The sequence below is a fragment of the Cyrtonyx montezumae genome, unplaced genomic scaffold, assembly GCF_038088225.1.
Source record: "Cyrtonyx montezumae isolate F1298 unplaced genomic scaffold, pur_monq_1.0 scaffold_5, whole genome shotgun sequence".
Classification (NCBI taxonomy): domain Eukaryota; kingdom Metazoa; phylum Chordata; class Aves; order Galliformes; family Odontophoridae; genus Cyrtonyx; species Cyrtonyx montezumae.
The window spans coordinates 13,112,948-13,184,141 of record NW_027072056.1 but is presented as its reverse complement, the minus strand read 5'-3'; the positions used below and the strand labels follow the sequence as shown (position 1 = coordinate 13,184,141).

Sequence of the window (71,194 nt, the reverse complement as noted above, 5' to 3'; positions counted from 1 at the left end):
AAGACCTAGAGATGGCAGACCCAGTGCCTTGAAAATGTTACAAACAATATGGGCCTCCCCACTTAGGATCCAAATTACGGGCACCGATAATGAAGTGAAACCTCAGATTGGCAATGAGAACAACCTTCTGCTCCCTGCCCCTGAGGACCTAGAACCAGGTACCAATAGAATAAAATGGCCCTGGAAGGTGCAGGTAGGACCACGATGGTGCGGCCTACTTGCACCTTGGGGGAGATTATTGGAGGTGGGGGGTTCGGTAGCTCCTCCGGTTATAGGTACATGGCCTACTGAAATAATGGTTAACACTCCAGTCTTCATTGCTAAGGGGACCCCTATCATGTCTCTGTGGCAGATCAGGACACCCCCTTTGGTGCCTGATATAGTCGTACAGCCACAGACATCGGGTCAAAGGGTTTGGTACAGGCGACCAGGGCGTGCCCCTGTACAAGCTGAAGTGTTAACCCAAGACAGGAATACGGCCTGTATCTTGCCCTGGAAAGCGGATCTTCCCCTCTTGGTACCTCTAAAACACTTGTATTACTCCCCATAAGTCTATGAATCACCAGAAGGAATCAAAACAATACTGCAGTGTTCCAGAGTTGTTATAAGACCATGTGAAGCATCTGGTGATGGTCTAACCGGGACTGATGACACGTAAGATGGACCTGCACTGTATGATTACATGCTTCCAGTAGATACCACCGAGCACTGGCCCAAAGAAGAGTTCGACGGATGCGCCGATCATCACTCATATCAGATTACATCAGCATGCGTTGCGACGGGCAATTATGTAAGCGTCGCGATGTATTGGGTCTCTGTATCAAGGGGAACTCACCTTATGGTTACTTGATCAGTGGTTCATGTCGTGAAGGGGTGGAGTGTATGGGAACTGCTGAATCACGGCCTGAACCACTGATTGGTCACCTGAGGTGAGCACCAAGTCAGCCATGGGGGCACAGGTGAAGGTGATATACCTGTGTGGGTGGAAGGGGTGGAGCCTAGTTCCTCCTCTCTCAAACCCCATTTAAGGGCTGACCACCACCAGGGAAGGATCTCTTCTTGGAGATCCCTCCCATGTGGAGTCCTCTGCGAGCCTTGTCATCTTAAAGGTGAGCCATCTTCTCTTTTGTATTACCTGTATAACTGTTTATATAGAACTACTCAAAATATACCATCTTCTATACTATTCCCTGGTGGAGTATCGTCATTAGGAGTTATTTACTCTACAAATGGACACCTGACTAATAGGTACTGCAACAACTGAAATATTGGGCACATATAAAAGGGCTTAGGCAGGAACTGTTGCTCTAATTTACCAGGGCAAGCAGCCTTTATAAGAGCACCTTCGCAACAGGTGCCTTGTGTATACCTACAACTGTGGTACTCACTCTGCTCTTACCATGAAAAATAAGAAGAATGTACAAGAACTGGGGAAGGTGCTTTTCTCTCCCCTTGCAGTGAGAGTCATTTAGAAAACTTCATTTGTATGCTAAAAAGAAAAAAGTCTCCAGATAACAGGATTTGGGCTCAGCCTAGAAGTTGGTTGGTTTTATTTCATGTAGAATCATAGAATCATTGAAGTTGGAGAAGAGCACTAAGATTCTTGAGTCCAACTCCAACCCATCCCACCATGCCCACTATCCATGTCCCTTACTTCCACATCCCCATGGTTCTTGAACTGCTCCAGGGACAGTGACTCCACCACCTCCCTGGATTGCCTGTCACAACCCATTGCCTCTGTTTTTGAGAAGAATTTTTTCCTAATATCCAACTTGAAACTCCTGTTTTCAGAAAGTAGGAGACTTCAAAACTCAGAATTACATTCTAAGATCTACTGCAGTTCAGGAATGACTGGCAGTTTGGCTTCTCTTAATCCTAGTTTGGACATCAGTACTTGAGATAACTCCGAGTTCTGTCACCAGTTTTGCACTTCTGTGTAAAGAAGTGGCACTTCTGCACTACTTTCAGCTCAACCAGAAAAGCATGAGAGACCCTTCTTCCATCTCACAAGCTCTCCTGATAGCTCTCCTTCCCCATAGTATGTCAGAAATCAGTTCAGAGGTCTGGATAACTCTTGAGACTTGGTAATGTAAAAGTAGAAGTAGGGTTAAAGTTGATGAAACTATAGTTTGAATAAAGAGGAAGATGGAGTATACAAGAAATGAAAACAAAGTAATCACCAACAGAAATTTTCCCTTCAAGGTTTCTGATGTGAAATTGAGGCTGATTATGGCTACTTGAATCCCAAAGCCTGCTGCTATGCCTTTGTGCTCAAACAGGACCTCTTACTTTTAATCAGTTGAAATTGTAATTGTATTAGAAGTGGTATTTGTGTTTTAATTCTTTTTTTTTTTTCCCTAATTTCTCACTCTCTCTGGTTTTCTTTTTTTCTTTTTTTCTTCCTTTTTTTTTTCTTTTTGTTGTTACTCTGTTGCCAGGAGAGAAGAAATTACAGTTAAAAAATTAAATGCCTTTTGTATTTTAATCCCTGTAATTTACTTAGCTGCTGGAAGTAAAAAGACAAAAGGAGAATAAATTGCTTGAAAGCAGATAGAGGCTTCATTTTCCCCTTCTTTTGAGTTACTGATATCACATTGGACACCACATGGGAGGTTTTGGCTGGGAAATTAGCATGAGAATATCTGGCACATCCTGAAACACATTTTCAAGTCAATTTTCCAGGCAGAACCACTTAGCAATGAAGGCTGAAATACATTATGGCTGTAGGTCATTAGCAGCTGGCACATGCTCTTTGTTACTGAGAAAGTGCTCCGTGAGGGGCTCTGCCCTACAGCAGGGGCTATGAGTGCACCATGGGCTCCGTGAGCTGTGCCCTCCAATGAGGATAACTGCTACCCTTTCAGCCTCAGTCTTCCTCAGCTCTTCCACATTCCCACTGGTTATTGCCATGGCCATGCCTTGCATCTTCAGTTTTGCCAGGTGTCATTTATGGGCTTATTTATGGTTGCTGGGAGGTCTTAACCTATCCCCAATCCTCGTGAGCAGGGCTTTCAGATCCTCCTTTCTCGCAGGCAGAGCCAGCTCAGGACAAGCTGCAGCCAAATAGCTGCAAATCCAGAAACAAGGAGGATTTGTATCAGTGTTTATGGGTTCAAGAAATGCAGCTACAGCAAGCTGCTCTCCAACTTTCCCTTTGTTGCAGGTAAAAATTCAGATGTTCTGCTTGGAACATGGTGAGCTGATGTGTGGGGTGAGATGCTGGGATGCTTCTGATCCCCCGGCAGGATTAAGCAGCATGGGCATGACTGGAGTGGGGATGCTTTACCTTCTGTCTAGCCATAGACATGCTTCCTTCATAATCCATTCCTTGTAACTCATCCCTTGATTTCCTCACTGACTCCTGGTGCTGCACTCTGAATGTCTGGCTGGACAAGCAGCATCTTCTTAGCAAGGAGAAAGAAGAAATGCCCAGGAAAGCCAGATGTGGAATTGCTGCTGCATTACATCACCCTCAGTCCCTCCTGCATGCTACAGATATTGGTTGGACTCAGTCCTATGAGAGATGAAAAAAATGTTTAGCTTATGTATCTTTTGGGATGCTTGGGTACAGTGTCCAGAGACTTGGAGGCAGTGTTGAGTCCACAACGCAGGAGTCTTGAGGCTCTAGACTACACATGAAGCATCACCTCTTGCATATCCAAAACACTTTCTAGAGGAACATGTTCTTCTTGGATCACCTGGAGAAAACCTGAGGGTCAGCTCCTGTTATGGAAGATGTTGCACCAAGGACCAAACTCTGCACTGGCCACAGCCAAGGAGAACGAAGTGGGCCCCAAATGGAGCACAACCATCTGTGAATTTACTATTCCTTCTCAAATGCTAATTAGTTATTTACATAAAACTTTGGAACATTTTAATGAGTTGCGTTAATTTAGAATTCACAGAAAGAGAGCTATAAAAGTCTATTATATGGCATGCTTATTCAAATGAAGCTTGAAATGGCTCATGGTGATGTATTCACAAATCTCCTGCCAAAATAGATCTGGAGCAAGGCAGCCCAAGATGGGTATTTCTGCCAGGCTGGGTACAGCTGAGGAACTAGCCTTGCTCTGGGTGATGACTCCTTCCCACTTGAGATTTGAACCCAACAGCCCCATGAGCACTCATTTTGTCCCAGCATCACTGTGTGTGACATGTCCTAGGTGGCCTATACAAGTGGGCAAAATGGCCTTGAGCTAATTCCTAATGGGTGAATACCTGTCAAGCACACAGACCCACTAATAGGAGAGCTGAGTTTATTTCGTGGTTGAATTCCCCCATGTCTACTAAGATAGATCTTTCCCTGCAGTAGGGCCACACATAACTCTTTGTCTCTCCCTTGATGTCTAAGAAGGGCCAAGCTCACCTTGCAGACATCATGGAAACATTAATGCTTCTGTCTTGTCAGAAAGCATTCACTTGTAGAAAGTCACTGTTATGTTTCAGAGGATTTGAGAAGACTCAAATCACACTAAAAACAGCCAGCAGTTTCTGGAGCCATGGGAATAGGACTGATAGGCGGGGAAGCAGTGTGGATGGGCACCATAGGCAGCAAGCCTCTCACCTGCCCTGTGCTCCCCTACACCCTCAGTGTGCCTATGCACCACTCCTCTGCTGTCCTGCACTGGCAGTAAGGAAAAATACTCTGCTCCTGTCTTAGCTGGACTTTTGTTGTTGTTGTTGTTGTTGTTGTTTTTTTTCTCAAGGCAGGAGGAGAAAGATTTCTTTTCATCAAGTTCTTCCTTTCCCCAGCATTAAATTCAATTAAAGCAAAGCTGCCTGTATGTGGCTAGACTGATAACTCTGTAAATCCATCTGCCTCAAGTTCTTGCAGAATCTAAATTACACCATCACCATTAATCCCAAGATAGAGTAATGCACAAACAGCTATATAAAATAAGGGTCACTCTGCCCTAAGACTTCATCTGACAGGGAAAATTGTTTTCTACATAAAATACAACTCATGTTATCTCTGGAAGTTAAAGACTCAATTCAGTAAACTTAAGAGTCACCCCAAGTGTGTTTTTGCTTGGAGACTATCTTCCCTGGAGGACAGTAAGTTCCAGCATCATGTCAGCATGTGATAGGGCCGCAGTCTGCATGAAGAGCTTAAGGACTGCAAAGAGCAGGGGCAACACGGTGGTCCATTTAAAACACTACACACAGAACTAACTGGTGGTAAAATTAAAGTGAGAGAGAGTGGCAACCTCTGCTCAGTGACATAACAGCTGCTCTCTTAGAGGTCACAGGAAGTGTAGGAATATTTTTGTGTCATTTAGGAAAAATAAATAGAACTGCCAACAGTAGGACTGTTGCACTGAATTAATTCCATTCCACTAAAATCAATGGGTCAGGTGGGCTAAGTACCCTTGTTTGGCATCCCATGCTCTGGCCTTTTGCAGACTGTTAGGCAAATAATGCCAGAAAGACCATGCTTTCAAACCAGAAGGGAGGTTTTGGCTGCATATAAACCAAGGACATCTGTCACTCTGCAGAGGTGTTGGAAAATGTAAGTCACTGCCCCTGGTGGACAAAGATCAAAAGATTGCTGTGAGAGGCGAGGAATGACCCCCAGGAGCAAGTAACCTTTTCATTAACATATGATTTTTTCTTGTGGGATAAGAAGGAATAAGCCCTGCTATAAAACCTGTTAGGAGAGGGAGAGGAGAAGATATTCATGTCTGTGTTGTGAGGGCAGGCAGATAGAAAAGTTGACATAAAGATGGAGAAATTCACCTGGATATGGGCAGGCCAAAATGGGCATGCCTGCTCCCATTTCCAGTGTTTGTGGCTCCAGGACAATGGCTTATGGCATAACCCATGACTGAGCAGTCCCATGGGAACAGATGTGTTGATTTGGTGATGTCAGATGAGATTGTTGTTTCATTCCAAAGATAATCTTTTGAGAATCATTGCCATTCTCAAGGCAAAATGTTTTGTGGCCAAGAATTTGCTTGATAGAAACAAGAGAAAGCAACAAAGCTAGAAGGCGGTGGCAGCCAACTGGCAGGTAGTTCACTGGTGTCAGATTCTTTAATCCAACCTTCTAAAGCTCATCAAAAGATTTTACAGCCAGTGTATAAATGCCCTGTGAAATACAAGGCTGCTGGAAATGATTGAGGACAAGAAGGAAGCACAGTTCTGAAAGGAGTTGGACATATTCATGGAAAAGGAGAATTTGCAGAACAATTGCGTATTTTTTGGCAAGGCTATTTTGGTGCATAAACTTGATTCACATTAACAGAGATGAAGAAGAGATGTAACTTGGATTCTCTCCCCTCACTTTCCTCTGGCCATTGTGAGAACTGGGATGCCAGAACTGTGCTCGCAGAGCAATCTCTATTTCCAGTGTTAGGATCCTGCTGTTTATTCAGAGCTCGTCCATTGACCCATATTCCTGTCACAAACTGATGAAGCACACATGTCAGAAGGATTGCCTGAGATGTAAAGCAGTCAGTGAAAAGGAAAAGGCAACCGGAGGGTATAAAACAAGTAGTTTTTTACTAGCAACTTCACGGTGATGGAGCTGGGAGTTACGGCAGGGCAGTGGCACATGTCAGGATTGTCTGAAGGCAATAAATGATTGGAAAGCTCAGCCCAGGGAAAGCATCTGCAGTCCTGCTCTGGCTGGAGCACTGATCCCTTGCTCTGAGTGTGTTGAGAAAGGAGGTTCCCAGGAAAGGTAGGCACTGTGTAGGAAGGGAGAGCAGATCTAATTCCTTCAGAAAGCAGTTCAGCAAAGCCCATGTATTCAGATGCTGAAGAATTGTTCTTGGCAGATAGCAAATGCACATCACATCCTGTAAATCTTTCCTAAAAGGGCATCATGTATTAATCTCTCTGCTGGAGTTCGTTGGGTTTTTTTTTTCTTTTTTTTTTTTTTTCTGAGCATCATTTATCAATTAAATTTAGCATTGCTTCAGTTGCTAAGGAGCCATGATTGGAAACCTGCACCAAACAGGTTTGAACACTAATGCCTGGTCAGAAAATGGGGAAATATTCAAATAATCAAGCTGAAATCTATTCTCTCCAGCCACACTGTGCACAGAGATGTGGAAATGCTCCCTGTTATATATAATAACAGTATTTATTAGTCAAGGGTTGGACAGAATAGCAGAATCACAAGAGGATCAATAAAAGTGACATGCAAATTAATCTCATTAGGCTTGAAATTGAACTGCTTTCCACGCTCATGGCAGAGATAACTCAAGGATACCATAATTACCTGTGTCTCTGGATTGCATTTCGTATCACGTTGCTTCTGCTGCACACCATGATGCATCATGCCATTGATGAGGAGGGAGAAGTTTACGTGGTGGTAAGTGAAATGATGACTGAAACTTCAGGAAGTTTTTTGGGGAAGGGACAGTGAGTGGAGATCTTTATTAGGATATTGGGTCATCACCAACTCCAGAAAACAAGAAATTTTGAGTATCTTTCGAAGAATGTGCACAATAGAGGCTGCAGTGCTGTACCAAAGCCCCATGTGGGGTCACCCATAGAGACCTGAGCTGTCACTGGATGGAGCAAAGCAGAGACACAGTAATTTTTCCAGATGAGTATTTTTCAAAGAAAGAGAATAGAGGGATGTTTTTAATAAGCAGCTGCAACATAAATAATAAATAAGCAATATAGTATCTATACACAGATATGCACACGTGCACACATGCATTATGAAGAGCTCTTCTTTATTCATTAATTCTGCTCGGAGTTAGAAAATCACAGCTGAAAACAATCACTCTGTGGAAATACCAAATTTTCTGATTTGTTTTATTAAGAGGATACTTTCTGGGGATGCCTCACAGAAAATAGACAAAATGCCCCAAATTGGATTTGCAGTGGGCTTAGACCAGTACTTCCACAGGTTTGATTCATCTCCAAAGCCACACATTTTCCAGTTCTTCTGGGTGCAGCTGTGTGTCTGACAGCTGGGCAGGTGGGCACAAGCCATCAATCTGCCCACCCCATGGTGATCACAGCCAGTCCTGTGTCTGCCCCACCACTTCCACTCGTCTTTTACATCTTCAAACCATATCCCATGAACCTTTAAGCCATAAGCTTTGATCTGATATCACATAATCTGTTGGGCATATAGAAATCAGGAAGACCAGACTAATTTCTCTCTTCTACCAGCAGAACAAGTTCAATGTTACTATATAAGTAAAAAAAATCAGATGTTTCTCCTTGGGACAGGAAAGTGAGGTGCTCCTTAACACTGGAAGTGACTTTCAGCCTATGTTTCCAGCAGTTTTCCTGACCTTTCGCAGCATCCCTCAACTTCATTTCTGATCTTAAACACTGAAGACAGAATCAATCATTAAATCCTCTTGGAAATTTAATCAATCATCTGGTGTTTCTGGAATAAGGCAGTTTGAAGCACTTGCATTTACTAAATGTCATTAGGTCATGATGAAGTAATAGTGTTTGTATCTTCAATCCTCAGCTTCTTGCAGGGAGCACAAGATAGAGCTGTCTCTGCCTCATAGCACTTCACCAAGTTCAGCCATGGACATTGAACGCAGTACAGCGATGGGAGAAGGAAAGCATGGACCTTCCACATTTCCCTAGGCTAGTCTTAAAGGTTAATGGAAAGGGGACAACAGATTTCTTGTGAGTTAGTGCCTTGCATATTAAACCCTGTGTTGAATGCAGGGCTGGAGTGCTGCTTGTTTTGTTAGAGAAACTCGCAGCAGCTGATTTTATCCATAGTGCCACCAAAATTTATCTACCTCACGCCTGGAGAGTTGTTTCAGGAAGAGATGACAGATGCTGCTAGCAATAACAAAAGCACATGCCCTTTGGAAATACAACCGAGACGCAAAGAACTCGATGAGCTGCTTCCAGGAGTGCCAGCACACCTGGCTGCAGGGAGGGAAGCATTGAGAGCTGCTCCCTGGGGATCCATAGTGCTCTGTTCCCTGCGGGTGAGGATCCTGGTGGGACTCCCCAGCTATGTCACACGGGGTGCACGTAGCGATGCTTTGGGCTCACTGCTAGCAATGCACCTGGTTTGTTGCAATGCTTGTTCCAGAGACCCTGTGGCACTGAGCTGCAGAGCTCTGCAGGGCTAAACATGGGCTCACCAGGAGCTCAGCTAACCACAGCATTTGTTGTAAATGCTTTCAGGAGGGACTGAACTTCACCCTGTACAGTGGTCAAGTTGTTGACTGTGCCTTCCTGCTCATAAATGCATGCTGAATATTTTGAGCAAATCATCCTTAAACGATAGATTCTTCCCTTCAGGTCATTCCCTAATGACAGTTTGTGCTTTACATTGAAAGAAACTGCTTCCTCATCCAAAAAATGAAATGCCTTCCAGAATGGCCTAATAAAACCAAGCTCTCTCCCCATCTGCCACCAGGCAGGAGCCATTTCAGCAGCCTGCAGGGGCCATACCACTGTTTTTCCACCAGTGCATCCTACTACACATTCTTCCCCTGCACATTTCATTTGCTGGGGCATGTAATTAAATATGTGTTACTCTTGCTGTATAAAAAACTGTACTTGTGCTTGCCCTTAACTTGAAAAATAATGTCTAAGGTTAAGATCATGTTTAAACAACAAGCATTTTTCTTTTAATTAAGATTTATTCAGGCTCCCATCTGTAGACTATGCTATGAAGTCCTAATGAACAGAGAGCCTAATTATGGTCATTCTGTAATTGAAATAATGGTGTGCCTCAGAACAAGACTATTATGTTGCCAGATAATGGACTAATGAGCTCCAAAGGAGAACTAACGATGGCCTGTAAAAGACTTGAAGTTCTTTTGAGGTCGTGCCAGCTTGCAAACACCTCATTGTAGTATTCAGACATGTATAACATGATATATAGCGTGACATGTCCAAAGATTTATATCTAGGTGTTGGTAATGGCTGCAGCCCAAGTGCATACCGAAAAGCAAGGGGAATCAATTATTAATAAGAGACAGAAGAAAATAAGCCAGAGGAGGCTGCATGAAGTGATGTAGGAGACAGATTAAGAGGGGAAGTCAGTGGGAGTCAACACCAGGAGAAACGATCAACATCTGCTACAATATTGGTCCCATCAGCTGAAACCAGCTCTTTCCACACTTTGATTGATGAAATATGCTTGACTCCGATATTTTTTCTTGCCTAAATGACCAGCTCTAATCATGAGCTCCACACATTGCCGCTCTCTTCATCGTTCAGCTGGCCAGGAAAGAAAAGATAATTACAGAATGTTTGTTTAGCAATTGTCCAATTCTATTTTGGAATTTGCTTCTGGTGCTAATGAATGTGACTACATTATATCATTTATCATGTGAACAGTCAGGTTGAGGAATATTTCAAATTAGGACCTATTTTGGTTTGCATGAGATATAACCCCACAGAACGACTGACAGCATGTGTGAGCAGAAAAACTTCATGCCTGCAAATGATAGGTGATGTGATTTCACAGGATAAAAACCTTAAGGAGGTCTCTTCTTTCCACCAGCAGAGAAGAGTGCTCACGGGGAAGGCAGAAGTTGCAGCCCCAGATCTATCCTCACGAGGAAATTCAGATTACAGTTTGTTAAATTGGCTTGCTGGGAGACTTTTCCATAGAAAACTGTCACCCACTGCAAGGTAGAAAATTTATTTAGAGCTTGAACTTGCTAAATAGATTCTAAACCTACATTAAATACAAAGGAAAGATGTTGTAATTATACCTCAGATGGAGCATGACCAAGAAGCGAGCTCAGAGGAGCCTCAGCCAGACAGTGGGTACAGATAGATCTGGGAAGGGACGTGGAGTCACAGCTCTTGTCCAAACATCTCCCTCCTCATAAAGCCTTGCTCACTTCAGGTGCATAAAATTATGAGTTATAACGTAGCACCAGGCAGATAGCAATTTCCTAATTTAATATGACCTGGCATCCTGCTCTCATTGGTTAGAGTGGGATCTCATATATATCCATTGCACTATGGATAGGAGTCTTGCTGGGTGAACCCAAACATGGTGGCTTGGGCTCATCAGGAAAAAGGCAGCTGAGAGCACACAGATGTGTGAGAACAATCTGAACATTTCCTCTAAGGGTATTTTGATCTCAAAATAATTTCTTAACTAATTGTACAACCATGGCTCGAGAAACCTACCTCAAGGGACTGGTCGAAACAAAATTACCCATTTTAAAAGGGTGTATTTCCAGTAATAGTGCAACAGAAGTTTGACAATACTTTGGATAATATCTTGAAGGCTGTAGGTGACTAATAATAGCAGTCTATTTTTTTCCCCTAAAAATATGAAAGTTAAAAAAATAAAAAGATGGTTTAGAGGGACCAAAACTATTTATAAGCTGAAGAAGAATTCAGTGAAGAGTTTTGACTAAAAAGGGGTGGAGGGGAGAATTTTAATGTTCTGGAAATAGAAGAAAAATCTTAAAGAAAGAAAAACAAATTTAAAGCATTTTTAATGTTTTTTAAGAGTTTAGTAGCTCATACAAAATAACACCTTTTGTTTCAGATGGGATGAAAATTTTATGTTTATTGGGATTGACAGTGTTGCTTTGAAACATCCTCTAACTTCAGCCTTCTGAGGGTGGCTCCTTCTGTACTCAACTCTGGTGAGGCCACACCTCGAGTACTGTGTTCAGTTTTGGGTCCCTCTTAAGAAAGACACTGAGACTCTGGAGCGTGTCCAGAAAAGGGCAGTGGAGCTGTGAAGGGTCTGGAGCACAAGTCTTAAGGGGAGCCACTGAGGAAACGGATTGTTTAGTCTGGAGAAGGGGAGGCTGAGGGAAGATGTTACTACTCTTCACAGTTCTCTGAGAGGAGGCTGTGATGAGGTGGAGTTTGGCCTCTTCTCCCAGGTTAACAGTGATTGCATGAGAGGAAATGGCCTCAAGTCACACCAGGGCAGGTTCAAGTTGGATATTAGGAAAAATGTATTCTCAGAAAGGATAGTGAGGCATTGGCACAGGCTGCCCAGGGAGGGGGTGGACTCTGTTCCTGAAGTGTTCAGGGACCATGGAAATATGGCATTAGTGGACATGGTGTGATGGGTTGATGGCCAGACTAGATGATACTAGCGGTCTTCTCCAACCTTAATGATTCTATGGTTCAATTATTCTATGATGAGAAGGTCCTTCAGCTCACTCAGAACTTGTCATCCATGCCCTTCTCAAAGAAATAATAATACAGGGCAGTTTAAGTGAGAAAATAATAGAGCACTGAGTACAATCTCAGGCTTTATTTTCTCTCAATTTCAGCCAGTTACCCTCTTCCAAAGTTTATCTGGCATGTTGCAAGGACTAAGTACTTTACCCATGAGATACCCATCACTAGTTAATAACTTGGGGCCCCAGAGTCAGAGCTGCCTTGTGACTCTGCATCTCCCAGCTGATGGCTTTGTGCCACCAGGCAAGCAGCTCGAGGTTCCAGGATGCCTTGTGCCCCTGTGAAATTCAAGTTCATTCTTTTTCAGCTCCTTTCGCTTCCTCTCTGCAAATTTATGACTTGCTAACAAATGCATTGCTCTTGATTCCCTCCTCTTCAGTGATCTTTAAGATCTCTCATTTTATACGGAAGAGGCAGGTGGGTGATCAGCTTCCAAAAAAGAAGAGTTCCCGTAAGCGTGGCTTGTGTCTTCAGGCTGCCTATATTTCTATCCAATTTCCCTTGATTTAATTCAGTCTTCTTTTTTTTTTTTTTTTTTGTCAAATTACATAGCAGTAATTAACTGCCCTAACCAAAGCATCTTCCTCAAAGATGCCCACATTCCTGTGAGAGCTGTAGGTTGCCGTACCCACACACACAGGCAGCATCCTTTCATCATTCTGCACACAAACTGAATACTTCCTCTGCTGATCTTTACAGCTGTGCTCTGAATGCCATCCACAATTAATGAAATATTCCTGTGGCTCACCCAATCTTACAAAAATGTTGTCCAACCTTTTTATGTCCTAGGAGGTTAATAATATTTATTACACCTTGATAAACTTTGGCTCAGTCCTTCTTCCTGCTGCAGGAAAGAAAGTAGTCTTAAACACTGCTGATTTTCCCTTGAAGACAGAAGTGGAACCTCCAAACTGGAAGTCACCCTGTGCATCCCCACGTCCTGTTCTCTGCTATTACAGAGATTGTGATGACATTTATAATTCCACTGATTTCCATTTACAAATTGATTGCTTTGATAGGCTGTTTTATGGCACCTACCTGGAGTTTGCTCCAGAATCCTTCCTCTCTGATGCTTCAGGAGGAAGGAATAATGGGATGGGTTCAGCAGGAGCCGCCCCCACCCTTTCCTGAGATGCATCAGCACATCCCCCTGCTCCTGCACTGATGCTGGCCCAAAGCAGCTGCATTGAGCTGCTCCAGCACATGGGAAATCAATAGCAGTTGGGGTGGGAGGAATTAAAGCACAATCCTGGTAATTGTGCAAATGCAAATTTATTACTCCAGAGTCTTCTCTGATGTAAATCCAGAGAGGTCAATGGAGTTAAAGCAAAACTGGCCATTCTGCTTTTTCTGTTCTGCTCGTTTTTATAATGATGGATCACAGCCATTGAGAGAAAGGAAATTTCAAGTGCCTGGAAATACACTAACGGGGGAAATGAGCTGTAAGGATGTCAGGAATCATTCTTTGTGCAGACAGGTATTCTACCTATCCACAGAGCTGGATATTGCCAGAACTTCCACCAGCATGAGATGCTGCAGCTCCATTAGCACAGGAGCATAGTTCTGCCCCTTGGTTACAACGTGCTAGCCTGCGATGGAGGAATTCCCAGTTTTGGGAAGCAGAGGCATCTCTGCACATTGTAGCCTTGCTAACCTGCAGATGCCCCATCCAAATACTGTGTAGGGTTTTCTGCAGTTTGTGAGTTTGCTCCTAAGATCTGCTGTTGCTTGTGTAAGCTTTCTCGGAGTTACACGGAAGGGTTGTTTTCCTTAAGAAATCCTTTATTTATGCACAGATAAACTGAAAGTCTAAAGGTTAATGTTGCTTCATCACTGTTAAAGTGAAATCAAAGATTTAAAAGGCCATTCTGCAGAATGATGTTGCGTTTTTAGGGGAAAAAATAAACTGTTATTGATTATAATAATATGCTTTTGGAATGTGCTGATGAATTTTTTTTTCATTCCCCACATGACATTCTCTTTTTTTTTCTATAAGTATTTTGGTTCACTACGGGAAAGATGCTCAGAAAAGTTGTGGTTTTTTTTGAGAAAAAAAGATTATTGGAAGAACTAATAGAGCGTCAAAACACCTATGTAAGCGTATATGAAAACAGGAGGAGCTTTTACAACTAAAGCATGATGTCTGAAAGCTTTTCCTAGTTTTATAAGTTCTTTTAAGTTGACTCAGGGAAAACATTGTATTACTTCAGTGCCTTTTCTCTTTGTGTTGGTCAAGAGCAGCACTGCCAGTGAGCCATCAGACAGAGGGTGTGGTGTCTGAAAACAGCTCCGGAGACCACTCTGTGCAGAAATACCCAGTGGTAGAGAATTGTCCAGACAGCCAGGGATACACTCAGACTGTCTGGCTTTACTAATGTGCTGACTGCCTGACGCTTCCTGCTGGTACCTGTGAGCAAGCAAGGTGAGCTGCAGCTGATCAATGCCAGGGCCGGATGCTTTCTTCAAAGTCTGGTTGAGACAGTTGCTGCTCTTGCTCAGTGAAACACCCACCAACCCACTGAAGGGTCCCTCTGAATGCCGTGTCATACAACTGTTACAAATTGGAGATGTTTGAATGTGCTGTGTGGACGGATGTTCATGCATCCTAAATCCAAACTGTGCCCTGGGTGTGTATGTGTGGGTCAGATACCTGCCAGACGTTGAAACCTTTGGCAGAACGAGAAGATAATCTCCATTGCTGATTTGTAGTGTTTTAGTTTGTATGAAACAGACTCACAGGAGTGGAAAATCTCTCTGGCCTTAGGCAGTATCAAAACATTTGTGACAGAAATTTGAATGGACTTAGGTGCAAGTCATGTAAGGTCAAGTTTCCTTTTGTGAACTGTTTGCGTTAGCAGTGCTCCCACCGTGGTAGCACGGAAGAAGAGATGCTAATGACATTTAGCACATGAGCATGGACAACAGCTATTTGCTACATCCTCAGGAATAAATGGAGATGAACTCACAGTGAAGCCGTGCTTCCAACCCCTCCTCGCTCTACAGAGCTGTCGCAGAGACTCATGCAATGTGCTTCACTGAGGAGCAAGGCAGTTTGAGATCTGGTTTGGACATGGTCAACGTGGCAAATAACCCATGAGACGTGTTAGTGAAGGCAAACTGACTCTGAAACAGTTGCAGCTCGTTGTGCATTTCAGTAAAGGAGCAGCACTTGCCTGTCTGAAAGCCACGTGTACCTATACACCAGCACAGGCTCCTCACTGGAAAATGTTCCCAGCAGAAAATATACGTCCCTTACACGCGTGTGCGGGTAACCTCCGCTCCCTTGACAGAAGCAGATGGGAGGCCCATGTGCTGCTATGCTAGCAGTGTCTGTCATTCTCTGGTTCTTCTATGTCCTGTAACTGAGGTTATCAGGCGTGCTCTTCTCAACGCCATTTAAAATGTAGGTGTAAAACACAGAAGGCACGTTCATTTATAACTACACAGACTATAATTATATGTAGTCTAGGGCTTGTTTCCTGAACTGGGAAGGAGGAAAAATGGGTTAGGTGGGTGTGAGTAAAATAACAAGCATGAACATGTCTTTTAGAGGTTATGAAACTGCCTTGGTCTCCCAGTATCAGAAATGCTGGTTAAGAACAAATGAATCAGAAAGCTGTACACGGGCTGGGAGTTGGGGCAAACACAGGAGAAATTGGGAACTGACAGGAGAATAGTAACAAGTTTCTGATCTTGCCAGGGAACTTACTGCTGGAAGCACAAATGGAGGAGAAATAAGAGGCCTCTACCACCGTTTAGTTACGAAAAGATGACTGCAATCTTAGAATCAACAGGTGACAAATTTCAGTGAGAAATGGGGACTTCAATGTCATTGCATCAGTGAGACCTCCTCCCTCTTAATGCTGTAACTGCTTTGGGTCATCCATATGCACTTCAAGATTAATTTAAACCAGAGCAGATTCAGAAAAGAGGTCCAAGGTGAATGGAAAGTCATTTAGGAAAGAAGATTGAAAAACCAGTCCTGAGGAGCTCGGGGGAAAAGGAGCCAAGAATGGTATCTATAAAAATCCTGAAGTGAAGAGCTGTGAGCGGAACAGCTTCTGAAATGGGAGCCAGTGCTGGTGCCAGAACATGAAGGAGCAAACTGGCAATAGAAATGATGAGAAGGCTTCTGACCAACAGGGACATGGACAGAAGGAGCAACAGTCAGAAAACACAACCTGTTTTTAAGTTGGAGCATGGTCCTTTTCACTAAGGGGCTGCATGCTATTGTACCCGATGTGACAGAGAAATGGCTGCATGATCCAGGCTCCTCATGTGCTTCTAGCTTTAAATTGACTAACAGGAATAGCAGAATAGCAGCAAACCATGGGCAATTTTGGCCACTTGTCACTGAAGTTCGGCAGAATATTTTCCCTGCAGTTGCAGTGCCAGCAGTTTCAATGTCCTGGCTCAAAACAGCACATTCCTCTGCTATTTAAGTCCCCTGCTGTGGCTTCACCTAGTAATGTTACTCTTTGCTCCCTGATCCAAAATTGTAGCACAACGCTGCTTTACTTTTGTGCTCAAAAATGTTTTCTATTTACTGAATTGCTCTTCAAACTGTAGTATAATTCACTCCGGGGTGTAACTGTGTTGCATTTTAACCTGCACAGAAATAGCATGCGCAAACACAGAGAAAGGCTGAGAGAATAACAGCAATACAAAAATAATCCTTATGACAGCGCTGAGCCCAAGTGAGCAATATTACCCTCATTCCACAGTAGGAAATTGCTTTTTTTTTTTTTTTTTAAATCTATATGCAAAAAGAGTGAACCATTTCTTTTGAAAACACGGTAAGCAGGTGTGATTTGGGGCTTTGCTATCAAGTGTAGCCTTAGAATAATATATGGGAATTTGGATTTGAACTCATGATCTGTTCAAGGATATCTAATGTTGAATTCTAGCTTCCCGTCAACATCCAAGGAAATTGATGACATTGAGGTGAAAACCCTATTTTCACTGATGGAGCTATGCTAGGATTTTGGAGTGGTGTGAATTTCTTAGGGTGTATGCGTGAGTGACTGCTAACCTGCATTACTAGTATTGCAACAGTGTCTGGATCTTCTTAAATGAGAATAACAACACGTCCTATCCCAGATCTCTATCTGTGGATGGAATATATTGCACAGAAGAAGGTAGCATTATTATTATTATTATTTAATTCTTCAAGCAATCATTGGAGCAGCTGAGTTACTCCCACGGCTGCATTAAAAATCACGACTAAAATATGCAATCCTTTTGTGATTTCATCTTCTGTGAGAAAAGTGGACTGTCTTGTTTCAACAAAAGATCTTAGGCGCATATTTCTCTGGAAGTATGCTGGAAAAGGCAGCTCACAAAATGTGCCTGGCTATTCCAGTTTTTGCTAAATTCAGTAACGCAGCTGAGTGTATGGATACCTAAAGTAGCTGCAGAGAGGATAGCTTGGATCCTGGAGCTGTGCAGGTAGCATGGAGAAAAACAAGGACTGATCCACTAAAAGTGGGGTACATCAGTCTACATAGAGCACTGCTTTGTAATCTTGGGTTGGTTTTGGTTGAGAGATGGCTTAAGTAGAGCTGACTCTAAGCACATGCCAAGTAGGCAGTTTCTCATGTTCACCACTGGACAAGCAAGCCGCTTAGACAAGAAACATTCTGCCTAATCTTGCTGTGCCAGGGCCCTGAAAAGCAGAGGGTAGTAAGGTGGAGGAGGAAGAACTTCTCTTGCCTCACATTGCAGCTCGTTTACATACAGCCATTGATCCTCAAGGTGCGGAAAATTAGGGTGATGAGTGAGGTGGGCTGAGAACCAGTCCTTCTTTTCAGTCAGTGTGCCTGCAGTGATCCCCCTTTGGCCTCAAGGGGAACACAGTGACGTCCATGCCAGGCTGCAAAAAGTGGCCAAATCCTGCTCCCCAGCATGGGCTGCTGCAGGGAAGCTTCTGCAGATGGAATGAAATGTCTTCTGGATATTCTGGAGCCATGTCCTGGGGATAATGACGGAAGTCCTGAACTCTGTCCAACCTGAAAACAACGCTGTAGTCAACACTGCTGAAAAGTGCTGCAGCATTGTGAAGGGAAAGAAGTTTCCCCAGCACCAAAGGCTTCGTGTCCAGACATCCTGCTCTGCTGTCAGGCTGCCAAAAGGTGACAGAAGCATGAACACAGCCAGGTCACCCCCTGGCAGGATGGGAGAGTGTCCTGGCCAGACAGAGAGGAAGGAGAGCTCACCTCCCTGCCCAGTAAGGGCACTTCTGCACTACCACTGAAAGACATAACAATGAGCACACTCTGAAATACCTTCTGGAACAGAAAGCTGATGCTGCTTTAGTGGTTAACAATATATATTATCTATCCTGAAGACATCTTGTGAGAAATACTTGGATCCATGTTTTCCAGGCCAAGCACCTGACCCAGCATTGCCAGCTGCTCTGCTCTGCCTGGATGCAGTTTTGGGTACCACAGTGTAAGAAGGACACAAAACTATTAGTGTCCAAAGGAAGGCTATGAGTTTGGGGAAGGGGTCTGGAGGGAAAGATGTGTGAGGAGTGGTTGAGTTCCTGTGGTTTGTCACGGCACAGAGGAGTGCAGACTGAGGGGAGACCTCATGGCAGCCTGTAGCTGCTCACAGGGAGCCCTGCAGTTGTGTGACAGTGCCAACAACAGGGCTGGAGGGAATGGCATGGAGCTGAGTGAGGGGAGGGTTGTGGGGTGTTAGGGAAATGTGGACATGGAAGGGGCAGCACAGGGCAATGGACACAGCCCTGAACTGCCAAAGTTCAAACATTTGAACTCTCTTCTGCCCTGGTGAGGCCTCATCTGGTGTACTGTGTCCAGTTCTGGGCTCTCCATTACAAAAAAGACAGGAATCTCCTTGAAAGAGTCCAGTAGATGGCTGCAAAGATGATAAAGGGCCTGGAGCACCTCTTTTATGAAGAAAGGCTGAGGGACCTGGGTCTGTTCAGCCTGGAAAAAAAGAAGACTCAGAGGATCTGATCCACATCTGTAAATACCTAAGGTGCAGGAGGCAAAGGGACGAGGCTGGACTCTTCTTCGAGCAGCTCGGGCCAGGAGAGGGAGCCATGCCCCACGCGCGGCCGTGTCCCCCGCCTCCTCCCCCGGCAGCGGGACCCCGCGAGCGGCGAGAGGGACGGGGCGGGGCGGGGCCGTGCGGCCGTGGGCCGCCGAGGAGAAGGAGAACGAGCGGTGCGGGGGACGCGGCTGTGCGAGCCCTCCGCGTGGCCAGGTGAGGCGCGGAGCTCGCGTGGGGGGAACGCGCAGGAGGAGCAGCGGGAAGGGAAGGGTGGCCCGGTTCGGCCCGGTCGTGAACTTGCCCCATTCGCAGGGAAAGTTTGAGGAGGAGGCTGCGTTGGGCGTGAGGTCGCGGTCCGCCATCCGCGGCCAACCCTGCAGGGAAATACCGAAATATGAAAATAAGAAGGAAAAAAAAAAAAAAAGAGAAAAAAAGAAAATGGAAATATTTCAGCTTCGGTGGGGAAGATGCTGGGGAGCCCGAGGTGCCGCTTCGCTCGGAGCCGTCCCCGCGCGGGGAGAGCTGCGGGGTCCCGATGCCTCCCCGGGACACCGCGCTTCCCACGGGTGAGCGCGGCCGGAGTGGATGCTGCGGGAGCGCGGCGGTGCCCCTGTGGATGCTGCTGCTGCTGCGGCCGCTGCCCGGAGCGCGGAGCGGTGCTGAAGTGGTCGCCTTTGGACCGGGGACTTTTGGGCATTCCGAGCGCTGCAGGCGCTGATGGATTCAACTTTATTTTTCGTCTGCGTTTCGAATGGGTGAGCTTGATGCTAGAACGCGAGGGGGGAGAGGAAAGGGGACAGATTGAAGCCGTAGCGGGGGAAATAAAGTGGAAGAGACGCGTCCAGGAGAGCGGTGTGAGTGCCGGCAGCACGTGTGCTTGCGGTCAGCTGTGCCCTGAGCGAGGCCGTGGAAACGGCTCAGAGAGGATCCATCAGTGCTCCAGCCCTGTGCTGTGTGAGTGCTGCGTCCCTCGGTACACTGCTGGGCTTATTGCTTGGGCTGTGTGCAGCGCTCAGCACCACGGGATCCTGAGCACAGGGCTTTGCACCGAAAACCAGATAATAAATGCATGCTCACAGGCATCGTTCTGTCTCGTTCTCTGCTTTGTGAATAGCTGGTTATAATGCACAGACCAAAGAAAAAGCCCTGCTTTCTTTTGTGGATCTTCTTTTCTTATTAAGTGCATTTAGTTTTGTTGTCATAGGAAAGGCTTTTTATTTCTGGATTTGAGAGATTGCAGCAAGCTCCTTTTTATTATTATTATTCTATTTTTTAATATTCGCTCTATCATTTGAAAGTACTGTTTTCCTGACAGTCCATCTTTTAGCTGTGTCCTCTCTTGGATAAGCAGAACTGTCACTGAACTTACAATTCCATACACAGAGATCAGAGTATTATTTATTAACCATGCTGTGGAGAGTCCATATCTCACAACGTAGAAGGCCATTTATAATAGGTTGCTTTTGGCAGCTCCAGAAGATTTACATGCTGAATTGTGTTCCATGCAGGAGATGCTTCTCCTGTTTGCTTGGGGAGGGCATCACTGCAGCCCAAAGACTTTGGTGCTGGGACTTGCTCTGATTTCTGCTCCCACTGTCTGGTGAGGAGGGAGGGGGAGCTCAGGGGTGAGCCTTGGAACCCAGATGTTCCACACATCTGAAAGCAAATGTGGAGTTGTTCCTGTTGCTCACATCTCCTTCTCTATAAGAGCCTTCACTCTGTTTCTGAAAGGTTAAAGGTGCAGGATAATGTCACGTTTGGAGAATGGGGTTGTGAGTACTTGGGGTGGTGGAAACGTGATGTGTGAAGGTGGAAGCTGCTGTGTGGAGATGGAGCACGTTGAGCTGCTGACGCAGTGCCACTGTGCAAGCAGAGAGCAGGTGTTCATGCATGCAGCCCTGTGAATTTCTTTGCATGTTGCTGGATGTAGCTCAGATTCCAAGTGTCTGTATCTCGTGTGGGAAGTGCTTACTCAGGTCTGTCCATGCCTAATCCCTCCAAGAGTCTGTGCAGGAAAGCTTGTGTCTGAATGCCTCTGGGCTCCCTTCTTGCAGATTTCAGTGCAGGTGCTCTGCATGTGAGTGTGCAGCGAGGATGAGCCCTAAGTAGGGCTGGGCTGGAGCAGTGCCCTGGGTGAAGTCACCCTGCCCTGGAGTGCCTGAAGGAATATGGAGTTAAGTAAGGCTTAGGAATTGGATGGAGCCTGGCAGCATGGAGGTATAGAGAATGCCTTTGTGGTGCTGTAGTATTATGCTCTGAAATCTTTTGTATAGGAAGGAGGAGGCAGAGGGAGCATGTCCCTGCTCTGTGCCTTCTAGGCCAGATGTCAGCAACAGGGATGAAGCATTTTGCTCCTTCAGAACAAGAGACAAGGATTATTTTTCTTTATTCTTTCCTCTTGCTTATTATGTTTGGATTTTGTGTTGGCTATTTTGGCAGGCACTCACCTCATATGTCTTTTCCCATCTGTTTTGGGTTCCCCACTGTTGTTGAATGTCCTCCCTGTGCAGCAGGACTCTGACTTGATAAAACTTGAGACAGAGATGGCTGCTGCAGCTGGCAGCATGGCCGAGGGGTGCCCAGCTTGGTTCTCTTGCATCAGCAAGGTAGGCAGAAGATTTTAGCCAGCATGTGAGTGTATTCAGACTGCTCACAGCATTCTTGCTGTTTGTCCGATCTTTCTTTTCATCATACAGCAACAGGGAATGCTTTGGGAATAAAAATAGAGGTATAGAAAAGCCAGTGTAAGCTGAAATCTGTGAGCAGTGCTGTGATATCTGGGAGCTGAAACACTTTTTGCAGCAGAGCTCGCAGTTCAGACATTGCTCCCTTCCTCACACCACAGCCCATGGATGGTCTGTGTGCCCAGGAGCAGCACTCTGTACCCAGTGGGTGAGTTCTGGTGCTCCTCCAGCTGCAGGGCAGGAGGGAAGCAGAGCTTAGAGCTGTTTTCTACGCTCGAGCTGATCTTGCTCAACCCCTGTGTGCTGGGGTTTTCCCTCTTTCTGCAGTTTGTGATACTGTGCTGTGCCGTCAGCAGAATGGTGGCTGAGATTGGGTCACCACAAAGCTTGAACAGAACAGCTTCTTGCTTGGGGAGGTATTTCAGGATTTCTCCTCCTCTCCCCTCCTCTTCCAATGCATCTGCAAAGCAGAAGTACTCATCTCATGTTTCTCAGTCATCTTTTTGGGACGTGAATGTACAAGTATACATATTTCATAGAAATACATACACAGAAACAGAATATCCCAAGTTGGAAGGGACCCGTAAGGATTACTGAGGAGTCCAACTTGTTATAGGATTCCTTAAAAATAGTTGCTGGTAAAACAAGATATCTACTATGACCAGAGAATCACATCTGTCAGACCTTTGTTAATTCAGCAGCTCTCGATTTCATCAAATAGGGGCTATCTCTCCAGGAATTCCTCTTGACAAAGGGTTTCCCTGGAGCCTGCAAGATTATCCAATTACAGTTTTAAGAAAATTGCAGCATGGATAGCTGGCTAAAGATAGAAGTCTGAGAGAGTGTGAGAGAAAGAGAGGGATGTGTGAGAGAGCCCGAGCTTCACTTTCTTCTCATATCAGAAAAGTGGGAAAAATTATGCCTGTCCTTAACGTCTGATGTGGAAATGTGTATGAAGCAAAGGTGTGCGATAGAATTCCTCCATGGGGAAAAAATGGTACCCATCTGTATTCATCAGCACTTGCTGAACGCTTATGGAGACCAACCAGTGGGTGACAGCACGGTGAGTGTTGGACTCCACGGGCAACATTTTCCTAGCAACGACGCTGACATAGCAGCTGGGAAACAGTGGGTCACCTCCACTGGTGCACATTTTTACTTTTGTGCCAGGCTGGCTCTTGTTCACAGCGGGCTAAAATGCACAGCTCATGGTGGGAGCTGTGTTTTGTAGCTGAGAGGGGTGCTCTGTGAAACAGTGTTACTGCGTTCTTTAGTAGTTTCCGTTGAAATAAATGGGTGCATTACTTTCGGAGCAGCGTTTGCACTTCTCAGCCTCCATGCTTATATGAAAAACAGTGCGACCGTGCACTTGCACAAGAACTTCAGAAGTCTGTTCAGCTTGAGTAAGCAGAGGTGTTCCCAGAATTAGAAGAGGACTTACGGAGTTGCAATACGGGTGTATGACTAGGAAAGCTGCTGTGTGGTTTGGATGGTTTTCCTTTGTTTTTCTTTCCTCCCAGTTTTGCTTAATCCCTTGCGTGACTGGCACACAAGTGTCATGGAACATCTCACCTCTCTTAGGCCTGATCCTGTCTGCTCCTGTGGTATATTCAGGTATTCAGGGAATGATTCTCATCTGTTCAGACAACTTTTGAGTAGAGCTTGCAAAGCTATGACCTAAATGTTTATCCTTAGTGCTGACAGGATGCAGTGGAGCTGTTTAGCTATGTATTTGTAGCAGTTAAGTTGCTTGCTGAGAAAGACATGATGCTTTTTGCTTGGAAGGAGTCTTTACTTTTTTTCTTTTCTTCTTTTTTCCCCCCTTATTCTGTCTGTTATTTGTGGTTGCAATTGCCTTTCTTTCTCATTTTACCTTTTGTCCTACTTGTAAATAATGAGCTATTTACAGTTAATCTGAGTGCAAGGGGATGAGACTTCTGCAGAGTGAAAAAGCTCCCATCTGTTTGATCTGCAGTAGCATTTTGGGGTTTGCCTTCCATTCGGAAAGAAGCCAGAACTTATCTCACTCAATTAAAAAAAAAAATCCTTGCAATATTTAAACTGGATTTTTTAATCATTTAAAAACAAACAGAAATGGAAATAGCTTTTCGAATGACGTTTTGCCATGTTCTTGTCACAGTGTTTGATAAACCTGAACAGCTCTGTTGTGTTCCTATGAAATGAGGAACCAAATTCTGTGGGAAAAGGTGGGGCTTTATTCTGTAAAGGCAACTGTTTTCCATGGTGGAATATTGCATTTCTGTGTTTCCTGCTGTGGGGCTCCCACCTGAAGATGAGTACTTCAAAGGTAACTGCTGCTTAACTACTTATTATTTAAGACAGACACAAGCTCAAGTTTTATGTGGTGGGTGTGTGGTACATCTATCCCCATCAGCTCCAGTGGCTTCTGAGCTTGGGGAGTTAATCTGTTCTTTGCTCTGAAGTCATCTTTCATCTCAGCATCTCTAAGCTTTTTAGGGACATTAAGATGCACAGCTGTGGCACAGGCTGAGGAGAGACTGTTATAAATGTGGCTGGGGAAACGGAGGCACGGATTTCAGGAGCCTCTGCTGGTGTGTTTGGTTCAGGGGACAGCCATTTGTATGCTGCCATGCCTGATTATCGGGGAGGCTCTGCAATTTTTCACACACTTCAGCTGGTGATGGATGCCTCTGTAGGTTTCGTGTAGATTAACCAGAAACTCTTACTGGTGTGCTAAACTAATAGACTGCTTAAAACACTTCAGCCGTGAAGACAAAGAGGAGCACAGCAAATGGCAGTGGCAGGAGCACCAAATTCTGGTTACATATATTTTTTTCCCTGCAGCAAGCTCTGTTACAAAAAGCAAACCTCACCAGATACCAGAAGAAAAATAACCATACCTCCATCTCAGCACAGTAACATCCAGGGCCCCTCTTACACAAACCTATCAGTAACTTGTCGATTCAAACTCTGGAAATCTGTAGAAAATATTTATTTTGAAAGAGAGAGCTGTAAAATCCTCTCTAATGCAAATAATTTTGTCAGTTGTGTTGAGAAATATCTGTTCCTTCTTCTCCTCTGAGCACAACCACCTCCCAGCCCTTATTTACAAGGAGGATCTGGATAACGGGAGGGTGAGCCTCCCTGGCACTTAGGACCCATTGAATGGCACAGGTTGTAGCTACATTTGGAGTTGTTTTCCCTTTTATAAAAAGGAAAAAGCTTTTCTTTCCTTGCCTACCAGGTGCACAGGAAGGTGGTGGAGTCACCATCCCTGGAGATGTTCAGGAGCTGTGGAGATGTGGCACTGAGGGACGTGGTTAGTGGGCATGGTGTGATGGGTTGGACTCGTTGATCTTAGTGGTCTTTTCCTCAGTGATTCTATAGCTATGATTTTATGACTGTCTTGTCAACAAGTATCAAAGAGTGAGAGGGAAACCCAGCTTTCTGCAGGCACTCAGTGATCACCTCGCAGAGATGAACCAGTCCAGGGCTGGGGTCAGTGAACACACTGGAAACTTCTCAGGTACTTGGTCCTTCGCAGCTGAGTACTACCGTGTAGCGGTACTTCCTCTTGTCGCTGCTCCTTGTAGCCTTTACAAATGTCAGCAGTGCATATATTGCCTTTTGTTTGTCACGCAGCTGGAGAGTGAATTCACTGCCCACTCTCCACAAATAATTAATACTGATGACAGTGGCAGCTTCCTGCTGCCTGCAGGTCCCTTGCAGCCCTCTGTGGGTGCTGCAGGTCACAGAGCACACCTCAGAGAAGGCTCCTGGATGTGAAAATGCAGGATGCTGTTGTTTGAAGGTTAAACAGAGAACTGTGTCCAAAGTATCAGTTCAGACAGAGCCCGAGCAAGACCCCTGCAGAGGAGCAAGCTCATGGTTGTAGAAAGTGGAGTTAGAGGCCTAGGTGGCGAATGTGACACATGGGAGATGGGGGGGGAGGGTGGTTATCCAGTTCTGTTTCTCTTCTGCTCCTTTGTTTCTGTCTGCATGAGGTTTGTCTCATCCCTTCGCAGAACATAGCAATGCAAGAATGCAGAAGCAAGCTGTGCTGCTCATTGCCAGGAGGACAAGTGGGTGGTGGGAAGGAGGCCTGAGGGGGGCTGGAAGGGCTGCATGTGGGGTGCTGCCATGTTTCCAGTTCCTTTGCTGTTCATTTTTCTGTTGCTTTAAGGTCTGCTGCAGAGTGATGTGTCAAGCACACTCTAAAACAGCCTGTATGATCTGGAGAGGGAATTAAGCATCTTCATCTATTCTTGTTTGTGTTATTTTTTTTCATTTTTTTTTCCCCTCGTAAGGCCAAATGTGATTAAATTAACCTGATTAATAGAAATGCCAGGTGTGGAAACACTGTGTGGCCTCAATTTGTAGAAGAAAAGCTCAGCTGGCTTGCTTTTACCCTTGAACATCTCTCTCATGCCAAGATAACTGGGGTCACCTGAGGAAAGGCTTTCTCAATGGTGTAGGTAGAGATCAGATCTTCATTTTCTGGCAGCAGCATGGGTAAGCCTGTCTGCAGCAGTGGAGGCGTTGCAAACTGCAAGGAGGTTTTACAGTGATTACCCAAAAAAAAAAAAGGAGCACTTGGGAAAGGAAGCCAGGTGTTGTGATCCTGTGCTGTAGGGCACTTGGGGTCTTTGGTTGCTGTGTGGCAATGAGATGCAAAGGATGCTGGAGCAGAGCAGCCATCCCAGAGTAAGGAGTGATATAGAGGAATGAGACAAAGTGGAAGCTGATAATGTGTTTGGCAGTAAGTCCTTGAACTTAGGGAGTGAGCGTTTTTTGATACTGAGTGTTTGATGCAGTAAGTGCTCAGCAGAGGCTGTTGTGGTGGAAGGGCTGCATGGAGGTGCTTGCTGTTCTTAGAATGCAGCCCTCCTGGGAGAGCTGCTTTGAGTCTAGGAGTGCTAGGCTGCTCCTGTGGGCGGCAGTCAGCCCAGATGCTGAACCCTCCCAGGTCTGAGTTGTGCTCTGGGTTTTGGGCTGGATGAACTTGGGATCATTGTTGTGATGTGCTACTGTATCTGTGCGGAGAGAGGGATATCCTCTTAGGGAAGGCAGTGAAGCTGCCTACTCTAAAAGCCGTTAGAAAAGTGAAAGGGAAGAATTTATAAATTCAATGTTCATTCTCAGATGTCTCTAGCTCCTATTTAAGAGCTCATCAGGGCTCTTCCAGTGAGGGATGAACCTTGCTCTGGATTCCTTCAGCTCTCTCAGGTCTGTTAGCCATGTTGGTTAAAGTTTTCTGTTTTTATTCTATATGAAGACTTATTTGTTGGTTTATTTTCTTCTGGGGCAGTCCAAGGGTATTTCACAGCACTCTTTTTTTCACTGTAACACCGCCATCCAAAATAGAAGCATTGTGTCTGACTTTATGGAAGGTCTTAGCTCTCTTTGAAGCTCTGTTGGAAGCTTTTCATTCTCTGTCTTTTCAGACTTAAAAAATAGAATATCTTGGCTGGATACCTTTTGCCTGAGCGCAGAAGTGCTCTTGTAGGCTGGTGTTTGAACTGTTCCGTGGCCTGCCTGCATGCATTAGTAATGCATGCTGTTTGATTTCATAGCCACAGCTCTGCGTGTCCACTTTTTGCATCCTGCACGGATCTGTGGGTGACAGTCACAGCTGTTTGCCTTGTTCAGGTGCACATGTATTTCAGGGAGGTGACGGGTTTTTGAGCTGGTTTATTTTAAATGTATGAGGTGCAATGTGCTCTGCCTCCTAAGCAGCTGCTGGAGTCTGATGGGCAGCAGCCTGGGCTCCAGCAGAGCAGCATGCAGAATCTGCAGCATTTCTGCTTTGCTGAGCCCTGAGAGGACTCTGTGAGGACTAAAAAGAGGGCTTGCTACCGTTCCTCAGATGCCTTTAAACCCTCTCCACTCCTCTCCACTTGTATAGGTTACTTTTTTTTCCCCCTTTTTTTCTCTTAAGGGAGGAGAAATAGCCACTTCCTCTGAATTGTGCCTATTGACTTTGATTCTCTTGAGTAAGAAGGGCTCTGGGAAATGGCAGCTACATGTCAATAAGAGATCATGGGTTCTCTGGTTGTTCTCTATCCCTATCTCCCTCTGTGACCCTTAGAGCTATGCACCTCTGTTTTCCATTTCATCTCTGAGCAGCTGTGTTTATCATCAGTAACAGCAGAAGAAAAAGATGTTTCCTGAGGCTATTACATCTTTCTTCAAGGGTTATCCTTAAGAGCAGGGTGAAACCCTGAGAGGATTGTGTCTCCTCAAACAGAAGGGCTTTAGGATGATGTGCAGGAGAAAACAAAACCCTTCCTTCCCCTTGGATGCCTCTCAGTTAGCTTTGGGTAGGAAGATCCAGCTTAGAATCACAGAACTGGATAGTCTTACAGGTTGGAAAAGACCTTGTAAGAGCATACATTCCAACCAGCACCATGTCCCATAGCACTATGTCTCCACAGATCTTGAATGCTTCCCTGGGCAGCCTGTGCCAATGCCTCACTGCTCTTTCTAGGAAGAAATTTTTCCTAGCATCTCTAATAGCTTTCCACTGGGTTGGCTGCCCCACATTGCAGCCTCACAAGGTTACTGGGAAAAAAGCACATGAGGCTGCTCTGAGTAACAACACAGCATAGTTTATGTGGGGATGGCTGTAGAGTATAGAATCCTAGGTGGGGTGTGGGCAATGGATGCCTGACAGCTGGTCATCACCTTGATGTAATGTTCCCAGCTGGTCCTAGGAGCTGGCTGAGGTTCAGTTGCATTGCTTGAGAGGGGTTTCCCAAGGATTGACAGATCCACAGCAAGACAGGAGTGCAGCAGGAGTGATGCTGCTCGGTGCCCCAGGAGGAGCAGTGGGAACTATGCGAGTCTCAGCTAAGTGGCATTGAGATTTATGCTACAGTAATTCCCCCTATTGTCTGACTTGGTCCTGCATGGACTGAAAAGCACGAGCATTTCCTGGAAGGCTGAAGGGCCTTTTCCCACTTAGTGGTTGTGTTTTTTTTTTTTGTTTTTTTTTTTTACCCTGTCATTGCTTTTCTCTGGCTGCCCTTTGACTGCCTTTGGGATTCTTTAAATGTGTTTTGACTATGCATTTATCTTCTGCATAAGAAAACCCAGTAAGTGCATCAAGCCACCTTTTCCAGCACAGTGTGGAGATGCAGGCACCAAGAAAACATGGTGCCACGGAGCAGAGGAGCTGTGCCTCACTCCTGCATGCTACTGGGTTTTGCAGCAAATCACTCTCAACCTGCCTGCAAGCAGAGCTCTTGCAGTGCATGCTTTAAAGTCCTGGTAGCATCTGACCAAAAGATTTCCTGTCTCAGGCACGTGTTGTTAGAAGCAAAGTGACTCCAAAGTCAGTGTCAACCAATGTCTCCCCTTGTCAGCATCCCTTTTCTTAGAGCTACCCCTGTGCTCTTGAATCCATCTGACTTAGAGGGCCTTAATGAAAAATTTCCTACAGTAATTAATGTATAACCATTTTCAAATAGTGGGAGCAGTCTTTGTTTTCCTCTTCCCACAACTGCTTTATTTTAGATGCCCTTTCAGCCAGAGCACTTAGTGACCGTGTTTTGAAGGGTGCCTTTGTTCTGCGCACAGTAATGTGACTCTGGTGAGCAGCAGAGAACCTGTCAGAGCTCTCCAGGTGCCCGTGGCTGAAGGGACAAAGGCAATTTCTTGTAAATTGTGACACTGTTCTGAAGGATTAGTATGGTTGTCTTTGAGAATAAGTGTACAGTGACTGCTTTGAGGGAAGTTCTCTTCATTAATTATTTGATACTGATCTTGATATTTGCAATTGCTTGGGAAGCACTGAGGTTTTGCTGAGTCTGTACTGCTAAGGGCAACAAGAATAGTATTTGAACAAAGATGACTTATATGGAAATATGCATGTTTTTTGCATCATCAGGCCCATTCCTAGCCAGTATCAAATGAAAACCTAAAGCTTCCCACCACCTCAGCCTTTGGGAGCAGGAGACCCTGCCATGCCCGTGTTCCCTGGTAAATGCTTGGTCAAAGTTGGAGGAAGAAAGTGCTCAGAAACAAACAAACCAAAAAAACCCCAACAAACTCTAATTCAAAACAAAATGAAAGCATCAAGTAAGTTCATTGAGAACTCTATTAATGGCAGTGATGAACTGTTTTCCTCTACTGCTCTATGAATTATTATTAAAATGTTAATTTATGGAGGGATTAAGAACACTTCACAGTGTATTGGTCTCCTGAGAAGCTCTCGGATTGCTGGCGTTGTATCTGAGCTCTCCAGCTTTCTCCTGGCAGCTCTGATTACCTGCTGTCTGCCTGGGTGTGATCTCCTAGCTGTATGCTCCTCTGCTCACTGATTTACTCCTAGCTCTGTCTGGCATTCACTTTGTATGTGGTTTTTTTGCCTGCTAGGGGTAAGGTCTTGTGGATGTGGCTGGGGGATAGGTGTGGATAGGTGGATGTGGCTGGGGGAGCCCTTTCTGTGCAGGCTGAGGTTTGCACTCCCCAACCTCTGATTCCTCCGATTGCAGCCAGAGATGCGGGTGTTGCAACAAGTTCAGCGGGCAGCGGTTGTGTCATGTACTGGCAGAACTACAACATGCTCTCTGGTGTCATGAAACAAAGAAGCAGGTTGCTGGAAAAGGCTGAGAAAATTCTTCTCTTCCTGGTAAGAGCGGGTGAGTTATCGTGCTGTGGCATTGTGTTCCAGCATTACAAAACCCACCTCCATCTGCAGCGGAATGGGTGCAATGTTCTTTTTCCTGGTGTCACTGGAGGAGTCACATCCTTCTGAGAAATGCGACCAGATGACTGGAAACGTGTTTTTGGGGCAAATAGCAGATTTTTGGGCTGTCTAAATCACAGCATCACAGTGTAGGCAGCATTGAGGGGATGCTTCTGCTGCCCTTCCCACCCTTCGGAGCTGTCAGAGCAGTCAAGGAGTCCCTTCCAGTAATAGGGGGATCACTGTGATCTGGCAAGCTCTCAGTGTCTCCTCACTGATAAGATCTACTCTGAAGAGGCTGGAATGAACAAAAGTAAATCCTGCTGTTTATGGCTGGATAGAACAAGAACCAAGAATTGCTCTCACAATGTGGAGATCTTAGATACATTGATTGTGGGAATGAAGCCCCAGTGGTTCTGATACTACTTACTCTTTGGAGCAGTTAACAGAGGTAAATATTAGCTCACTGCAGAGCTTAGGTATCACTGAGTGGAATTGAGTTTATTTTGGCCTCAGGCCATGGGAATGGCCTTGCTGTAAATGAGTGGAACTGCAAAGTCAATAGCTGTTCCTGCTTGTGTCAGGGCTGAGTTCAGACATATTTGTGCAAAACACAGGAGGGAAAAAGTGGAAAAAAGGGTGAGCTAGAACACACTGTTCATTGATCTAATGGCAAATGGAGAGTGGACCATGAGAAATCCGTTAAGGAAATGACCCCCTCCCAAGTCTGTGCTCCCTCTGTTCCAGCATCTGAATTCCCAAAATTACTGAACTCCCACCAAGGTGCAGCATGCTGGTTCTCTCTCCGCAGTCTGATGATGGAGAAATGTTTTACCTTTTCTAGAGACCTCCCAAGGGTAGATGACCTTAATCTTAGTTCCTTCCTATGTGTTGGTGGTTGTAGGTGGCAGCAGGGAAGGCCACTTGAGTTTGGGTGAAGGAGAGAGGATGACCAGCTCCCAGCCACCCCTGCTGCTTGTGGGGTTCTAGCACAGCCCCCTGTGTGGGGAAGAGCAGGTTTGCTCCAGATTCTCTTTGTCTTTTAGAGATGAACCCAACCCAGGGAAAACACTGTAGAAATGCTTTTCAAATTCACTGGAAGGGAAGGATTAAATAACTGCTGCTGGGCTTTGAGTGGCTTACATTTGTTAGTATGGGCAGTCTGTGCATCTTATCTGCTCTCTGCCTGTGCTTGAGTTCCTTCTCCGTAATGCACGCATTACACAGAGGCTTAAGATGAACATGTTTAAGAGTGGTTCACCTCCTCACCTTGCAGCACATGGATGCAGCAGGTTCCCTGTCACCCCGGGAGCATGATCCTGTCACTGGCATAGTGCTCGTTACTGCTCTGCCTGGCTGAGCTTAGCTGTTTCAGGTTCATCCTTTTAACCATCTATTCTCCTTTTGTGATCCAACAGTACCTTTGCTCCATCAATGAGAGCATCTAATAAATGTCAGCTTTCATGAGTAGCAGCTGAAGTTGCGTCCTGGAAAACCTAGAAACATGGGGAAGCTTTAATCTAATGAGTGAACGGCTCTGAGAGCCAAATGCTAAATTCCAGAGCACGTGGCAAGTGGAACTGGCAATGTACATTTATCTCAAATTACAGGGATCTGTACTCTGCAGCAGGAGCTGAGAAGCTGGGGGTTTTCTGCCTGCCTGTGGGTGCTGCACTGAAAGCACAAATGCTGGTTTGGGTCACTGCTGAAGCACGTATTGAATCTGGGACTTGTTGCTTGTGCTCAGGAAGCATTGGATGGGATATGGATCAACCTCATCGTGGGGGCTCTGCAGGGCTTGGGTCACGCAGCTGGCTGCTCCCTGGGCAGCAGTGCATGGACTGCAGGCTCGTACAGTGTAGGCGTTGGCTGCACAGAGCTGTGTTTGGCACAAATGTGCTTCAGCACTTCCTGCACTTTTTCTGAACAGTGAGCATGTGCACTGGCAGAATGAGGTCTCGGCATAGGACCTCTGTTTCTGGAGTCAAAGCTTAGGATTTGTACCCTGCTGTATGTGACAGGCAAGCAGCAAGTTTACTGCTCGTGTTCAGTTCCAGTGACTTGAGTCAGGGAGCTCAGAGTCCTCTTCCGAGCTGTCACCTCTTGGGCTGCCTGCAGGCAGGACAACACTGCTGCGAATTTCTTAATGAAAGACAGAAAAACAAACAAAAAAGTACAGGAACTAAAGGATCTATGAGTGGGCGGAGGAATAAACACACATGCTCAGATTTTTTTTTTGTTTTGTTTTGTTTTTTTAAATGCCTGTGGAGTTGAAATGTTGTGAAATAACCAGAGCCCTTGGTGTGCTTTGCAGGATGAAGATGGTCGGTGCCGTGCTGCTGGTGATGCTGTGTGCGGTGCCCCTGGGCAGCAGCTCTGGTAAGTGCTTGTGATGCTTGTTTGCAGGGCTGAGGGCGGTGGAGGAAAGCTGGCTGCAGCACCTCTGGCGTGCTCGCGTGGTTCCTGGGTGAAATGGCTGTGTGTGGAGAGCCTTGGCAAAGTGCACATGCACGTGGGTTGTCTGCAGGGGTTGTGTAATGCTCACACGCAGTGGCTGTGAACGCAGCGTGAGTACGTAAGCAGTCAGCCCAGCCTCTGAGTAACAGTGCTTTTGCAAATCTGAGCCCTCTGCTTGGTCAGCATTGTCATTCCCAGTGTGGAAGGGGAAAAAAAACAGGCATGTGGCAGTACCTTGTCACCGAGTTACAGGCAGGTCCTGGGTTTAAACCCAAAATTCGCCGTTCATTTGTGGCTCTGGAAGGGGCTTGAAGTTCTGGCTCTCAGCTTCTGACTCATGTCTCAGCAACGTGAGGGGAGAGGGGAACTTCTTGGGTAAGAGGAGCTCTTGCAGCCATCTCACTGAGTCACTTTCCTGACAGGAAATATGCTGTCATGCTCGCGGCTCCCCTGGCACGCAGTCAGCTGGGTGCTGGTGAAGAGGCAGATTGTGTGTGCCTCGGCTCCGGGCTTCCTCCTCGGGGGAGGAAGGAGACAGCACGATCTGCAGAAGGCAAGGGGGAGGGAGGGGAGAAAGAACAAGCCATGGCTTTGAGGGAACAAGGTTTGGAAAGAGCCCTGGGGTTTGAGCAGGTCTCCTGGGAGTGCTTGTCCCTCTGCAGCGCTGGCAAAGGAGCAGTTAAAGCATCCTGAGCTGATGAAGTTGTTGGACGATTATAATCTTGTACCTTCCTGAATGATTGTAGGTGAATTCACAGTAGGTACTGTGGTGCAGAGGCTGAAGGCTTTTGTCTGGCTTGCCCTAAGGCTGCTCACCTGGTTCAGCTCTGTTATCATTCGGGTTAGAGCCCTTGAAGAGTGCTACAAGGATGTAAGCATCAAGGTGTGATGCATGAGACATGTCCAGTTAAAGCACTTAGTGTGTGTGTTTAATTTTCTAGATGTCTGTGGATGGTGCAGGCTTTGCTTTTTGCTTTACACGTGCTGTAAACTACTTTGGGCTGTCAAAACGTGCACTGTTTCTGCTGCTGCGCTTGCAGGGCTGTTTGTTTGGATGGAGGGCTTCTCTCTCTTACACTGTGTGGTTTGAGGCTGAAGTCCATTTCACCCCTGCAAAGCCACAAATAGTTGGTGGGAGGCTGGTTGTGCTCTGATAGTGGTACAGAATTTGGTCTGTCTATTCTTGGGGCCAGGATAGTAGAACTTCAGGAGGGAACATGAACTGCTCTCCAAGCACCACACAGCTCCAGATGGAGTGCTTGTACCACAGCACCGGCTCCTGGGATATTTAAGGTGCGTTTGACTGAAGCTTTTCAGGTACCTTGGTGCCCATCTTCAGGATGTTGTAGTGGATAGGAGCTGTCTCTATATGTAAGGGTATCAGCTGTGCCTTGGCACTTCTACAGGCTCAGTTAGCTGGGGCTCAGCTCCACACTAATGATGTGGGTTGGGTTTGTGTGAGGGCATGATCTGCTTGGGAAGAGTGGAAGGGGAGGTGGCGAAGGTAGTGGCAGTCTGGGATAGAAGCGTTTTGGGAAGCTTTGCTGCTTCAGCTGGATGCCTGAGTCTGTTGCTTGCTTGTGTTGTATGGGCACTTCTTTTCTGGTCTTGAAAGTATGTGTGATCTGCAGTTCCTGGGTTTGAGTTCCTTCAGTGTGATCCTTGGGATGTTTTGCAGTGATATTCAGGGTCTTCTGCTTTTCTTGTCATATCTCTGTGCCTCTGTAGCAGGATGCTTAATGACCCAGGTGTTTTAATAGCCAAAGAAAGAATGGCAAAACCCAGCGAAACAAATTTTGGTTTTGTAATGACTTATTTAACATCGTTAGTGTGATGCAGATATACACTGGTTTTGCATATTTTTAAGCCAGTCAAAAAGTATGACATCCAACATGAATACAAAACAATTTACCCCTTTGTACTCATACACAGCTGGTCTGTGTTAGATACTGATTTAACAGATAACTGGAGTGCATCTATAATCCTTCCTTCAGGAAGCACCCTCTTGCTTAGGAAATTCCTCCGAAAGCTGCTCTAGGGTTATCAGGCAGGGTGAGCCCAGCATGGGGTCAAATCCTGCATAGGCTAACATGGGCAGCCGTGGCTTTGAGCAGCCAACAGCCCTGGTCTGGCTCAGGAGGTTGATGCTGCCTCCTGCTCCCCTCCTGCACCAGCTTTTGAGCTCCCATCTGTGCACTGAACAGAGGCAGAGCAGTTACTAGTGGCCAGGGGAAATTTGCAGATTAATAAATTACTGTCTGTAAAATACTTTGAAGATGGGAAGCACTGTGCAGCTCCTCAGGATTATTACTATATTGCTCTTATTCTACTGATGGGGTTCCAGTGGCCTTATTTTCCTTATGATTTGTGACAGCCCCAGAAGCTGAGGAGTTTATTTTAGTGCGTAAAGTCAAAAGAAAAATAGATTAAACTGCATTATTGTCTTCTAAAGAGACTAAATCCCTCCCCCACTGTCTTCTCTTGGGATTTCCTGACTTCCTCCTACTCTTCCATCTCAGCTCCTAGCTGTCCTAATTCAGGATGTGATTTTATAACTATACATACCAGTCTGAGTTATTGCAGTTACGGAATTTTATGGTACCTGTGTGCATGAAGTGATGTGATACTGAGGTTGTATGGACCTGAAGTGGAGACAAACCCTGTGGAACAGAGGTGTGCAGGGTAAGGATGCATAACAGCAGCCTTCAGCTTCCCTCTGCACAGCCAGAGCTGTGCCAGGAGAGCAGAGAAGAGCTTGCTTCTGCTGCTTGGCTGCAGGGGGTTGTGAGGGACAAATCTTGTGCAGATGGCTCACCTTACTGCACAGAAGTACGAAAATGCACGGAAGAAAGCTCACTTGGAGCTGGGAGTGTTGGGTGGTCACTTTTGCAGTCACAGTGCAGTATCTTTTACTGTATTATAAACAGGATGGGAGGCACCCAAGAGCCAGGCTAAGTGCTGCAGTGAGGCTGCACAGCTTTAATTCCACAAGTCCATGGCAGAGCCAGAAGCTGAGCTTGGACCTGAAGTCCCAGCCCATGTCCCATCCGTGGAAAAAAACCCTACCGGCTTGTATACAGCTTTATCATGGCATTAAACAAGCAGACACCTCTTCATGCTGCTTTTCCTATGGATAACTTTGCAACAGGCTGTTCTGTTTCCTTTCTCTTTCCTCCTGTGGTGCTCTACTTTGCTTCACGCAGCAATTTCCTCAATGAAGTGAGATGGAAAGTAGCTATTTGCTCCTCTTCTCTTTCAGGCTTTGAAGCAGTTCATACTCCTACCTTTATTGTTTTGATCTCATGGATTTCCTCCAGGAAAACATGTCAAGATTGCTAGAGAAAGTCGAGCACTTTGTTTTTTTTGTGCTCAGTTGCTGGAGGTAACCAAAATACTCTGCCACATTCAGTAAGCACAGCTTTAATCACAGATAAAGCTCTTGTTCATCAGCTCTGAGCCTGCTCTAAGACAAACAACCACCTCTCCTTGTGTTACAGACTGTGCATGTCTGGGTCAGGATGCTCCAAGTCAGGTGCTGTGGGCTCTGTTGCAGATTGATTGCTTCTCTTTGAGCCAGGCTGACAGAATCTGAAGTGAAACGCACTGTTCAAGTGCTTCTGGAAAAGTTGAGTGCTATATACCAGAAAGTCTTCTTTCTTCCTTCTTTTCTTGATTGTTCTGCCTGTTGAAATGATGAGCATTTGGAGAGAGATGCTGCTCCATCCACAGCACCCTGTGGAGATGCTTCCGTGAGGGCACTACGGCAGTGCCAGATGAACAGTGGGAGATGTGGCTAACATGAGCCCTTCCAGTTCCCACTGATTTCAGTGTGCTCGGAGATACTCTCATTTGTTTTGCTCTGTGCCACCCTCCCTGCACTGCGTTGCACCATCAGGTAGGGGTATGAGCCAAGTGGGAACTGCTGTCCTGCTACACTGCTGTATTTCTCAGCTGTGGAACTAACCACTATAGTGGAGTGTGCCACTGTGCGATGCTGTAGTGCAGGATGTGTGTGTGAAAGCAAAACTGCAGACCCAGTGGAAGTGTGGGTGCTCTTGGCACGTGTCCGCGTAGAAAGAGCTCCCACGTGTGGCAGCTGGCCACAGCTGGCACCTCCCATGCTCTGAGTGCAGCTCCTCCATTCAGCCTGATTTCCCCTGCTTCCCCCTCACTGCAAACTGCTGTGCGCCTGAAAGAGGGTGGGGGAGGCTTTTTATTTTTTTTAAGGTGGTAATGATTAATTCTCACTTAATTGCTTTCCTGGACGAGCTTTCTGCCTCATTGATGCTGACGCTTGTGTCAAGCTAACCGCTGGTTTGGCTGCCCTCCACGCACAGAGGTGAGCTTGGATCAGCTTTGCCTGAAGGTAATACTGCAAAAGAAGGTGGAAAGCTGTGGGGTGCTGCAGTCCCATCCTTTCCTGCTGTGAGGGGGAATAACATCACCCAAGTGGCAGCCCTGCTCTGCAGGTGGGACTGGCCCCCCTCCCGCAGATTAGAGACTGATTTGGCAGGTGGTGGGGTAATTAGTGCAGGCATGATGAATGCCCTGTCGTCAGAGTGGCTCTTTACAACTTCTGTGAAGAAAGAACTGGTGGAAGCCTTTAGTTTGTAGCCCCAGGGAAGGGACAGGGAGAGATGGGGTGGGGGTGGTGTGGAGCTGGTAGAGTTCATTGCTAGAGAATTTTCTGTTAAGTGTGAGGTACTGTGAGTATGCTTGAGATGGCTGCCCAGAACTGCTGAACAGAGAAAAGGGATAGCACTTCTTGGTGTGGATTTACTTTTTTTTTATCCACAGGTTCAGTAGTTTGTCTCCCCTTGAAAATCCAAGTAATTGCACCAGTTTTATTCGCATGAGCACTTCTAATAGGTGCTGCAGGTCTAACTGAAATGCTCCCTTCTGAGATGCGTGCTCCCAAGGAGTAAATGGGTGCAAAAAGTTAAAGGTTAGAAAGGGTTCCAGAAGTGTGCTCACCTCTGTGGAGCCAAGCAACATCATTAGCTTTCTCTCCTTTCATTTTCCACCTTGCATCTGGAGAAGCTGCCTTCTTTGGCTTTTGAAGAGGAGTCTGTTTTGGGAAGCCTGATGTTTAAGCACCAGAGTTAAAAATGGGACAGCTCAGAGTTTCTCTAACAGGAGAGGCTGCTGTATGGCAGTTGATATATCCCCATGAGACAGAGCTGCAGCACACCTTCCAAGCAAGGAAGGCACTTGGAGCTAACTTTTGATTCACCTACATGTTTGCCCCTCAGTTTGCTAGGTTTCCATTTGTCAAGTGAAGTGCTGAAGTCAGTGTGAGTGCTGCTCCCACTTGATTTAATCGAGAGCTGCTCTTAACCCCAGCAGCTTAGTAAGTGTAGGAAACACTTCAGGAGAGAAGAAACTCGCTTCCTAGGCCTAGCTAGTAAGGATAAATGTGAGTGGGTGCAGACTGACACAGCAGTGTTCAAGTTTTGACTGCTTTCAGTAATCAGAGCTCTTGTGTGTTTCTTGCGTATTCTTTCTAGGATGCTCTCTTTATTACAATTACTGGAGTCAGGATACATCAGTGTGTATGTATATTTATCAGTGAGAGCTGAGGTTCTGTGTGAAGTCCTGACCTTTTGAGCCATCTCCAGTGTAGGCTGACCTCCAAGCATCCGCATACTGCACTAGCAGCAAATAGGTTCTGAATTTCTATTGAGAGTTAAACAGTAGAGAGGGTAGAAAATACTATGGTGCCCCAAAATGGAAATACCACTACTGTGGACAGCGTGGCACAGGGTGGAGGGAAGTTGTGTGGAGCACTGCAACTTGTAGCCCTGGTCTACACGTAAAGCCATCCCTCAGCCTGTGCTGTTTGACATCGCTGCCGTGAGCAATGGGTCATGGCACTGCTCTGTGTGCTGTGGGATACACCTAAACGTGACCTGCGTGATGTGATGGCATTCCTGAGATCACTTGAACCCCAAATGCCCATGTATTAGTTACAGTAAAGGACAGCAGCCTATTTCCTCCCTCAACTGAAAAAACAAGACCCATACAATGATGTATTTTTTTCCCATTTTTCCCATTACTCAAAAGCAGTGTACTTTATTTTCATTTACTCATTCCATTAGAACGGGTAAGTAGCTTTACAGTGCTGATTTATGAACTCTTGCAAAATGCAAGAGCTGGTCACGATTGCAAAATTCATTGATCTTTACTCCAAGAATTTCAGTACTGTAATTTTTTATATGGTTTCCTTCCTTTCCAGCCTTGCCATTTGAAGTAATGAGGATGATTTTCCTTTTTTTCAGCCCATGAGGACACTGCAGAGTCAGGTGCAGCAAGGAGAACCCATGTGTTCTGATGTACAGCTGCAGGTCTGCAGGGAGACCTTGTTCCTTTTGGAGGGAGAGGCTTTCTGTATGAAAACAAATGTGAATAGCCATGAGAAGTTTGTCATGCAATTAACAGGCAGTCAGTGGCAGGCTCATTTGTCTTGTTTACTGCTCCATGGAAACTTGACCTAATCCATCAGCTTGATCATTGTGAACCAGCGTACTGGTTCCAGTTGGTTTCCAAGTTGGTTTCTACTGTGGTGGTGATGGGTGACCGTTGACCTTCTCATGGTGTAAGGCTTCCAGTGCTCATTTTGAGATCAAAATGAGCCTTGCCTCTGGCTGCAATAGCTGTGATACTTCCTGATGTTTAGTTTTGAAAGAAGTACCTGTGTGTTTGAGGTGATGGGTTACGGCACTCCTCGGTGCTTTGGGTTTTGGTTTCCTAATACCTGAGCTCTTGTTAGTCTTGCTACCTCCTCCCGGTCTGTTTTGCTTCTTGTCCGAATACCACAGGAGTAGCAGTGCAGTTTTTTTTCATTTACATGATGTATGAAACAGCCAGAAAACATTTCTATTCTTATTGGCCCAGATTATGCCTCCCCATGACTAACCATCACTGAGCCACATGAGTTAGCGGGGCTGCCTTAAAGCGCTGTGGGGCTGTCTTCTCAAAGTCTTCTCTTTGCTTGTTTTAATTAAGTATGAATTTGGGGCCAAGCTACATCCCACTGTCTATTTAAGGAAGATAAAATGCCAGAAATCCTGCTTTGGGCCTGTGAAGTCAGTTCAGAAGAATTGGGCTCAAAGAGCATATTGTATTCTGTTTTTTCCCCTCTGTCCAAGTTCCTCTAATATCTGCGAACTAGAGAAGCTTTGCAATGCTGTCTATGAAGTGGCTGCTGTGTGCTGCGATGTCTCTCCTGGGGCAGCTGCAGGCAGCACCCCTTTCCGTTGAACTCATTCAGGACTCTGAGATGTCAGGCTGCCCTGGTTGCTGCAGGGGGTGTGAGGGCAGAATGCTGTGCCAACTCTGCCCTGGCACCATGGGCAGTACAGGCTGCTCTCAGGTTAGCTGGCACCTTGTTTTGCTTGCATGATACCTCTTTGTGACAGGGCATCCTTCTGGGTGGGAGGAATAGGGTGAAAAGGAGCTTGTGTGGGGGATAAATGAGTGGTGAGTTTGCTGTTTGTTCTGATCCTCTTCACTGGAAGCAATTTAAAAAAGAAATACTGAGAAAAAAAAATCACGAAAGAGCTGCTTTCTATTGCTGCTTTATTTCTGTCAGTCAGAATCTGCCTGAAGCTATGTTCATCCTGTTGGATGGCACTTGGGGAATGTGCTGGGGGCAACTTGGTGATCACCAGGTGAACCTGCTGCTGTCTCCTCCATGCTGGTTTTCCTGCCCCCTCAGCCTCCCTTCCCAGACTTTGCTACGAACAGTCACTACATGTCAATCGGTAGTGTTTGTTAGCATAATGTGCACAAGGTCTCACAAATCTACAGCAGAGAAGTCGGTTCTCATTCCTAGATGCCCCAGTCCAGCTTCCTCTAGCAGGTCAATGGCCCCTACCTCTGAGTGGGTTAATATCTGCAGTGTTCAGTTTTCTCTAGTTCAGGCACCTCTGTTCAGACAGGCACCTCTGGGATTGTTTTCACCCACAGCTTGTCTTCCTATTGTTGTAAAGTTTAAGGTTGAGCACTCCTGGAGCTCTCAGGGGAAGCCTAGTAACAACGGTATCCTACTGTATCTATCTCCCAACAGGATTATACTTTGGAAAAGTATAGGAAATGTACAAAAGAAGGTAGGTGTTTACAGCTTCTCAAGAGCTGAACGTAGTATTGGCGCTACGCTTTGTGAAAGCCAAGTTTGCTTTCCCTTAAAACACTGGATTTTTTTGGCCTCTCACTTTGGTGAAGGCAGGACCAAGGACGTAGGGAATGGATGCAGAATTGTTTTTCTCGTGTAGCTTTGCAAGCTAAGGTGCTTTGTTCTTCGTGGTTGTAGAACGCTGTGATGACTGGGGCGTGGACACCATGAAACAGATCCAGATTTATGACGGGGAACCTGCCAAGATCAAATGCCCACTTTTTGAGACCTTCTTGAAGTACAACTACAGCACAGCCCATTCTGCTGGATTAACCCTGATCTGGTACAGGATTGGGCAGGACCGGGATCTGGAGGAGCCCATTAACTTTCGTCTCCCAGATAATCGAATCAGTAAGGAGAAAGACACCCTTTGGTTCTGGCCTGCTCTCCTCAACGACACTGGGAATTACACGTGCATGCTCAGGTAGGTTGTGTGGCACAGCTTCTTTAATCTCAGGACTTTCATGGAAGCAGGAGGACCGCACTGTTAGTGGTGGATCATTCTGTAGAGAGAAAAGTGTTAATGGGAAAAGAGTGTTACAATTATAAGGCCACTCAACACTGAGCAAATTTACATTGTAATAATGCTTGGAGCCTTGCAAGCATTAACGAACACACCTCTTCTCACTAACTACAAATGTCCATGAAGGTGTTATTGCTGAGCCCATGGCAAAATCCATAGGCACTCACCATTAAGAAGTGGTCTGTATGTCTAGAGTAAAAATAGCTTCAAATGCAAGGGTGGTGTTTTGACTGCATGATAATTTGGCAAAGATTCATGAGATTCAGACTTTTAGGAAATTAGAAGTGTCTCTAAGAGTGCTACAAAATGAACATAGCAGCTGCACAAGAGCGCTTTCTGATCTTCCTTGTGTTATCTCATGTGCCTTGTGTCTTTGGCACTATTATCTGCTTTGCCAGCAGGGGAGCTCGTGTTGCTTATTAGTCATGTTTATGGGCTTTTCTGAGGTGGTGTGGCTATCTCTGGTGCTTCCTTTCACATATGTATGAGCCAGCTAAGGTTGTATATGCCTCATCAAAATGATGACACTCATTATTGCAGATGTGATCTTTATTTCATTATCCTGCTGTAGGAGGAAGATAGTCGTGTCTAATCAACCCTATTTTCCTATGTCCTTAGAAACACAACCTACTGCAGCAAAGTTGCCTTTCCCTTGGAGGTTGTTACAAAAGACCAAGGCTCTTGTGTGAGCCATTCAATAAAACCTGCTGAGCAGATGTTCTACATGGAGTATGCTAATGAGAAGATCATATGTCCAGACATTGATGGGTTTTACCCTGCTGGTGTAACACCAACTGTCAAGTGGTACCAGGTGAGAAGCACTTCTGTCATTTGGGCAGTTTGGGGATTTGGTGTTGTATCTGAAAAAGCAGTGGGGGAGGTGAGAACCACAGAGCTGTATTTTAGAGTCTGTCTGGTGATTAAACTGTTAAAGTTAGTGAAGCTACTGTTACAGCTTTGTTTCCATCAAGTTCTAGGGTAAAATGGTCATTGGATAAGAGAACTAACACTGATGCTATTTATTTGTGTGCATATGTATGTATATTTTGACTTGTGTGTGTAAATGGAGAAGGCTCGAATAGGGAATTTGAGAACTTCAGTTCAGCTGCTGGTAGTATGCCTAACCTACATGGCAAGCAAACTGCTATCTGTGTAATGAAAATCATGATTTTATTCTCTTTTTAGTAAAACAAATATAAAACCACTTTGTAAGTTAGGGAGAATCACCTCCTCTCCAAAATCTTGTGAGGTCAGGGAATGAAGTTGTAGAGTGGGACTCTTCAAGGACCGCAGATGCCATTTGCCACAAATTGGCAAACTTCTTTTCTGAAGATGGAGATATCCTCATTCCATTCTGCTCTGATAATCAGGCTGTTTCTAGCCATCCTCAGGCACATGCCTACACAACTACTGCTAAATTGTATCAGAATTTTTACCTCAGAATTTCTCTTTAGATGAATGCTTTTAGTCAAGAGATGGTAAGAAATTCTCAGGGGACACACAGCCAGAGGGCTGTAGGACTGAATTTTCTAACAGCTTGTAAAGCACTTTCAGATTTCAAGGTAGAAGGTGCTATATGAGTGAACTTAATAGTAAAGAAAGTTGGCAATGAATATCTGCTGTTTAAAAGAAAAAGATAAAAATTTAAAGAATATCCAACTCTGAAATCCTTCAGGAAAAGCTTGCTTTTTTTCTGATAGTTGAAATGTCTTACTTGTACTCTTCATTGAAATTCGCATTTCAACAATCAATTAGGAGGATGAAACAAAAAGCCCCATGGAAATCATTTTTCAGGCAGCAATTCATCCCATGCCTAATAAAAAACATTAAAAATGGTGTATGACCCCTGTTTTAAATTGCCCCATTAGGATCTATCTCACTGGGAAATGCACCATTCCGAAACAATCTCTTAAAAAGTGTGCATATCTTTGGGTTTTATGATAAGCAGATGATATCTTCATTAACTGCTTCCTGAGAACAGGTCTCTACCTTGGTACTTGGCTGAGGTTTCCTGCCTCACCTGGCAGAGAGAGAAGAGTTACTAAGGTTTCTGTATTATAGATTATCATTTGCTATTTGCCAATTCTGGGACCCCATCAACAATTGATGTTGGTCAGGGTAGTGTGATCACTCCTGAAGGAGTGAGAGATGCTGACATCAACCGGGGACGTGTCCTTTAGTCTTGGTATCCATTTGTGAATACATCAGTTTTCTCCTTGTCTGTTTTTACTTCACTCTGCAGGAGTGTTCACCTTGATTGCAAATGCACTTATAGATCAGAAATAGATATGTATTTGAAATCCTCTGTATTTGAGGTGGGATGAAGCTATTAGGACCATCTCTTTCATCACCTGTCTTTTGAGGTGAAAAAAACGGTTTGTATTCCATTGTTCTCAGGGATCATGGCGTTTAGGCCTGAACTACATCAGATACCCAAACATCATATTCATAGTTCCAAAACAGATATGTGCAGTAGGATTTAAACCAACAACTTTCTGAGTCCCAAAACGAGTGCTTTTTCTGCCTGACTCTAGGCCTGCAGGTTAGTGGATGGCTTCAATGAGCGGCACCCTCAAGGGCCCAAGCTTGTCATTGGTGTTGTCCGCAGCGCATATGAAGGGAATTACACCTGCATTGTGACGTTCAGGGACCATGGAAGAACATATAATCTCACCAGAACTGTAAAGATGAAGGTGGTAGGTAAGAATGACTTTAAAAAGTGTAAGCTGCAGGTGGATAACAGCAGAAGTGGTGAAAACTGCTTGAGCCTGTCACAGGGTCTGTTTGTGGTTGTGTTCAGTTTGTGTTACCCAGCTGATCTATCACTACTGTATTTTGGCTTGCTGAGGTCAGCCTTATGTGACTGTCCAGGGTGTGTTGTGCTGGAGGCTCTACACACCACCGATGTCAAATGCATCCAAAGGAATACCAAGGATAACCAGGTTTTGGCTGGTGAGAGGCAGCCTATGAGATGGTCAGGAGTACCCTCTGCTGGCACATGAGTGCATAACCCTGACACTCTTTTTTTGTCTCCAGTGCCCTTCACTCATCATTATTTGGGGGGTTGTCCAATCGTGGCCAGCTTGTCCCATTCCTCTTGCAATCTCAAAGCCCTGTGTACTGAGCTAGAGTGATTTCTGACAGATGGGATTTCAGATCTCCGTGCCAGTGCATGGACAGATCTGCACCATGGTCAAGGGGTTGGCCTTTCCTGCCAGTGAGTTGTAGATCTTAAAAACCTAGTGAACAGTGGAGTGTGCGCTGAGGGGAATGACAAGTACAGCTTTAAGTGCAGAAGTAAATGCCTGTGATCAGAATTTATGTTGGCATCTTATTTTTAGGAGGTAAAAATAAAAAATAATTTCTGGTATAGGTTCATGGAAGGTGCTGAGTCCCAGGAAACATGGAGCTCTTCAGATGTGAGAGGCCCCACACCTTGTATCTAGACTTACCTAAACTTTGAAGGAACCTCAAAATCTGCATCTGGGACTGTTTGGCTTCTAGGACTAGATTCTCCTTTGCTTGAAACTCTGCATACCCTAATGCATCACAAATTAGACAGCAGCATAAGTACTGGGGCAGGGGGGCATCGTGAGTAGAGCTGCAGGGACCACATTTCTCACGAAGCTCAGCCCTCCGTGTGGGCTTCTCTGTTCTCTCCCACAGGCTCTCCTAACAAGGCCTTGCCACCGCAGTTTACCTCCCCAAATAAAGAAGTTGTCTACGAACTGGAAGCAGGTAAATAGCAGTGCCTGCCATCCCTATGGGGATGGGGATGCATGGCCAGTCAGGCAGAGACTTTCCTCTCCCTATGCTTTCCCAGTGCCTCCCCTCACTGAGCACAGCAGCTGCCACAAGCCGTCTGGCAGATGGTTTGTGGTGCTAGTTCTTCATGACAGAATAGGAGGGCATAGCTTTAAAGTTAACTTGTGCACACAGATATATTTTTGTTTAATATTCAGGCAAGGAGATAGAGGACTCCAGTGAACTGGAGCAGCTGCAGAAACAGATGAAATGAGAGCTCTTAGTTACTTAGAGCAATTCCTGTAGGACTTTGTGTCAGTCCTGACCCTGGCTGTAGTTTGTTCCAAACCCTCCCTCTTTCAGCAATGTTGTGGCTTCTGCCTTCTGGCCACTTCTTTGCTCATCTCCTCTCCCTCTCGTTACTTCCTAATTAATGACAGCTCTCCATTTGCTGGCCTTACAGTATTGTGTAGTGGGATATTATACCACTTCCTCTACCCCATCTGTTTAGACTGATAGCTCTTTGGAGCAGTTCCCTATGCTGAATGGATTGTGTCCCGTTACACTGCTGTAATAAATGTCATGCCAATGGTGATGATTACCAGCAGTCTTCACTTTGAAGCACTACTTCTGAGCTCAGAAGATCAGGCTTCTGCCACAGTCTCTGTGAGACTCGTGGGCTGATCATAACAATATTCAGGCTCCCAAGCTTAATCTTGAGGGGAAGTGCCTGAAGAGCTGCTTCCACACCAAAATCTTTCTCTTTAAGGTCACTGTCTGCTGTGCAGTAGGAATGCTTAATACTGCCATGGTTTTCAAGAAGTGGTTGGTGTGGAGCATCTCTATTTGGTTGTCTCATGGTGCAGTCAAGGAATTTCTGAAGTATTTAGGAAAGTGGGATATTTTTTCTGTTTTTCTGTCACAAGTCAGTATGTCTGGGTTATTAAACAGATACCAGATGTCTGAAAGTGTGTGCTGGCCTTGTTTCTTCCTAAAGGGAGACAGAGCTCAGGCTGGTAGGGCCACTGGAAAGCTCAGAAGTGAGTATGGTGCGATTTGTGCTTTGTGACACTTCAATGTGACCATTTCTTCCTAGGAGATGATCTTATTTTGTCCTGTGAGGTCTTTTTCACCTTTCTGAAGGACTCTCGAACTGAGGTGTGGTGGACCATCGATGGGAAAAATACAGATGATGTCATGGACCCCAAGATAAATGTCACACAAAGGTAACACTTGATTTTTCTAACTCTGACCTGGGTCCTGCAGGGGGATATGGGTACAAATAGCAGTACCATAGCCCTGCGAGAGCTGTCTGCAGCATGTTTATGGCTTTTCCAACCGTGAGGGAAGTCTTTAGGCAAATGGTTCAAAGCACGAGGGTGTCACATCTTCTGAGATCTCCTAAAATCCTGTTGCTCTTATATTTCCTCTGCAGGTTCTGGGGCCAAATACTAGTCTAAATTTTGTTTTGAAAGGGAGTGTGGATCTCCACCTTCCCCCTTGGTCAGGTAGTCATGTATCTGCACCGTCCTGCAGTGAGCTCCAGGGAGAAGGCATTTAAACCTTTAAACAGTGCCTTGCCTTAGAGAAAGGTTTGTGGGAGCTTTTGTCTCATTGTTCTCATCATCACCCATTCAGATCTTGGTACCAATACAATCACCTGATGGTATCATGAGATTTCAGAAATGGGCAGTCACAGATTTGTTTAGAGGAATGACTTGAAATAGCTTAAATGACAAAATGTTTCAAGAGACAGAGGCTGAAAACAAATGGTAGCGTTACGTGTAGTATCGATTAGGAGGAATGCAGAGAGATTCAATTATATGAAGAATCCAAATGAGGCTCAGAAGCTTGTTTACTGGGTGCTGGATTAAATATAGAAGGCAATCACTACCTGATTGGTTTGCAAACCATTGTAGAAGATAGAAGGGCAAAAGGAAGTACCTGCAAAATGAGAATAGCAGTAAGTTCAGGCAGAGAGACAAAGTGACTCATCCAGGATTGCACAGGAGAAGTGGAGTGGGCTTGTTCATGGGATCTGTTGCCTTGTGGGCAAGAACCTTCTTTTTCTTTAAAATACGATGACACTGCTGTGGGGAAAGATGTGTGGGTGACTGAATGGCAGAGCTAAGAGGGCTGCAGTCAGTCAGTGGTCTAGTTGGAGGCCTGTAGCTAGCAGTGTCCCACAGGGGTCAGTACTGGATTTAGTCTTCTGCAACTTACTTGTTGGTGACCTGGATGAAGGTATAAGTGTTCAGGTATGTAAAGCTCTAGTTTTCCTCTTGCAGTGAAATTCCTAGAAGGTTTGAAGACAAAACTATCATAAGGACTCTAACAGTTGCAAAAGCCACGCCGGAGGACTTGAAACGCAATTACACTTGCTATGCCAGAAATGCCAGAGGGGAAGGCCATAGCCAGGCCATAGTGCGCATGAAAGGTAAAGTACTTGCAGAGTATGGTTATGAACTGAGGCACACTCACACTGGGCTATCCATCCTGCTTTGAGCCTTGCCCTGCATAACAGAAAGGGAACAATTATTTAATTCAGGCTTTCTTCTTTTTTTCCTAGTGCACACTATTCCCTATGCATAGATGTTATGTTGGTTATATTGCATTTGGTGTTGTGCAGCAAAGCATGCATGTCTCATGCCTGTGCCATGGTCAATTGCCTGGTGAGAATGGGAGAGGGGTAGAGTCTTTCTCACACCATCCATGTACTGCAGCTGATGCGTATTCAAGGAGACAGGTGGTTTGAAATGATTTTGGATTAGTTGGTTGTGTGAGGGTTTTGTGCATTGCAACAGTTATCTGCTGGCATCCTGCAGAAGGGATGTTGCACTCTCTGATGTTACATGGGAAGTGAGGTAGTCTGACTCCTTGCTGTGATGATGCTCCAATCTAGATACAACCACCTCAGTGTGGTTGTTATGGACTGGTCAAGCTTTATTCAGAGTGCATTTTTTTTTTCCTACATCTTTTCCATCACAGTTATTTCTTTCTCTTTCACAGACCCACCTCTCAGTAATAAGAACTGAGCCTTCAGTATAGGTACATAAGTTTTCATGAATAAGGTGGATATTTCTGTTTTATCAACTTCATCTAGAGGTTCAATACAGCTTGCTGTAGATCAGAATTCCCCTCTCCCATATGAGATGCTGGTCTGCCTTGTGGAGATTGTGCTAGACATATTGTTCCTCCTGCTTTTTCCTGTTAAAGTGGGAAGTCTCATATAAATCTATTCTAGATAGTTCTTCCTCTTCATTCTTGGTCCTTGGCTTCTTTCATTTTTAGTCCCATTCATTTGAAATGAACTTTTTCTGGATCACTAGGAAGAAACAATAGACCAAACAGAACAGAAAGACAGAAGCCATCTGCTAGTGTGTTTACTCCATATAATTCTTCTGGAATGGTAATGGTTGTACGTGAAGCAGAAGTGAATCTAAAGCCTTCAAATTCCTTCCCCAGACAGCAGTGCCTAAATGCTGTACCTAGTGGACTGGTCTGCTCTATTCTCCTCTCTTCATCTTATGTTTGCTCCTGCAGCAGCTGAGTGGGTTTACTCTGAGCAGAATTGGTTACTCACAACTCCCCCTTTCTGCTCTGTTCCACAGAAACTTGCAAGATTCGGCCTCACGCACTTCTGGCAGAACAACCTTGAACTAAGGTCACTGGGCATAGGAACACCAGGCATCCTTTGAACCTAACCCCTTGCCACTTATCTTCCAGTCTATAGCAAGTAGCTGTAAATGTTGGCTCCAACTATTTCATTACATTAGGTTATACAAGTTTCCTGTTTTTTTTTTTTTTTTCTGGATGCTTTCCCTTCTTTCCCTTGTACGTCTGCTGCTCATCACCTAGTGAAACTTGTTAAATTCCTTTCATTTTCTCTTTGATAATTAAGTTTCTAATAAAATTTAATAGATCTTGAAATTTGGTGATGTTTCCATTCACTGTTCATATCATGCAGTTTGCCAGCATGCATGTGAGCTGCCACGAGTAACTATTAAAAACTAAAAAAAAAAGAGTTGTCTAGGAATACAGTTTTTTTTCTGACCACAATACAAAGAACTGGAGGGGATGCTGTGATCTTGTTTTGTTGCCCACAGGGTTGTCCTTGTTTGCAAGTGCTTCAGCTTTTCTGATACAAACTGATTCTTCCTTTGTGATAGGAAGCAGTCAGGTCAAGGCTAGTTATATCCTTGCTGTTGTTCTTGGATGCGATGCAAGAACTGTGTGAGATGGGGAGGGAAAGCAGTGGCCATTGCCTTTATGTTGTTGCAGGTGAGCTTTAGCTGACACTTCGAGTAGTATGTGCTGTTGTGCTGCCCAAAGAGGTTGCACGACCCCATGAGAGGATCGCATTCATATGCTGACTTTAGGCTGTGCAAGTGATTTCCATCTGCAGCTCTGCTGTCACGTGTCCTGCCAGACAAGCTTTGGTTTGGCCACCTTCCTCTGAAGGGCCAGCTTGGCTCTTGGCTTTCATTTCCCAGTGTTCCTCTGCATCATTTGACTACATATAGTGCATATTTCCTGCTTAGCTGACAGTACAGCCTGTTTGGTAAACCTGGCCCCTTGTTCTTTTTTGCATCCAGTTGCAGCACCAAAGTACACTGTGGAGCTGGCCTGTGGACTGGGAGCAACCATCCTGCTGGTTGTGGTGCTTATTGTCATCTATCACGTTTATTGGCTTGAAATGGTCCTCTTCTATCGAGCTCATTTTGGAACAGATGAAACTATTCTAGGTAAGGAGTTAAAGGGCTTATTTTGTAAGTAATTGCCTGGCTTCTGATTCTATGCAGGGACTCTCAAATCAGGAGCGATTTGCTTTAATGTGTGGGAAGGCATCCAAAAGGATGAGATAATTAAGTACTCTTTTTCTTCAGTATGACCACATCTTCTCTGTGTTACTGGGGATTTTTCTTCAGGGGAGTATGAGCTGAGATAGTGTCCTCTCTGGGATGAGGAGGGTGTTGGAACTCTTGTTGGGTGAAGGGGGATGATGTGGCTTTCAGAGAGCTTAGGCATAGTGCAAACGTCTGGTGGGATTGCTCAACTGATTAGACAGTGATAAGAGGGAGCAGTGTCAGAAGTGACAGAAAAGGACACATGGGACAGAACGGATTGGTTGTGTTGTTGCAGTCTTTTGTCTTTAGTTTTGTCTTTAGCAGCCCAATGGTGTCTGGGTACCTTCACGTCCAGCCTGGGGCAATCAGAGAAAGCACTGCTGTCTTAGAGCTACAGAAATTGATGTCTTGACCTGCAATACCTGGGCTCAAAGTGAGCCTTTGTATTTGCTTTTCCCCTGAGGAAAGTCAAAGACTCAGCATGTGCAGCATCACAAGTGTCTCTTCTGCTGTTTGTGTTTCTCTGCATTCTCTCAATGCTCAGATGGGAAGGAGTATGATGTGTATGTGTCCTACGCACGCAATGCAGAGGAGGAAGAATTTGTGCTGCTGACGCTACGGGGAGTCCTGGAAAATGAATTTGGGTACAAGCTGTGTATCTTCGACAGAGACAGCCTCCCTGGGGGAAGTGAGTACTTCACAGGGGCTGTGCTCCATGTGCATCCTTTCCTCTTTATTGGTTGTTGAGCTACTGATCATAAAATCATAAAACTGTAGAGTGGCTTGGGTTGGAAGGGACCTTAAAGATATAGTTTCAATCTGCCTGCTGGGGGCTGGGATAACTGATCAGAGCTGGCCTTTCCAGCTTTCATCCTCCCTATCTCCAAGAAGAATCTTCTGTTGGTATCTTCTCATGTTTTTGCTTCACGTGACAGTGTCACAAATGTCCACAGAAGCTTTTCTGGTGGCCTGGAACAAGTGGTGGCTGTGGTCATTTCAGTTGCTTTCTCTAAGAGTGATGTATGGGAGTGGTTGTTTTTATCAGCACAAAGGAAATCTCTACTGGCATTGACACACAACCTCTGAGCTGCTTTAGGAGATAAAGTCAAGGCTTAAAAAGAAAAAAAAGTGATGCTGGACTGGGCATTGGTGAACACCTGGAATAACCAGAAATGCCTGCTTCAGCAAGGTGTGGAGTGTGCCCTACCAGCATCTCTGAGATGATAATGCCTCCTCCCAGGAGGCTTCCTACTCATCTTCATTAATTAGAAAATCTGTGTCTAACATAGCAAAAAAATTGGTTGTTATGGTTAAGAATATTTTGTTGTATGTAGGATACAGAAAATCAACCAGAATGGAAGTTTGTGAAACTGAGGCTGACAGAGCATCTTCCACCACTCTGCTGCCTAAGATTGCTATGGGCCAGAAGCATACTCACCAACTTCATGTAGAAACTTATTTAATTCCCCAGTCTTCTGGGGCTGTTGTAAACACTGCCTGTTAAGAAGGCTACAGGTGAGCGCAGCTGCCTTTAGTGTTGCCTACCAGCCTGTGCCCCTTGTCTCCCAGAAGAGGTCAGAGGGCAGTAGTTTTGACAGCGTAAAGACCCAAACCAGTGCGGTCCAGTACTTGATATTTGCAAGATCATTGGGAAGGCAGAATGAACATGAGCTAGCTTGAAACAGACACAAGACTGTCAAAGTGAGCGACACAACACCAGGCAGCCCAGCTGCTGCACTGGGCTTTGCAGGACCTCTGCTGGCTCCAGGCAGACTGACTTTCCTACTAGTTGCTCCTCAAGACACCCATCTTTCCCTGTGTTCCACTCTGCCACTTTTTCTATTGCTCTTCCTTTAGAGAGTTTCATTTTCTTTCCAGCACAGTAATCCTGAGCTCCCTTGCCCTTCACCATCACCCAAAAGGTGCTCCCATCTCAACTCACTGCCAGCCTCAATCCAGTGACTCTGAGGACCAGCCTCGCTGAGATTTGCTTTGTTGGCTCGCGACTGCAGTCAGCAGTGCTGCTGGGCACTCCCAACTGCTTCTGAGCTAGGATTTGACTAATCTTCTTGGGGAAGCACAGCAGGCCAGGAAATAGCTTTTGGCAGCTGGTGCCATGCCTCTGGAGTGTGCATCTGTGTTGTTGGGAGAGTTATGTTGTCCTTGGTGAAGGAACAGTGGGAGATTGATTATCCTATGACTTTGCTGACAGGAACTAATCAAATGAGCTTGACAGCTAAATGAAGTTGCCTGTCTGTGTTATTTTATTCTCCATTGTGTTTTTTGACCACTCAGGAGCATTCTGTTGTCAGTGCAATGAGGGAAACCCTGCAGCAGAGAGAGCAAGCACTGTGATTCATGCTTACAGGGGATTTTCACATTAATTACAGAAAGGTGGCTAAGGACAATCTACATACAGGTTTTAGAAAAACAAAGATGATCCACAGTTACCATGATATTTGTCATTTTTGGACACATCATTAGAAGTCTTCTGAATAGTTTACTTGTCACTTTTGGCAATGCTGAGATCTGCTTTTATCAATGATAGCTGCAGGAACAACTAGTGTAAAATTGATTAATATAACAGTATTTCCTAAGTAAATTAACCCATGAGAAACAGAGGTTCTCCTGTGGGATGATGGGCTAGGAGGTCTTACAGAGCTTGGGAAGCACCAGTGTGGTCTTTGGAAGGGGCATCTGAGGGATTTCATCATCCCCTTCTAAAAGCTATGTGGAATCACATGAGCAGCTCAGCAGCCTGTTCTCAGCCATCACTAACCACCCTGATGTTTCTTTCTCCCAGTTGTCACAGATGAAACCCTGAGCTTCATCCAGAAAAGCCAACGCCTGCTTGTTGTCCTGAGCCCCAACTATGTCTTGCAGGGGACACAGGCCTTGCTGGAGCTCAAGGCTGGTCTAGAGAATATGGCCTCCAAGGGCAACATCAAAGTCATTCTAGTGCAGTACAAAGTCATCAAGAAGAGCAAAGTGAAGGAGCTGAAGCAAGCCAAGGCAGCCTTGACTATCATTAAATGGAAAGGAGAGAAATCAAAGTTCCCGAAGGGCAGGTTCTGGAAACAGCTACAGGTGGAACTGCCAGTAAAAAAAATTATTAGGAGTTCAAGCCTTGATGGGCAAGAGCCCTCATACGTCTCCCTGAGAAATGTTTGAGCAAAAAAAATGTTTCAGCAAAAAAAACCCCAACAAAACAAAAACAAAAAGGAAACAAACAAAAACAAACAAAAAAACAACAAAAACATCAACCCAGAACCTACCCTCGAAACAAAAAGCCCACCAGAAGTATAGAAGCTAGGCCAGGGAATGGGTGGGTCTATGTCCCAAGTGTTTCAGAGGACAGTTGTGCCTCCCTGTAGCTTTTCTACTGTTCTGGCATTAGAAAGACCAAAGATACACGCACTCCCCTCTGTGATTGCACGCCCTTGTAATGAACCAGAGAAGCCCGGGTCTCTTATTTGGGGTCTTCAGGTGGGGTGCAGCCTGCACCTTGTGATAATGTAGCATTTGTATGCGCTGATACTCTTTGATCCAATTCCTATGGGATGTTCCTTAGCTTCCTCTCCTCCATTCACTCTGTCCTGATTCTTGTTCCCAATAGCAGAGTTTGGGGTTCAGTTTGAATGGCGGCTCCAATAAAGAGCCTTTCATTTTGACCTGGAGAGCTGGGCAGCAGTGAAGCAGGTGAGGTTTAACAAAAGCAAGTGTAGAGTCTTGAACCTGGGAAGGAATAACCACAAGTATCATTATGCATTGGGGGATGACCTGGAAAGGAGCTCTGTGGAGAAGGACCTGAGGGTCCTGGTGGATGACAGGTTAGCCACAAGCTAGTGGTGTGCCCTGGTGGCCAAGAAGGCCAATGGGATTCTGGGGTGCACTGAACATGACCAGCAGGTCAGGAAAGGTGATCTTCTCCCTCTCCTCAGCTCTGGTCAGGCCTCACCTGGAGTACTGCATCCAGTTCTGGACTCCCTGGTACAAAAAAAGACAGAGATCTGGAGAGAGTCCAGCTAAGGGACCCAAAGATAATGAAGGACCTGCAGCATCTCCCCTGAGAGGAAAGGCTGAGTGAACTGGATCTGTTTAGCCTTGAGAAAAGAAGACTCAGAGGTGATCTTATTAATGTTTATTCACACCTCAAGTGTGGGAGTCAACCGGACACGGCCAACCTCTTTTCAGAGATCTGTGGGGACAGGACAAGGGGAAATGGCCATAAACTTGTGCATAGGAAGTTCTGCACCAATATGTGAGGGAACTTCTTCACAGTGAGGATGATGGAGCACTGGCACAGGCTGCCCAGGGAGGTTGTGGATTCTTCTTCTCTGAAGATATTCAAGACTTGCTTGGATGCCTACCTGTGCAGCTTGCTGCAGGGAGCCTACTTTGCAGGGGGAGTTGGACTAGAAGACCTCTGGAGGTCCCTTCCGACCCCTACAATTCTGTGATCTGTGTCCCAGCCCTGTAGTCCTGATTACTGTGTGACCACACATTCCTATATCATAAACTCTTGAAGCTCCTCACCTTCTCTCCCCATGTTTCTATAGGAGCTGATGCATTCAGGTAGTTTAGCAATATGGAATTGCTGTTACAAAAGCAATATATGTATACATTTTTTATTAACATGCTCTTATAGGTGCTATTTGTATTGTAGCATTTCTACTAATAAGTGGTCTGTCTCTAGAGCTGTTCATCCTTGTGTTCCAGGGGATACCCCTCATTAGCACAGGCCGAGGAGCATCTTCGAGAGATGAAGAAGTACTTAGAGAAGTAAGCTCAGGGATTTCCCAAGCACTGCAACAAACCCCAATATACTACTGAACCTACCTGCTGTCTCTGTGCTGCTGGCTGGGGAAAGCATTGTGCAGGGTACTGCTGGCGGCTTTGGGAGATCAGTGGTTATATGCTCAACTCTCCAGGGAATCCAGCAAAGTTACTTGAGCTTACTGAAAGTTCCATCCAGGTGGGTAAGACTTAGTGTGCTAAGACTTAGTGTGCTCCACCTGGGTCTGAATAACAGCTGTTCGTCTTTTGGGGCTGAGGTTTAAACTGGCTTTGGTTTTACAGAGCAAACTTCTACCCCTCTTGTTTCCAGTTGTTGAATATTTCAGCTTCTGCAATTTTTGCACATAATGCAAGTATGAAACCCACTGAGTACAAGCCATTGCTTCAATAGAAGGCAATGAGCTGAGCATAGGAAAATACAATGTAGATTAACTCCCAGCACACAACCCTTTCAGCATAGAAATGAGGGTGTCCCCTCCCTTGTAGCACAGAGCAGAGCACAGCAGGACCCTGGCATTGATTGGTGCTGTTATTCACAAAGTTTTTACATAATACTAGAAGCTCCAGGGGTGTCATTTCTCCTGTAGCTCCCTGTACAAGGGCCTTCCCACTTAATTGTGGAATTCAGCGCTATACACACTAAGTGCATGCTTATTTTGTGTAGACAGTGTGTGCTCCTGAGTCTCTTCTGACTCACGGTTTCTTTCTGTTGGTGTTCAATGGGTGAAACATAGCTGTTGAAAATGGCATTAAAAAAGCACTATGAAGTGGTGTCTGTGCACTATTCACTTAGCTGGCAACAAGGTTTGAGGATGTCCTAGTGAGCAGCCCAGCCTTGAAGGTGTGGGAGTGAATCCTAGCGTCAGCAAAGCCCCTGCTTGTAGCATCTTTTGCTTAATAGTGTTTTGGCAGGGCAGCAGGCAGCCCCAGCCACCCACATCGTTAGGGCAGGTGCTATACCAATGTGGAACACATAGCAATTCCTTTTATTCCACTTCCATTTTCATCCCTTACACACTCTTTCCCTCACTCCCAAATAAGTTTTGCTGTAAGCGCACATGAAAAGTTGCAGTCAGCTTTGCTGAAGGTCGCAGAGAGCCTCATCTGCTCAGGACATGGAAAAGCTCTGCTGTTACTGAACCTACTTCCCATGGCAGTCTGTAGAGGGACAGAGCTGCTCCCTGCACTCCAGGAAGTTTCAATGACAGGAGGCAGCACTTCTCAGCACTTCAGCTTCAGGAGAAGCTTTATGAGCCCTGCATCATTTTGCCCAGCTTCCCATTTTTATTAGGGATTTCAGCATCCCTGTAATCAGCTGCAAGATCTCCAAGCAGAAGGAAGGCCATGAGGCCAAAGCAGGACTGCGTTAGAGTCTGATTGTTAAAAACTTGACTTAAAAATATGCATCACCATGGGCCTCATGGGGATCTTCCACACAGGGATGGACTCCCGTCCCTGGGAGCTGCTCCAGTACACCTGCCATTTCATCCAGTGCCACATCTGGTTTCCATGATGGCTCCTGTCACAGCATCTGTCCAGTTCAGTTGATTTGTTTGTGTCTCTGTACCGTAATCTAACATTTATCAACGTGCAGTTCATACAGAGTTCCTCATTGTTATTTCTTAGAGAAACAGCCTTGAACAAATTGGAAATAATATTTTTCTCCCTATACTCTTTGATGTCCTGTAACTGTTACAGAGTTTTCCCTTCTCTTTTCTGTATGGTTTTGCCTTTGTGTTATTTGGTCTGTGAAACATCAGTATTATTTTATTTTGCTTTTCAATAAAACATTTTCACTTTTGCATTTCAGTCCTTGTGCATTTGTCATGAGTATCATTTTCCTCTCCATTACATCTGCAGAAGGGTGTTAAAGAAATGTATGTAGTCCAAATGTCAGGGTGGTTTGGGATGCTGCTTTAGAGGGCTAAAAGGTGGTTTCATGATGTGCCTGTGCCAGTCATGTGTCACCCAGAAGTGAACACGCATGTACGAGAAGCCTCTAACATGTAGAGCAATCACGGGATAGAGTGATTGGAAACACCATCCCTTTGCTTGAGAAGCTGAGCAATGAGCTGGAATTTTGGAAATGTGTCTGCCCTACGTAGAGAAACCAGACTTGGTCTTATGCTGCTTTGCCCATCACCGTCAGGCAGCTGGGCTAGAAAAGGTTGTCAGTGTTTTTTTCTCTTTTTCTCAGCCACTTTCTTAACTTTGACTGCATGGTAGCAGTAAGTTCAAAGAGAGCCCAAGACTTCAAGACCACTAGCAAATAAAATGGATTCATAGAATCTTTTGAGGTGGAAGGGACCCATAAAGATCACCTAGTCCCACTCCCCTGCAGTGAACAAGAAAACACATGTGATAGTCTCAAGCATCTCAGACAGGCCAGTCTAAAGGCATCCCATTCTCAGGAATAAAACACACCTTCAGGAATTGGAACATCTTGCCTGTGAAAAAAATGAGTCTCAAAAGGCTGCAAATTTAAAATGGTTAAAAGAAAACCATCACTGTCAGCTCAATGAAAAAACTTTATTTCAGCAGTTTTGGAGTCATTCACATTAGTTGAACCTGTTCTTTTTGTGCAGGCGGGTGGAACAGGTGACCTCCCAGGGGCTGCTCCTGCCTACCTTTCTCCGTGATTCTGAATTCCACTTTCAAAAAGAAAGACCTTTCAAGCCAGCAAAGGAGCTTTTTTTTTTCCTTCAGAAGATGTTGAAGCTTAGCTGATTTCAAAATAGATCTCAGTCAGTTTTAGAAAGGTTTGAATGAGGCCTGGGCTCAGTCATTAGGAGATTGGTGCCGATTCTTTATGCCTTTGAAATAGGGTGGTTAGAGCATTCTGAAGCTTTATGTGACAATTCTGACAGAACTGACTGTATCATCTACTTCTGATTTCAATGAATCAGTGTTTTCCTATATGTGTGTGGGTGGGGAGGAATCCCCATAAACCTTTTGTACAAGATAATAATACTCCAAATAGTTTGATTCGAATTCCAGTGTTAAAAACAAAGCAAAGTGCCCTACTTCTTCTGTTAGGATATTAATTGTTCAATCATTTTTCCTATCCCATGTCCTTGGTCCCCAAATAACCTAGAGACAATGTGGTTTACAGCTTCTTTGAAGAAGCATTTATTTGAATGGTCTTAAAATAAGACACATTCAGGTTCAAGGCAGTGCGCCTTCCACTGTGAGACAAGGAAACAGAGGAGAGCCAAGGGCTGAAAGAAAAACAGCATGGCCATCATATGGAAGGAGTAGTATTGTTATTTATGTGAATCTCAGCTGACAGAGGGCAGCTGGATGCTGCTGCCATTCCTCTGCAGGGCAAAGGCCTGGCCCTCCCCGTGGGCATGAGGCTGAGTTATCCTCGCTGCCACAGCCCTTCATCAGGGGGCTTTTCTTTCTGCTTACCCAGTGCTCCTGCCCTGCTCAAGCACTGCATGTCCTCAGGTATTCCCCAGCACCAGTGTGCAGGAAGTGGGTGTCCTCACACAGGTATTTTTTTAAGTTTCACGCTTCTGTTAATGAGCCAGAGTTAATTTGCAAAGTGCAGCAACCCTATTAATTCCCATTCTTTCCGCTGCTCACCCATTAGCCATGACACCTTCAATATGCTTACCGCATCCCAAACCACAGATAGAACTCCAAGGACATCCTTCAGGTTTGCTGCTTTTCAGTGCTCATAATGAAAGAGATGCTGCCCTTGTCAGGCACTGTTCCAACCGAGCATCTTGCTGAGCTGTACAAGCTGCAATCGACCCCAAGAAAAACTTTGAAGGACAGTATTTTCATCCCCACCACATTGCAGACAGGGGATTTGATGGAGATGTTTAAGGCTGACATTTTCCGCTTTCTAAGTTTGGAGGCTTCCATTTCTGGATAAGCAGCATGAGAAGGAGGGAGGTGGGCCTTAGTCTTGGTGACTTGATGGGGCAATTGGTTCCCCTTGGTGAAAGGGACTGCCCGAGCTGTGACCAAGACCTTTGTTTTACAAGACTCCCCTGGGCAGTGGTGATGCCATGCAGTGCTGAAGACAGAGTACAATCCCGGCTTATCCTGTCATTCTGGCCTCTCATTTACCACTTCAGCCTTCTCAAAAGCCAATTGCAAAGCAAAAATGCTGATGTTGCTCCTGCAGTCCCAGCTGTCAGGAGCACAGGTCTCCAAGTGGAGATTCACTGGGTTTGTGCCAGGCCTTTGGTGGGGAGGGGGGATCTGTGCAGGTTTGCCATCAAACAGCTTCCTCTGGCTTTTCTCTCCCTGCACCCCCACCCTTGTGCACCCCAACTCCTCTCCCTTGCGCTCTTAGATACCACCGAAGCGGTGTTTGACTTCATCCAGAGGAGCCGCAGGATGATCGTGGTGCTGAGCCCTGATTACCTGATGGAGAAGAGCATCAGCCTGCTGGAGTTCAAGCTGGGCATCATGTGCCAGAACACCATCGCCACCAAGCTCATTGTGGTGGAGTACAGACCACTGCAGTGCACCCACCCCAGCATCCTCCAGCTGAAGGAGTCCGTCTCCTTTGTCACCTGGAAGGGGGAGAAGTCCAAGCGCTCGGGCTCGCACTTCTGGAAGGCCCTGCGGCTCGCCCTGCCGCTGCGCAGCCTGAGTGCTGGCTCCGGCTGGAACGAGAGCTGCTCCTCCCAGTCCGACATCAGCCCTGATCCCATCCAGAGGAGGAAGAGTCGGTTGAAAGGTCGGCCTGAGCCGCAGGGAGCCCTTACACCCCCAACCTCCACGCCAAAGGCCAAGCACCGTGCTTCGCGCTTCTTGGCCTGCCGGTGCTGTGGGACATACTGCCATGGCGGCAGCAGACTGAAACGTAAGCGGAGGGCGGTGGCTGAGCCCAGGTGGGAGACCCACCTGTGCAAGGCTGAGGGGCAGGGGATGCCGGGCAGGAGTCGCCCTGAGCCCCCACCTGCACAGGGCCCAGCTCTTGCCCTCTGCCATTACAGCGATCTATCAAACAACAATGACTTCTACGTCCTCTAGCTGAGAGACGGAGCTTGGTGGCAGTACAGGTGCTGGGCCCATGGAAGACATTCACTGGAGCCTCTGATGTGACATTTTTGCAGTATCACAGGTGGCTCAGTGTCTTTCTACACTGCCTCGCTCGCTGTCAGGCACAGAAGGCTGCTGCAACGTCCTGGCTGTCTTGCTGCTGCTGATCTGAGCCAGAGACCTGCAACAGCACACAGAGCAGCGGTCAGGGCTGCCTACATTGGCAAGTCCTTCTCCTTAATTACATCGCAAAGTGGAGCTGAACATGCCTGAGCATCCCCTCGGTGTTTCTTGTGGGAGGGCAGGTCCTGCTGGCAGGGTGGGATGCAGGAAGGGAGGCAGAAGCGATGTACCTGGGAGGAACACCCAGGGAAGGAGGAGGCTTGCACGGCTTTGCAAAGAACATTTTGCTATAAGAGCTCAATGGGAGCCCAGCCGTGCAGGGGTGCACCGTGCAGCATGGTGCTTTATCCACTGTGGTTTAAAAGAACTTGGTCAAACCTTTTAAATCCCTTCTCTCTGAATAAAACTAAGTTCTTTAACCTGCTGTTGTTACCTGTGGTCTTGGGAACTGCTAAGTGCTGGAGCTTTACTCAGCAGGCAGGACCTGGGATGTGATTTGCCCACTCTGCTGGATGACACCCTGGCCCCAGTGCTGCCAGTCTCCTCCTGGGTTTGGTCCCCTTCTGGCTTCCCCAGGGTTGAATTTGGTCTGCAGCTGCATGACTGGTTCTGGTCATTCTGATTGTTCTTTCTTGGGTCTGCAAGTACATTTCCATATTTGTCCTGCCTTGAAAATATGAACGGAACCCCCAGGGTGCACAGAATGTGTGGCTGCCAGAGCAGACCACGATTTGATGTCCTCAGATGCAACCCCAATACAATTGCTTGAGCAATTCACTAGGGCCCACATTTCACCTATGTTGATACTGCTGAAGTCATTATGATTCATATGTCATTTTTCTTCTCTCACCAGCACCTCTTCCCCAGAAGTGCCCAGTCTTTTTTTCAACACTTTCTTTCAGATATCAAGCAAAGCTGATGGCTTTCCCATTACAAGGCACTGTGAGCTGAATCCTAACAGCCTTCTGCAACAGACCAAGGAAATGGAAACCAAAGCACTGGTGCTGAGTCAACCTAACTAAAATAAGGGCAAAAATACCCAAGCAGCTCATGAGAGATAGGAAGTTAGACTCCAAAGAACTCGCCGTGCACAGGTTTCTTGGTAACCTCAAGCAGATGTATTTTTAGTGGCTCAGATGTTTTGTCAATATGTGGCCATTCTGAGTGATGAAATAGGATGGGGGGGGGGGGGGGGGTGAGATGTTTGAAAAGTGAGTTAATAAACTGCAGAATGCTTTGTGATAAGTTATCAAAATAATAGTGATCGGTTAAATGGTAGCAGTTGCCCTCAATTAGGCTGTCATTGAGTCTGGCAGAGCTGAAAACAATAGCTACAAAAAACTTGCAATCAATCAACCTCCAGAGCCAATGTTTGCTATTTGTTGGCATATAAATAGCTTTTATTCACCTTGACTGCTCCAGAAGTAATGCCACCTATTTTATGATGTTGTCCAATGATGTCAGAAGCAGATATTGGTGGTGTGGCAGTAGAGATTAATCCTTCCTACCAATACTCCATTACGTTTTGTTGCCATGTGACAGATGGCAGCACAGGAACAGTCTGATGAAGTGAAATCTGACATGGAAGTGTTAATGAAGCAAAGATGTGTCACTGAATTCCTCCATGCAGAAAAAATGCACCTATTGACCATCACTGACAACTGCTGAATGGTGGATGTTGGCACAGTGAGGCAACTGGTAAGAGCATTGCTGCTCTTGTTACTTCAACAGAGCTAGTGTAATTTTACTGCTCTTTCTACTACCCATCAAACTGTCCCAAGGCGTTGGCTGCTCTCAGAACAAATGTTGAGAGGACACTGGATTCCAGTGTAACAACAAGCCTTTGGCCTGAGACCAAGCTCGTAGAACCTGGAGCTGTGCTGGATGGTTTGTCTCTGCAAGGACAAAGTCATGAAACACCAGAACCTATTTCAGTTGTGTTTGTCTCTCTTAAGCGTATTGCTTGGACATACCCACAAGCACCTGAACAAAGTCCCGTTTAGGACCAGAACAGACTTCTGTCTCATGGTTTGAGTTCTGCTATGGTGAAAATCAGATACATCTGTTCGTATCATATCTGACAGTGACTGCTGCAGATGGATGGTAGTCACTGCTCTCCTCTTTGGCACATGTGCATTACTCATATGTGTACAAAAATGCAATCACTTCCGCAGTTAACAGTTCCCACAATAAAGTTATCCCTGACCTCTTACCCAGCTATTTCAAGAGATGACTAGATTTATGTTATAATTTCCACTATATTCTATTTTAAAAACATTCAATTAATACTCATATAATGTGGTATATCCTGACTGTGGTGTGCAAGGATACAAGGCCACTAGGTCATAAAGTGCAGAGCCATTTGTGTAGTATTTCAGCTATTACTGAGATGTTTTTAATATGTGGAAGGCTGGTATTGTCATGAAGGTACTGAACAGAGCTGGTTAGGAAGCTCTAGAGTTTCATCCCTCTGAACATCAGTCTTCACTTTAGTACCAAGGCTGAGTACCCAGAAGGTTTCTCCTTGGTAAGTTTTATGTGTCAATAATGGGCTGCCCCTCACATCTTTAGTCCTAACATCAACAACAATTCTGTTCTTGTCTGTTAGACCAAATGCTGATCTTGGAGCATCTGATCTAAGAGTATTTATAGCAGACGCTTTCCCAAATGATGACAAGACAGTGAAGGAACTCACGCAAGCGAGAAATAGGAGAAAAATCTGTAGGAGGCAAGGTTTGACACTTGAGCACTTGGGTGTTGGTGCCCCCTACCACTACTGACCATGCTGCAGAGAGGCTGCAGCTCTAAAAAGACAATTCACCACCCAGGTCCCTCTGTAAAGACACATAAATGTTGCAAAATGTTTTTTAGAAGCATATGACTATAATTCCTCATAATGTTGGACACAGTGACAGTCAGACATGCGGGATGTAACATTTACACTGGCATGCCTTTAATTGGTGTAATGATTTGTACCTCACTAAAATATATCTGCCACAAGGTCGTTTGATTGCCATCAAAGAGTTTTCCAAGTCATCAACAGTTTGTTCAAGTGAATAACTGACCTTATCCTTAAAATCATACTTGATTTCTGTGTTGCCTGTTTTTTGCTTCCAGACAAGGTTCTTTTTATACTTTCCTCTGCTGCAACAAAAAGACTTCTCAGGGATTTTTCTGTCTTGGAAAGTATTTGCACGTTGTTGACAAATCATCTGGCAATCTATTGCTCATGAGAAGTTTCTTCTCAATTTTTACAACACATTTTCCTCCTTTGCTGTTTAATTTTTCAGCAACATTTTCAAAACATGGGTGGCAGAAATGGGGCTCCTCTTGCTTTGCCTTTGCAAGGAGATGTAATCCCTGACACACAGTTATTTACTGCCTCCTGCTGCTCCTTCCTTTGTGCCACCAAAGCTCAGTGGGAAATCAGACTTCATTGCTCATCCATACCAACACCTTTTCCAAGAACGTGTTATGGCTGAAATGCCTCCCAGCACTCCACTGGCATGATCATAGATGATTTTTTTGTTATGCTGCACTGTATTTGCTTGGGGCCAGTGCATCAGGCAATCCAGATCACGTTGCATGCTTGGTGAAGCGGGAAATAGCGATGACAGGCAATCTTTGTGCCATCTGCCACAGTTATTAGCAAACGATGTTTTATTTATCTGCAGATCAGCCATGAAGACACTGACTCCCATTGGAAATGTGTTCAATGACAGGTTCTCATCTTTTGAGATCTACAGGTTAATGGATGAAGAACCAAAAATCTATCATTAACGCGCGCAGAATTATGCTTAACAGAAGATTACCATGTCTATGCACCTACAGTTACCAGCCATACTGGAAATGCTGTTGATGGGAAAAGGACATCTGGGAGGCTGTATTCCCATAAAAACCTGTTCAGTGGCTATTAATTAGTTATGCTGACACCATGAAATTCCATATGTGGGCATTTCCATACTTATCTCTCCAATACTTTGATCCATTCTGGCAATGGTCCTGCAGTTGTCCAAAGAGAGATATAAAAATCAGTTTCCTATTCATAGAAATTTTCACTGTTTTGGTTATTTTTCCTCTCCTGTTATCAAAACAGAGCAGAAATAGCACAAGATGACATCAAAATTATCCATGACTAAAATGTGTTCTCAGCAATCTACATCTACAGCAAAAGGAAAATATTTAATTCCCAATTTAACTTGTATTTTCCTTAACATAAACAGATAAAAAATGCTATGCCAAGAGTGTAAAAAATATGTCAGTATTACATTTCTGGGTTTTGTTATGTCTTTCATTACAGCATGTTTTGCTGAAACTAGTCCATTTGAAAGCACTTCAACTTCAACGAAAACAGTATTTTCCTTTGAAAAATGTCTCCCAATATAAGCATGCCATCAGGTCTGCTTTTGTCACCACACCATCCTTTTTCTACTGGCCCAGTATTCTCAGTTTCTAGTTTTTGAGGTTACCCAGTATTTTAAGATTTATTAAAGAATTAGGTCAATGATTCCATAAGCTCCTCAACCAACACTCCAGCAACTGAAAAGCCTCCAACTGTATTCTTACAGCTAGTTGGAATATATCAACATGTTTGCATATCAGATCATATCAGCTCCTCGAATCTCACTGTGTTTGTGTGTCAAGTCCAAGAACTTGGCTGTAGGTAAAGTCTTACTACCTCTTTCCTCTCATATATTGCCAACACAAATGGAGATGAATCTGAAGACTGTAATGTGTGCCTTCTGCTTTGCTCACACCCTTTCAATGCACACAGTTGCCAGTGAAAGAAAACCCTGCTCCTTTCATGCTTGCATTTTAATTGCACGCTCCTTTCTGTAGGCAGATAACAGTCACATCTATCATTTTGTTTCACATCTCTGTCTCAAATGCATCTGCTCCACTACTGGTGATGCACTAGAGAACAGCTGTTTGCTCCCATTCAGCATCAGCTTCGCTGACATATGCTCATTTACCTGCATTTAACATCCTGATAGAGCTGAACAGCATTCCAAACACCCTCACTACACCCTTCAGATTTGCATGCATTAAAAAAACGAAATGCTGCCTAGTTTCATCTGCTCCAGCAGCACAAGCCTGCCAGAGTCCTGGCTCATCCGAACAACAGTAAATGTTCAGTTGGTCTATTCTTGCCCAGCATTTAATGCAAAACTGGACCGGAATTAAGAAAACGGAGGGCATCTGGGCTAAGTCACAAACACCCACACCTTGCATCTTTGTTTTGTTTTGTTCTTAGAAGTGAGCCAGACCTCTTCCACACTCCTCCTCTTACCCCTGCCAAGCTCCCACGCACAGACATCACTGGGAAGATGCCCAGAGCTCACTGCATAATTTGGTGCAGCTCAATTTCTTGAAATTCTTCTTACGAGAATTTTCAGCTCAGAGGAACCCACAAGCACCAACGTTTTAAGTAGATCAAAATCCTTCCTGTCCCTGGAGACAGGAGGATGGGGCTCTGAGTACCTGATGGAGCTATAGATGTCCCTGTTCACTGCAGGGAGTTGGACTAGGTGGCCCTTAAGGGTTCCTTCCAACTCAAATGATTCTGTGATTCTATTAAAATTATTTGTCTCCTGATGGTTGTTGCTAATTTACCTGCACCTTGCCTGTTTGCATCTCAGGCTTCCCATTAGCCCTTGTTAAGCACATAACCAGTGCCCAAATCCTTCCAGTTGTTCTGCATATCAGGCTGGATGTTAGAGGAAGGCAGACTCAGCAGGTGGCTGGGGAGCATTGCCTGGCTGTATTCCAGCCTGTCTTCTTCCTTCTTTCCCTTTGTTTACTCTTCTCTGAAATACTGCAGCTTGTACCCTGCCATTACACCTCCCTTGTAGAAGTGTCTGGGCAATTCACAGTCCCCGGCATATCCTTCCTTTCCATCCTCCACGGGTAATGACATATGTGCTGCACAGATATCAGGAGACACTTTCTACCCTAAAGATGCTCTGCTCTAATTTTGAGCAATTCCAGCTGTACAGAGCTTGACAGTCCAAGCTGCTGAAGGTACACCAAACCTCCCCAGACTGGCCCTGCATGCAATAAAGAGGTCATCACAGCAAGTGTTTTTGAGCTGTGCCTTCACCAGCAGATGCAGTACTGTCTGTGTGCAGACACCTGTGTGCCAGTTACCAGAGCAACGCTGGAGCATCCAGATCTGAACAGCCTGCGGTGTCAGCTCCTGTCACCGGTTGTTTCAGCTTGGTGGACAGTTTATGCTTAGTAGATGATGTTATGAGAGGAGATGGAACAAGTAGATACGTGACAGAGAAAATAGATCACATTGTTCCCATTAAAATAAGTACTCATCTTGGCATTTTCAGCTGTACTCTTATTTACAGCAGAATGACTTCAGTGACTTTCCTTTCCTTTTTCATCTTTTTACCCCAGAAACAGCACTTGGTGGACAATTAGCTGCTCTCCATTACAGTACTATGATGTGAAATTCTGACCACTCATTTCACAGACCAAAGCTAACTCTTATTATCCCCAGTTTCGCCAATGCTTTTATTGAAACACTAAAATAAGAGTAACTTGCCCAAAAGCACACTCTAGGACTATTGTTGAGAATTCACAGCTGCCTGGCTTGAACCTTAACAACACTCCCCATTAGCTGCTATCACCTTTGTAATTCAACTGGAATACCTACTACATTATTTGATTTTCATTGCTTTCATCTCAGGCTGGCATTTGGCTTTTCTTTTTAAATACTGTACGCTGTAACCTCCCTCCCCTTGTAACTAGGGACAGTTAGAAGCTCTTGCTGCCTCTTGCTCAGCTGTAAGAGCAGAGCAGGTAGGATTAATGACAGACAGTGGCTACTTCAGTATTTTCCTTTTTTTTTTTTTTCCTTTCTCCTGAAAAAAAGGGGGAAAAAGTAAAGATTGCAAAACTTTGTTCTGAGATAGTTAGAACCAGCTGTTCTCTATCGTCAAATAATACTGATGACAGGGAATATCCTTACAAGCCCCACCTTCATTGCTTCAGGCAACTCACTTAAGGGTTCCCCCATTAACAAATTAATCAGTGCTTGTTGGTTACATCAGCTGTGTGTGAGGAATATAGCAAAGCAAGCAACTTTCACACCATGCCTGAGAAGCAGGGTTGGATTAGAGCTGCTGTGTATTTGCTTTGAAAGCAGGAGATGGATGTGATGGTCACTGGGGATAACTTGTAGAGATCATTTTGGTAAAGTACTGATTATTATTTCCCTTAAGAAAATAACAGTACAATCTGGATACTTGAGTGTTTTTCAGATAACTTATTCTAGATAATTGCTCTTGATTATATAGAGGCTTTATTGCAGAGCAGAGACAAATTTTGCATCCATTAGGCTTAGGATTTTCAGGAGAAGTACAGCTTCTGTACTTTCTTCTACAAGAAATGGAAGACAGATTTGTTGGTGCTTCTCTCTACTATATTCAAAGTGACCTCCTTTGATTTTTGGGGTTCTTAGTGCTTGCACAGGTGAGTAGACAGGACTACTTTCTTCTGTGCACCTTCACACCCTCTTAATACCAAATGGATTCTTTAATTGATGAGCTTGATACGGCTCAATGTTCTTCTCCTGCTCCAGGAGATGGTTAGCTCTTCTTATCGATCCGCTCTGCGTAAACTGTAGGAATATGTGCCCTATTATGGACAATCTCAGTCTCGATGAACACAAAATGCATTTCTCCACTGTGGGGGCTTTATTGTTCCATGACTTTTTTTCCCCCTATCTATAACTTCTTATTTGGATTTTGGTGAGAGATGCACACAGGGTCTTACAAAGTTGTATTTTGTATTCATGACCTTCACTGCACAGAAACTGGATAATCAGTAGTGATAAGCATGTGAAATCCATAACCACTTTGCTCTTTTCATCACTGTGCCATCGGCTGTAGCTAGTACAGGCTCATCAACAAACTGGGAGCATATCACACCCTTCTGAATTGTGGGAGATGTGAGAGGATTATTTTGTCCTGTTTTGCCTTTTCAGAGATGTCTGAGAAGCCCTGTGCTCCTAATATCTCACATACAAAGGTGATGTGTTTGGATTTTCCCTTGAAGCTTGAGCCTCCAGTAGCTGTGTTTCCCTCTTAACCCTTGCTATGTCCCCAGTCTTCAGCAGAGATTGCTGGTATCATCTGCAGGTGGTCAGATAGTGCCCCTCAGGTCCAGCTCGAAGGGCAGGTTGTGCAGCCAGCAGCTTACACCTTCCCTGCTCTGAGTGCCCGTCAGAAGGAGCACAGAGTGGTGAGCAGTGCTTCTGCAGACAGGATGCAGCACAGGGCTCAGAGCATGTCTAAGGGGAATGTGGCTCTCATGTTTCTACCCCAGAACCTTGGCACTCTGATCAGGCAGTTCTTTTGAAATGCCTTGCTTGCTCGGGACACTTCTGCACGGAGGCGTCATTTCTTATTGTGTTAATGTGCATATTGGGAGCGCTGCGGTATTTACTTTGCTCTCAGGATGGGAGCTCTTCCAGCCTCCCTCGCCTACTTCACACACATTTCAAGCTGCCCAGTGTATCTCAAGAGAGAGAGGAAAGTAGTTGCTAAAAATAAAGATGTAGAAGTTATTTATGGCCTGGCCTGCATCGACCCTGTGGCAGCCATTACAGAATGCTGCACAAAGAAGCCCTTATCTGGAGGAGCACAGCCTGTTTTACAGTCTACAAGTTACCAAGGGGCAATCCTGGGTTTTCCATCAATTCCTAGGAATGCGAGGCTTGGATGTTCCATTTAGATGCCAAATCTTGTCAAGCAGGATCTGCCAAGCTGCTTTTATATACCTTCTGATTTGGATGAAGCTATGGTAGAAGCCATCAGAAGGAGCTGCACTGCTCAACAGCATGGTCCCTCTCTACTAGAAAAAAACCAACAACAAAACAAGAAACAAACAACTGAAGGCATACAAGGCAGGTCTTGTTAGCTAGAATTTAGTTCAAGAAAATTATTTGCTTTCTCTGCTTTTTACAAAGATTTGCAGTAACCCATGGAAGGGAAAGGAGACTTACCCCTTAGCTGATCTTGAGTGCATACACAGTTTTGGGCATAGTAATTGGATTTGGTTCCCAAATACATTTTTGCTCTGGGTAGCTTTTGGTTCAAATCCTAGTAAAGCCCAAGGAAATTCAGAAAACCCTTGTTTTTATCTACACCTAAGTCTGAAGAATTTAAATGACTCAAAACACAGTGCAAGAAATGTCCAGCATTTTCTTCTGGACTATCTCCAATGTTAGATAACTTCTGATTATGCTCATGTTCCTCCCTGGCATTATGGATGCTGACCTTTAAAGGTCTGTACTAAAATTTCTAGTTTCCCCTGTTATCATGAGGAATCGAGAACTGAGATTACGAAGGTAAGAAAGTAGAAGATTCTTTTGATACAGCAGTTAATCTAGTGGGTGGCAGCCCTGTCCACAGCAGGGAGCTGGAGCTCGATGGTCTTTAAAGGTCCCTTCCAACCTGAGCCATTCCATGATATAGTGACACAGATGGGATGCAAACAGAAAGAAGTTAAAGGAATAGTAGCACTTCCTTGCCTGCTCACTCAGTGCAGAGCCCATGAGTCAGAGGTGGTTGGAGCATAGAGTTTTAGTCTGCTTTTGGGATAGCAGAGGAAACAGCAGCGGAAGACTTACCACAGCCAATCTGGGACTCTATACACAGTGTTCCCTACCCCACTAGATCACTCACCACCTCAAGGAAAACAAATTGGTTTGACACTTGTTCTCATCAAATCCCTGGTGGTAGATTGTTATCATGTTATTCTTTTGGTACTAATGATGGGATGGTTAGTAATCACTTGCCTGTCTTGGCTCCTGGAAAGACTGGTCCCCAGAGCCCCAATTTCCTTCTCTTCTGAGGAGCATTACACTTGTCCTTCTTCCCTCCTTTGGGATCTCTACTGTAATCTTTGCCTCCTCAAATGCAATCACTAATGATTCAGAGGTTTCGTTCAGCTAATTCTTTAAGCACTCTAGGGGGAATTTCAGCAGTCTTTGCCAGCTTGAACACACGGCTTTTCTTTAAGCCTGAATATTTTGTTAACTCATTCTTCCACTAAGCTGCTTCACAGTAATCTGTTCCCTTACAACAATTAGCCATGCTAATTGCCTGGTTATAATTGACCTGTTTATTAAAAATAGAACAAAGTAATTCTGAGTATTTCAGCTTTGATGTGCTTTTCTACGCTGGCTCTTTTTCCGCACTGAGAAGTGTAAGGTCCTTTTATCACAGCTTGTTCCTCTCCTGCTTGCATCTTTGCCTCCCTTATTGCAGATAGCCAGGTCAGAGTACTTCCCTCTCAGAGCTGCCCAGCAACACTCACAGCTTTGCTACTGGAGATGCATCTCTATACAACAAAGCTGTGAATCCACCCCATTTTGGGATGCACGTGGGAACCAAGAGGAGAATTGCTTCTGGTTAACTCTTCCTACTGCTTGCTGGCATTCCTGAGTTGCTCTCTTATTGGATGGTTCTCAAATTTGTCTGTATGTGTTTGGAAAAGAGCATCAAGTTTATATTCCTGATGCTTTTCTACCTCTTGGATGTGTCAAAAAGAGCTAAGGAACACCATCTATGGAAGTCAACTGAGTAATTGTTTTCCAAGTCTAAGTAAGTGGCTGATTACTAAGATGAGTAGTAAACTACTGTGTGTGAGATAATTGTAGACCTGCTGCTGTTGTTTTCCTTCCTGGGAAGCAGTTGGTTATTACTTAGTCTTGAATATCTGGCTTGGGCTATAGAACAGTTCTATAATTGAGGAGTAAAACAAACAACAACAAACAAAACAACAAAACAAACAGGAAGAAAGTTGCAAAAGCTTTATTATCATTGGCTAAATTATTTTCAGGCTGATTTGCTTTTGGAAGGACTGTTCGTACAGTCCTTAGGATGGTAAAGCTAAGTGTGGATTGGCACTTGCATGTACTGTAACCAATTGTGAATGCAGGCAAAAAATGCACTGACATAAAAGCAGACCATGTTTTAAAGATACCTTGCAGTTGTATCTACCTATTTTTAAAATTAACTT

At 45.1% G+C, this 71,194-nt stretch overlaps 1 protein-coding gene across 3 annotated transcripts; it reads left to right on the top strand.

Moving 5' to 3' along the window:
- Window positions 1-19,231: 19,231 nt before the first annotated feature.
- On the top strand, window positions 19,232-60,576 carry IL1RAP (interleukin 1 receptor accessory protein). Of its 3 annotated transcripts, none has more exons than XM_065748570.1 (11): window positions 19,232-19,347; window positions 32,804-32,868; window positions 41,258-41,543; window positions 42,261-42,453; window positions 44,177-44,342; window positions 45,309-45,380; window positions 46,483-46,612; window positions 47,675-47,823; window positions 49,982-50,131; window positions 50,778-50,921; window positions 59,340-60,576. In XM_065748570.1, exons 2-11 carry the CDS (start codon window positions 32,805-32,807, stop codon window positions 60,023-60,025), a joined length of 2,040 nt encoding a protein of 679 aa, XP_065604642.1. In that variant the 5' UTR covers window positions 19,232-19,347; window position 32,804; the 3' UTR covers window positions 60,026-60,576. The 3 variants fall into 3 exon arrangements, with proteins under 3 accessions (XP_065604642.1, XP_065604640.1, XP_065604641.1); XM_065748568.1 differs by lacking the exon at window positions 59,340-60,576 and adding an exon at window positions 53,037-53,404; XM_065748569.1 differs by lacking the exons at window positions 49,982-50,131; window positions 50,778-50,921; window positions 59,340-60,576 and adding an exon at window positions 48,998-49,057.
- The last annotated feature ends 10,618 nt before the right edge of the window (window positions 60,577-71,194 follow it).

Bases quoted from the DNA above. Each gene is read 5' to 3' on its own strand.
- IL1RAP (XM_065748570.1), top strand. From the start codon at position 32,805: ATGAAGATGGTCGGTGCCGTGCTGCTGGTGATGCTGTGTGCGGTGCCC. The intron at 42,454-44,176 runs GTGAGAAGCACT...GCCTGACTCTAG, and splicing joins CAACTGTCAAGTGGTACCAG to GCCTGCAGGTTAGTGGATGG. The intron at 44,343-45,308 runs GTAAGAATGACT...TCTCTCCCACAG, and splicing joins TGTAAAGATGAAGGTGGTAG to GCTCTCCTAACAAGGCCTTG.